Source organism: Cryptotermes secundus, unplaced genomic scaffold, assembly GCF_002891405.2.
Source record: "Cryptotermes secundus unplaced genomic scaffold, Csec_1.0 scaffold816, whole genome shotgun sequence".
In the NCBI taxonomy this organism is placed as follows: Eukaryota; Metazoa; Arthropoda; class Insecta; order Blattodea; family Kalotermitidae; genus Cryptotermes; species Cryptotermes secundus.
The window spans coordinates 3,624,420-3,696,508 of NW_019724601.1; the positions used below are offsets into that span (position 1 = coordinate 3,624,420).

At 42.9% G+C, this 72,089-nt stretch overlaps 4 protein-coding genes and 1 pseudogene across 4 annotated transcripts in view; 1 reads left to right on the top strand and 4 right to left on the bottom strand.

The window, feature by feature from the left end:
- Positions 1 to 7,242: 7,242 nt before the first annotated feature.
- LOC111862475 (kelch-like protein 10) lies at positions 7,243 to 9,553 on the bottom strand. The gene has a single exon (XM_033750683.1). It carries the CDS (start codon positions 9,551 to 9,553, stop codon positions 7,793 to 7,795), a length of 1,761 nt encoding a protein of 586 aa, XP_033606574.1. The 3' UTR covers positions 7,243 to 7,792.
- A 15,209-nt stretch (positions 9,554 to 24,762) lies between these two features.
- LOC111862489 (odorant receptor coreceptor-like) lies at positions 24,763 to 33,186 on the bottom strand. The gene is made up of 6 exons (XM_023847955.2): positions 33,107 to 33,186; positions 31,965 to 32,117; positions 30,074 to 30,170; positions 27,343 to 27,447; positions 25,987 to 26,142; positions 24,763 to 24,913 (listed from the first exon to the last, which is right to left on the bottom strand). The coding sequence occupies exons 1-6, from the start codon at positions 33,157 to 33,159 to the stop codon at positions 24,857 to 24,859; spliced, it is 621 nt and encodes a 206-aa protein (XP_023703723.2). The 5' UTR covers positions 33,160 to 33,186; the 3' UTR covers positions 24,763 to 24,856.
- A 7,945-nt stretch (positions 33,187 to 41,131) lies between these two features.
- Positions 41,132 to 45,314, top strand: LOC111862487 (cytochrome P450 4C1). Its single transcript, XM_023847953.2, has 2 exons — positions 41,132 to 43,001; positions 44,209 to 45,314. Exons 1-2 carry the CDS (start codon positions 41,712 to 41,714, stop codon positions 44,653 to 44,655), a joined length of 1,737 nt encoding a protein of 578 aa, XP_023703721.1. The 5' UTR covers positions 41,132 to 41,711; the 3' UTR covers positions 44,656 to 45,314.
- A 2,020-nt stretch (positions 45,315 to 47,334) lies between these two features.
- LOC111862488 lies at positions 47,335 to 56,353 on the bottom strand (annotated as a pseudogene).
- A 3,146-nt stretch (positions 56,354 to 59,499) lies between these two features.
- The window catches only part of LOC111862476, a 97,694-nt gene continuing 85,104 nt past the window's right edge, over positions 59,500 to 72,089 (bottom strand). Inside the window, exons 2-3 of the mRNA XM_033750684.1 lie at positions 63,060 to 64,289; positions 59,500 to 60,666 (exon numbers count right to left, since the gene is read on the bottom strand). Of these exons, the coding sequence (XP_033606575.1) occupies positions 60,304 to 60,666; positions 63,060 to 64,289 (1,593 nt within the window). The 3' untranslated portion in view covers positions 59,500 to 60,303. The remainder of the gene's footprint in view (positions 60,667 to 63,059; positions 64,290 to 72,089) is intronic.

The following is a 72,089-nucleotide window of genomic DNA, read 5'->3' on the forward strand; positions in this document are numbered from 1 at the left end:
CTCATGACCAGATATTTATTAATGTTTGACAGTTACGGTCTTGTTTCTGTGGGCGCCCTCTCTGACGACAGGACGGGTCTGTCTTCTGTATATGCTCCTGGTCCTTGCCAGCGCAGTATTTCTCGGGTCCGAGTCCCTTGGTACTCGAGATTACTCTGGTAATCCTCTCGTTATGTAGCTTCCGCACTGACAACACAGAAAACAGATACGTGATAGCTACCACTGTTGCGTAACGTCGTGTTTACAGGCGTTGCTGGGGAACGCTGCCGAGAGTTCTTTATTGCTCTGTAGTAACCGCGGTGTTCCCTGTTACGTAATTGCGGGGCTCATGACCAGATATTTATTACTGTTTGACAGTTTCGGTCTTGTTTTTGTGGGGCGCCCTCTCTAACGAGAGGACGGGTCTGTCTTTTGTGTGCGCTGCTGGTCCTTGCCAGCGCAGTCTTTCTTGGGCCCGAGTCCCTTGGGACTCGGGACCTTAATTTACTGTCTCAGATTTGAGACTTCCCTTTTCGACTCCTATGACTCGCAGAATCAAGGTGGACGCAACGAACAATCCGTTGCTTAGGAAATGCTATCCTTACTCAATATAAAACACCTTTGTTATATTTTAGCGTCCTGTTGCACTGATTTAAGTCCATGATTTATTTAATCCGTCTTGCAGTGCATACACTCATTTATCTCCTCTCCCTCGCAGGGAGAGGGAGAGAAGGAGATAAATGAGTGTATGCACTGCAAGACGGATTAAATAAATCATGGACATAAAACACCTTGTAGAAGTGCTTGGTTTCATCCGCTTTGACGGATATTCCCACGCAACGGTCTGTTGGCATTCAATTCGTCGCTGTGGGAACTCAACGATTTCCATGTGTTCGATGACGCTGAAGTATGCGTTCCCATTGCAACCGTTGCGCAGCGATGGAAGCCATACAGCACGTGACATTGCTCCCTTCTAAAGGTTGTTATTCCCGAACAGCCTAACGGTATTTCCCCTTATTTCATTTCCTTGGCGTTCATCTACCGAGCGCTACATGCGCCCCACTTCTTCAAGGGTGCCCGGCCCTTCAAAGCGGTAATTAGGTATGTAGATTTCTGTCGGTCCCGATTTCACGTGTTCTATGGTTGTTACCGCGGGAATGTATTAATCCCGCTGTTTCAAACAATTCGTTGCTACGGATATCCCTACGGAACGGGCTGTTGTTATTCAATTCGTCGCTGTGGGAACTCAGCAATTTTCATGTATTCGTTGTCGCTGAAGTATGGTTTCTTATTGAAGCCGTTGCGCAGCGATGGACGTCATATAGCACATTTGCTTGCAAGTGACTGCATAAGTATGCGTTTAATAATTCTTTTTAAAAATGTCCTAGGCAGTGCCCATTTGGCCTTCTGTAGCATTGTTACAAACATCTTTTTCTATCATAGTCTCCCCACTTTTTTTTTTTGCATATATACGTACACCTTAACTCTGAGAGAATACCATTAATATTTTGTACATTTACTTCTATTATCTTTTTTTTTTTAAATAAATTTAATAATGTTATTTATGGAGTAAAAGACGCCTTGCACAAATCTTTCTTCTTCTAGCCTTAAGAGCTCTGTAACTGACTCTGGGTATGCCCATCACTGTTGCCTGCTGGTCCTCGTACTCTTTACAGTCCCAGAAGATATGTTCCTCCGTCTGCAGCCCGTCACTGCTGCCCCTGGTCCTCGTACTCTTTACAGTCCCAGAAGATATGTTCCTCCGTTTGCAGCCCGTCACTGCTGCCCGCTGGTCCTCGTACAGTTTACAGTCCCAGAAGACATGTTCCTCCGTTTGCAGCCCATCACCACATTCGCATTCTGCCGTGGACACAACGTTAAATCTGTTTAGGCTTGCTTTAGGACTGGTGTGGCCTGCTCTCATACGGTTTATTGACACGAAGAAACGACGTTTCATTTTTATCTCGCGGAACCACGGAGACGAGCCATCCCTGTAGTGCCTTTCAAAGTACGGTAGCTTCCTCCTCTGTCTCTTTTGATGTTTTAACAGAAACTGAAGCTCATTTTTGCCTTTATTTCTCCACTGGATTCAGAGATCTGTCACTAGTAACAATAGTTGTCTATCTCAGCCTTTGATTGATTGCGTTGCCTCCGAGTCAGCTATTTCATTAACTTAAACTCCACAGTGCCCCGGGATCCAGTAAAATAGAGATTTTTCCCTCACTGCAGTCTTTGTACTTTATCCGAGTAATGTGCGACGTGTTGTTCGTTGTAGATGTGTTACTAATTCCTTCTAGCACGTTTTCAGAGTCCGAGAAAATCACGAAATTTTGCTCAGAGTTATATTTTTATTTGAAGGAAAAAGATACAAGTGGCATTAGGCTGAAAACCCCATCTCGTGCTTTTTTTATTTTGAAAAATATGATGTATATAAAATAATGTCTCAGGAAATGCCCATCCAGCCCTCTGTAGCAAAGTCGTATAAACATCTTATTCTATTACAGTGGTCACTCCGCGATTTTTGAAGAGCTCTCTCTTTACTATAAGAATATACTATTATTGTACATATACTTCTTTTTATATAAATGTAGGGTTTTTATGCAGCAACACCACTTCATGCCCTTTCGTTCCTTTCTTTCCTCGCCATGTCAGACTCTTTCAGGTACATACTTTCTGCCTCGTGAACACAGGTCATTTAGTGTTTCACCAATTGGTTGTGTGTGTTGCCATCTCTGAAGAAGAAACTTACTCCTAGGAGCTTCTTCAGAGTTCAGATTTCTTTATCAGTTGACGGAGGAATTGTAAATATGGAAACTAAATTAAAGACACCGCTAAGTATCTGTATTCATTCCGAATAAGAGCGTATTTTTCTCTGAGGGAGTTGATGTTTATTTTTATCAGTACTTGAACTTTTGAAGGGTGAAGGGAAGGTATATGTAAAAGTTAAGCTATCAGAGCTATCACTGTAACAGGCCGTGGAGGCCCAAAATTTTGTGAGACGTCGAATCTCCCATATTTTCTAGACAGTCGGCTCACAGATGGCGGTGAGGTTGTCAGTCCTAGGCATCGATCGCTCTTTACCCCCAGGAAGATTCCTAGCACTCATTTCTGTTAGAGGCTTAGTCGACCCCAGGGCCATAGTGCGGCTGGAAGGATTAAGTCAACCGAAAACTCATAGGGAATCGAACCCACGGACTTCCGGCTTGTAGGATAGCGCGTCTGAACAGTGTTATTAGCTTACATCACGTGTCAGTACATCAGAGCGTTGCGAAGCCCTCGCATCTCGTACATTCTTAAGCCAGACGAGTAATACGGTATGTATGGATACCTACCCTATTGAAATAGATGCAATTTAACATAATGCAAGGACGGATATCGGAAAACTTCATGGATAATTCAGTGCTGTGTGCTTAGTAGATGTAACTGGCCTAGTTCCCATTAAATCCGTTAAGCAGCGTGAAGTACGAGTACGCAGAGTTCATAATCTGCAATGAAATCAAACATAAGTTTATTTATTTTAGCATAAGAAACAGTTTCGTTAAAATCACATGGAAGTATAAGATTCTCTACGGTAGGTCTCAGATGACTTTTTTTTTATTGCTAGTGGGGTTGGGACTAAGTCCCTTGTACTGCGGCCACTTCTGGCGTCTTGTACCAGTCCCAGATGATAGGTGAGGGTGATTGTGGAGCAGTTGGTGGAATGAAGATTGGCAGGGGAAACAGAAGTACTCGGAGAAAACCTGCCCAGCGCCACTTTGTCCACCACAAATCCCACTTGACCATACCCGTAATCGAACCCAGGCCGCCTCTGTGGGAAGTCAGCGACTAACCGCTTGAGCTATGGCGCGGCCATCTCATGACTACGTGTAAAGGAGTTGATTTTAAGGTCTGAATTAGACCCGACCAATGAACCTACAAAAGTATTATCCTACAACAAATCTTCTTACCTAAATAATAAGAAACTAAACTAACTAAATGATCAAAATATGGCTAACTATCTGCCTAACCAATAGACAAGTAACCAACAAAGAAATGTATTGTCACGTGTCCGGGGTTCCGTGACAAATAAACTGGCTTACGGACTTTGATGAAGCTGCTTTGTTGGACAACTCGTCCGGGATTACAATCCCACTGACTAAAATCACTCTGGCATAACTGCTTCCAAGCGATGCTGCCTGACTATCTCATCGTCTGTGATCACTGACACCTTTCTCTGGTCCTCCGCCCTGTCTCGTCTCGTCTCGTCTCAATTCCGATCTCCTCGGACCTGATCTTGGTTCAGCGGGTCTCTCTTCTCACTCCGATCACTAATCTGATCTTTGCCCTAGTTTGATTTCATCTGATCTTCTGACTGTCGCAGTCTGCACACTTAAAGTAGATCTTCCCGTACTGCCGAGAGAATACCTTGTCCAAGGTTCTGTCTGTCTGCGACGCAGCGTTGCCTAGCGTATCCGTTTGCTACGGGAACGCAACAATTCTGTCTCTGTTGCGTAGGCAGTTTCATAGGTAGCGGTCTGCCTACGTATTCATTGCCACTGAAGAATGAGTTCTCATTGTAGCCGTTCGGTAGCAATGGACGTCATATAATCCAGCTTTTAGGCGCCACGCCTCAATACTGTGACATGACGCCTGAAAACCGGAGTAACTCGTTGCTAGGCAACGGTTCGGTAAACATTCCCGCCGAAGCGAAGTCGTGTAACAATAGTAGAATCCATTTTTCAACAACAGATCAGTGAACACACAATAATAGAGGTATTGTTGGAAACGGTGTTTTCTATGGAGTGCCGCCCCGAAGTTATATAGCAAGGATCTCAGACAATAGATATATTTGTGAGAGTCTACGAGTTAAGTAGTTAGCAGAACAAATGAGAATAAATGAAAAGAAAGGAATTAGGCTGACCGAAGAAGGCTTCATAGTGTTCTGCAGTTACAGTGAGACTGTTATGAATCCGTTGCCAGGATACGACTAGTGAAGACTGAGAACACTGGCATGTGTAACAGTGTGAATTTTAAGGTGTGGAAATAACGATAGCGCTTGTAGTTACGAAGTAAGTGTAGAAGGCGTCAATAAATCCGATCATGTAATTCAAAACCACTCTATAAATGGCGCACACCCCGGACACGTGATAATGCTAATTAACCCACAAATTGAATAGATGATTAATCACTTAAATAATCTAATTTTTATACCTAGTTAAGTATCTGGTCAAAGGTCTAACCAGCTGAGCGAAGAAACAAGCTAACTCATAATAACTTATGAATATGTTGTTCTTGTCTGTGTTCACTTTAACAACGGGCCTGCTGTATAGGTTTCAACGTTTTTCACGGCGGTGATTTTCCAGATTCTTGCCTACTGAAGATGGGAACATATTGTCGCGTATCGGGCTTATATCGCGACAAATAAGTTCACGGCGTATTTTATATAGCGACTTTTATTTCACACTCGCTCTTACAATCACCCAAATTACAATCTGACGATTACTGCTATCTACAGTATCACAAATAGTACACTCCAAATGCCAGAATACAACTGGCTCGCTGACTCTACGTCTCGACTCAGCGGCTGTCACAGTACAACTCGGTGGTGACGCACTAGTACAACTGCTCTGTGAATAGCCTTCGCTGCGCCTCATGTAGCCTCGATCGGACAATACGGGAAAACGGCCACGTAATAGGCACTCTTGTTGCCTGGCGCTGTGTTGCTATGTAACGCTAGCGGAGGTAACCGCTGTTACTATCGTAACGTCGCCGCTGTTGACTCGCGTTGCCTAGCGACCGCGATATCCCTCGGTGACGTCACCGCGGAGGGGAGTGGCGGGGCGGGAACTCGCCTATTACCGTAAGAACGCGAGCGTTACGTTACCGCCACGTACCGCTGGGGAGGTAGGGGTCAACATGTCACAATATGTTGCCCCGAAACACCGGTATCAGCCAAAAAGGCTACAAGGTGTCACAACCCAGACGACCACAATCTGAACAAATCTCTTCGTTATGAAATACTTTAATCTTTCTTAAGACAAAATATTCTCTTGCCCCAAAACACAGTTAAATTAGAAGTGTAGAAGTTACGTACCCTCCCGAATAGCTCCAAAGAGAGGGTACCGAACGGTCCCACGGATAACCTCGCCGGGCGCTGGGCCCTCATGATGATGAGGACAATCGAATGCTGGACAACAATTGATTCGTCAAACCACTCACAGCCGTATGCCGCCTCTCCAACCATCTTGCTCTGTGAACATTCCATCAGTTATGCCCAATCTAGAGCGTGGGAACAGGGAGTCGATGCGAATTTCTTCTTTTTTCGCAAAAAGAACATTTCTTACAATTATGCACGTTTTATTATTACAGTGATCATTAACGGAAGTTCTAAGGAACTGAATACAGCAGCAGTTTCTGATAAAGCTATTTATCACTATAGCTATGTAAAACCAATATAATTCTCTTAGTGCTGCGTTAATGAGAATCTTGCGCCTGCATTAGAGCCGGAATAGCGCAGACTGGACCACCAAGGGTCGGAGTTCGAATTCCGACAGGAGCAAGAATTTTCTCTTCTCCACGTCATCCAGACCGGGTCTGGAGCCTTCCCAGCCTCCTATACAATGGGTACCGTGGGCTGTTTCCCCGGGCATAAAACAGCAAGGGCGTGAAGCTGACAATTCACCTCCAACTAGTGCCAAGGTGAAGAAAATATGGAAATATACATGCATTCCCTCATGCGCCTTCATGGCGTAGTGCTTAATTAGTTAAGCGCAGTGACAACTTTACCTTCACCTTAGCATAGAAGGTTTGTCCGGGAAGTAATGCAATTAANTTCCACCCAGCCAACCTTCGTGTCCCACCCGTGGGACTCGTGCTATCTATTGAAAAACACTGCAGTAAGCAGCCACAGCGATCCTTTTCAAGCTTCGGGGTTTGAAGAGGACGTGGCGCTTAGAAGTACTCGTAATTGCCAACATGAAGTAGATAGGGACATAACATTAAAATGTACCTTAGAGATAGGATTGTGATTGGGTGGACTGAATTGAACTGACCTTATAGTAAACGACGCGTCCAAAAGTTCTTCTGTTGTTGCATATGTATTCATTGCCGCGGTAAAATTTTTACCGAGCCGTTGCCTAGCAACACACAGGCTGATGGGAGGAATTTATGAAGTACACATTTCAGCTGGACGTACAAGTTTCATAAAGACTGGTTCGGGTATTAAAAAATTTAATGGGGGAAGGGGGTTAGAGGGCAAGAGGGAGGAGCTCGCATAAGCTTTCTTCAGGAAAGTAAGCTAAGGGAGCGCGTGATGTGGGATATAGTCTCAGTAATGAGGACAGTTAAAGCAGTCAGAGATGAGATGGGCTTACCGAAGGAAGGGGGGGAAAGACATTAAATATTGTCGTTATGGAAACTTGAGTCTGCATCTTCTGCCGGAAAATGTTTCTGCGTCTTTCTACATTTTTAAGATGGGGGAAACAAACTTTCTCCTAATCATCTGGTCACTGTCGAAGAGACAGGTTCCTAATGTCGCCGAAATGCTTAATTTTGTAAATTGGAAAGAAATATCCTTCAACTTAAAACAGTCTTTCTTAAATTAAGTTAAGAAAGTGTACACGATATTAGGCAACTTTCCCTTGTGTTTATATTTGCCCACTGCCCTTTCTTCTCTTCTGCGAACTTCGCTTGGAATGTCATTGCATATTCGCGTCATCATTGAGGGTTAGCGTTCACGTTGTTGGCTTGAACTGTTTTGTTCCTGCTGTTGTTCCATTTGTCGCTTTCTTTTACTTTTCAATGGCAACGGCTTGTGACGCTTCTCCTTCATTCATCAATTCGTGTAATCACATACGTTCGGCAAACTCATCATAGAGCAAACCGACAGACCTGATCTAGACAGGTTCATATTACGAGCTTCAAACCATTCATTTGACATTTCATCAAAATATTCGACGCTACTGATGGTGGTGTAACCGTCGAATCCGCCCACAACAAATATCTTGTCGTCAATCACTTCAGTATCGAAGTTACTGCGCTTTGTATGCATATCAGGGATCTTCGTCCATTTTCTTGTCGTTGGATTATACCTTTCGCCACTGCGCATGCGAGATATGCCATTGAATCCTCCCATGGTATACACATGTCCGTGATAAGCGATGCAGGAGATGCCACTACGTATAAAACGCATTCGCGGAATGAGCGTCCATTCGTTCAACTCTGGGTCGTAGACCTCTGCTGAATTCATGAATTCCTGACCGTTGAATCCACCAATGACATAGATCTTACCGTTGAGCGCAGTTGCACCGGCATCAGAGCGCTTCATGTTCATGGGAGCGATCATGGTCCACTGGTTCTTCTTGTGGTCGTACCGCTCAACCGTTTTCTGGCGGCTGTAGCCATCAAAGCCACCAATAGCGTATACCAATCCATCCAACACGGCCGTGCTCACGAAGCATCTTCTTACGTGCATCGGCGATACCTCGCTCCACGTTTTGGACACAGCGTTGTAGCAGCGGCAGCTCTTCAATTCATCCCCTCCGTCCATACCGCCGATCACGTAAATGTTGAAATCAATCACAGCAGTGCCATGATGCGTTCGCGAGTCCGTCATATCGGCCTCATTTATTTGAACCCATCGATCTGCCCGTGGGTCGTACGTTTCGATGGAATTCGTAATATTTAACCTGGTTATTCCTCCAATAGCAAACAGAATCTCGTGCGGAATACGTGGATGGGCAAACTCATGAGTCGGAATTTCGATGTCTTTGTAGTCTGCTAGCTCCAATTCAATCAGGAATCGAAGAATATCTATTAAAATGTGTTGAGCTTCTTCATGTCCATCAAAATAAGGGTGATCCATAATATTTTCAAGGAAGAATTGTGAGTCCAAGAGTCCTAGTCTGACTCCCTTCACGAGCTTCATGATGTGGTGTTTTCTGTTCTCCGTGTCGTGGTTGATCCAACGAAGAACGCTCTCCCACACAACCACCTCAGTTTTCACATTCAGTTCGTCTGAACTTATGAGACCTTGTAGTTCCTCTAGCGGCAGTTCCAGTAGTTCATCACTTTTCTGCGATATTTGCGCAAAGTTGCGCATCACGAAGCAGCGTGCGGCCTCTTCAAGGCTGGGGAAGCAGTGGTCCCTTGCGAATCGCATGATGCCGATACAGTTCTCAGGGACGAGCATGCTCCTGATGAAGCCGCAGCAGAGTTCAATAAGATCTTCCATCATCAAGTAGCCAGCAGACACCAACAGCTGAATCACGTTCTCCTCGTTGATGTCCACTTTCCTCATATAACAGTGATCCAATATGAAAGTCATGGTCTTTGAGGTCACTCCGGGCAAGAGGACGTCTGTCTTTTCCTTAGAATTTAATGTTGTGGTGAAAAGTGTCTTGAAATATGCGCTGCATGTGGAGAGAATCACTCTGTGAACTGGAAAACCACCACCGTCTTCCAACCGTAGGACCGCGTCACAAAGTAAATTTTTATTACGTAAGTAACTGAAAGTTTTGAAGCCATTGGGACTACTGCGCCTCAACCTCCTTTCGAGAAATGTTTGTGCAGTTTCGCTACCCGAGTTCGCTTCCATTTCCAATATCAATCCACATTTCACTTCATTTCAATTCCAGTAAATTAGTATACTACGTAAATTTGTTGCAGACTGAATAGAGAACACCGCACTCAACAGTTGTTGTACAGTATTGTGCGTATTTGTTTCCCCTGAAACGTCTTTCAAAAAGCCGTTGCGTAGCTTCGCATCGCTTCTCTGATTCAAAGATTCAGACTTTGAAGGTTCATCACATAGTATTATTGACCGCTAGTGGCTCGACGTTGAGTTAAAATTTGTCACTTCGTCACGTGAAACTACACGTACTAAGAAATACAGAATTATAGCGAGGTAGTGCAATATTTTTAATATTTTACCTGTGTGCTGAGTTCGTCGGCAATCCAGCAGACCAATCCGGTCTCCAGTATCACGTAAGTCAAAGAAGTTAACGCAATTATGCGTACACCACTGTCTTCAGCAGACTGGAACAAATTACTTGCCATACAATATAAAATTTATACATATGCAATACACAAATCTTATATTTTAGCCTAATATCATCAGCAGAGTGAATATATTAAATGAGGCCATTGTGTCTTCAGTCTCAGGAAATTGCACGTATTAATATGGTAGGGACTAAGGAAGTAGGTATGTGGGGCACCCTCTAGTGTGATAACGTAAGACATACGAATACATGGACATGATACTGTAACGTTGTTGGAATAGGCTCTTCCATGGCAACGCAATAACAATGAGCCGTTGCGTAGATAACGCCGAAACAACGAACGCGTTTCCCCGGAGATGGACAACAGAAGGCCCGTTACGTAACAGCGGACAGTAGCAACGGAACCGTAAGAAATGATGTCTGGTATCCAGTTCGCATAACACGTACATAAGCCGAGAGCTACAGACAGAAATACCGTTGGAACCTGAACGCCTATATAACGCCACACGAGCTAGAACGGACTCACAGCAGATGATGGAACTCCTGCTGAAAGAGATGAAGGTCATCCAAGAAAAAGCGGACGCCGATAGAAAAGCCGCCCAAGAAGAATTGCTGGCCAGGATGGACGCCGATAGAAAAGCCGACAAGGAAGAAATGAAGACCGGCCACAAAGAACTACTGGCCAAACTAGAGGACGACAGACAGGCCGAAATGAAAGCATGGCGAGAAGAGATGGTCACCATGACAGACAAATGGGGGAACTACAAACTGTGACAAGCTTGCTTAACTGAAAATTGGACTAAAGATAACTGTATAACTGCTGAGTGATATAAAAATAAATTCCGGGTAGATATAATGTAATACTTTCCTTTGATATGACACGGATCGTATAGGTAACGACGCGTTCAACAATTCTTCTATTGTTGCGTGTGTTTTCGTTGCAGCGGGAATGTGTTTACCTAAATGTCACGTACCAACTGAGTCCGTTGCAGCGGGAACGTGTTTACCTAAATGTTACGTAGCAGCCGAGTACTTCGGTTTCCCGGCCAGTTTTCATTCCACCAAATTCTCCATCATCATAATCACCCGGGGCAGGCTGCAATAGGCCAATCAGTGGCTGGCTTGCCGAGTGGACCCAGTTTGAGTCCACCTCCCCTAAGCGAATTAAAAAAAAAAGTTCCATTTTAATATTTTCCATTGGTTCCAAGATAAATGAGGGCACTGGAGCTACTGTATTCTGCTATGGCACGAGGCGGAAACTTAGTTTCAGCCTTGGGCGGTACACGACAGTATTCCAGGCAGAAGTATATGCCATTAAGGCATGTATTATGGAGAATTTAGATAGGACCTACAGAAATAGGAACATCTACATGCCATCTGACAGTCTGGCTGCACTTAAAGCGCTTGACAAATACCAAATCAACTCAAAAGTTTTCTGGAATTGCCACCAAACCCTCATGGAACTGGCCAAACATAACAGGGTACAACTGATATGGGTGACGGGGCATGAGGGTATTGCTGGAAACGAAACAGCAGATCAATTGGCTAAGACTGCAGCTGAACATCCATTCGTAGGACCTGAACCAGCCTGTGGCATCTCTATAGGAGTTGCCAGACAGGCAATCAGGGACTGGACAAACATGAAACACAAGAAATACTGGGGATCCTTGACTGGTCTGAGGCAAGCAAAGGGACTCATACGAGGACTCTCTACTAAAAGAGCGAAGGAACTGTTGAAGTTAAACAGGAACCAGCTACGATGGGCGGTGGGACTATTTACAGGACACGGTCACCTCACAGGACACCTCTTCAAATTGGGACCAAGTAATAGTCCAACTTGTGAGAGGTGTCAAGAAGAAAACTAAACAGCCACACATATTCTGTGCGAATGTGAGGCCTTAGCTTGTTTAAGATGGCACCACTTGGGTCAATACTTTATGGAACTAAGTGACTATTTCGACGTCCCCACGTACAAAATCCTACCCTTCATTCGAAGTGCAGGATTGTTGAGGGGATAATCAGAAGGGGAGGCACATTAGATCGCTGTGGTCGAGGTACAAGGGCCAAGAAGGCCCACCCCTTATACATTCCTTCATTCATAATATTGTCCACCCACCCAAGTCTTGGTCTTCCTAGTGATCTCTTTCTTTCTGGGTTTCCCACCAATATCGTATATCCATTCCTCTTCGCCCCAATTTGTGCCACATTACCTGCCCATCTCATCATCTTTGACTTGTTGAAGTGGGCTAATAAAGTGTAAGGATTACCGTCACAAACTAATGTGTTTGTTCGGCCCAGAGAGGCCATCACAAGGTGATACGTGAGAATTGTCAAAATGACGACGGAATTCTATAGAACCGTGGTACAAGTATAAATTTGAAAGTCTAGTATTTAAACAAGTTCGGTTCCAACTTTTTTTTATTGCTAGTGGGGTGGGACTAAGCCCCTTGTACTGCGGCCACTTCTGGCTTATTGCACCAGCCCCAAATGATAGGTGAGGGTGATTGTGGAGCAATTGGTGGAATGAAGATTGGCAGGGGAAACCGATGTACTCGGAGAAAACCTGCCCCAGCGCCACTTTGTCCACCACAAATCCCACTTGACCATACCCGGGATTGAACCCGGGTTTGCCGCGGTGGGTAGCCAACGACTAACCGCTTGAGCTATGGCGCGGCCTCGGTTCCAACTTACTACCACATACGTACTAAATTTTAAACTAAAAGTAGACATGCATATTTTAAATGTAAAAATTCAAATCACATGATATGCCTGGAAGTCATAACCTGTGCAGCTGTTTCGTCACTCACCGCTGCTAGGATTCCTATGAAAGCAAAGAGTATAGCTGCTGATAGAATTTGCGTGAACATGATTGCAGAGAGAAGAGAGTCCAGTAATGTCGCCGTCCTACAACATAAAAATAATGCCTTTACGTATTTTATTTTCACATTTGTCTGTCATTAGAGTCTTGATGAACACCATTACAGATATAATCGAGTCTAGTAATTTTACCGCCCTCAATAAATATCTAATTGTCACATTCGTTAGTCTGTAATCTGAAATAATAGGAACAGAATTAATTAGTGAATTGGAGCGTAAGTGTAGTTCCTGTCTTTGTAGAGATAATGTTATCTGATTTAGACACATTTTCTAGAGACCCTTAAGTCTCACACTTATGAATCTTAGCAAACATTTAATCAAGAGTTTTCTGTATTATACAGTACTGTACTTGTAAACATGCTTCTAATTTTCCCCCTCAAAACCTTGTTAAAATAATATGCGTATTGGGGAATATTATTAAAAATATATTCACCAAAATATCATTGCAAGAACAATCAGCAAATACAGAGCGCTCTCAACTACATATTTACTAGATTTTATAGGTATAAAAATTATGGTTGCTCCGAAAAATGAATTTCACTTAAATAAAATTAACACTCCAAAAAGAAAAATTGCAATCACCCATTAAAACAAGAACTTATGACTGAATGCGAGAAAATCATTAGGGCAAACTTTATAAATAAAACAGATGCCTATCATCTATATATTGTGGCGTGCCCCCAGAAAACCGGAATGGTTGAGGAGATCAGAGTTGATGTCTTGGCAGCGACCAACGTTCCCACGACAGCGGCTAGGAATGGTTGAGGAGATCAGAGTTGATTTCCTAGGCAACGACCAACGTTCCCACGACAGCGGCTAGGAAGCAGAACGCTAGCAACTTAACAGTGGAGTTTCCACCGTTACACACGAATTGTTGGAGCAGCGTTTCGACAGCAGCGAGCGAATGAACGAACACTTCGAGATGGGATTCCCTATCGAGTCCGCGTGGAAGTTAAAAAGAGTCCAACTGCGACGCAAGCCCCAGAAACCCGTGTGGAGGCGGTGTCGAATACCTCCACCGTGACCCTGCGAGTCGTAGGAGGCGACGAAAAAGGAAGTCTCAAATCTGAGACAAAATATGATCGCGGGTCCCAAGGGAATCTGGTCTTCGACACCAAGACTTACTCATTGGCCGTCAGTCGCAATGCGACTTTGACATAAAGAGGCAAATCGAATTGCGTTTGGAGGCAGGGTCGAATACCTCCGCCGTAGCCCTGCGAGTTGTAGGAGGCGACGAAAAGAAGTCTCGAATATGAGACAGTAATATATGGTCTCAGCTGTGTTGGCGAGGGCCGGCAGCAATTTTAAACGACAGACCCGTCCTCTCGTCGGTGAGAGCTCTCCACATTTAGAACCCCGCAATTGTTTGACTAATAAAAATCTGGTCGAAAACCCCAGATGGGTACTTTATTCCAAGACACACTGGCCGACTGACCGTCGGTCGTAAGATTCAGACTAAAGTGGCAATCCCATCTTCTTGTCAGAGAGGATATTACATAAAGACCATTACCGGAAGGGCTCAGTTGAAGAAAAAACATCTCTGGTCGTGAGCCTCAGGGGCTTGGCGAAAAGACGAATTAATTGACGGTAAACCGCCAGTCGTGAAGCAACTCTGAATCTGACTTCGGTGCGAGTCAGTCGCCAGCCAGCTTGGATAGGAAACATTGAACATGGCAGCAGTAATCCACGTTGTTGAAAGCCTCTACCAAGCAAAAGGTACGTGAAGTCATAGCGAACTGAGCAGACTCAGCGTGTTGGGGTGAATCATAAAATGTATAGGTTAGTGAGGGAGCCGTAGCCTAGTAACGGCTAGTGCAGACTGAGAAGACTTAGTGTGTTGTGGTGTGTCATAAAGTTTGTAGATTAGCGATGGAGCCGTAGCCTAGTAATGGCTAGTGCAAACAGACTGAGAATACTTATCGTGTTGTGGTGAATCATAAAGTGTGTAGATTAGCGATAGATCCGTAGCCTAGCAACGACTAGTGAAAACAGAGAGAAGACTTAGCAAGTGTTATAGTCGAGTGCGTGAATTAGCAACAGCATTATAATTACTTGTAGTTACGGATCTGTAAGAGTGTATTGGTGTATTTCATGTGGTTCTCACAATAAGCAGCAATTACGTATTTCTCGATGGAATAATGTGCTTCCTGTGAGGTACGAACTGAAATCTTTATATATTACATGTTCGATAAGTACACTTGACAAAGGTCGAGAATATTCTTAATAGTCAAATCCATCCTCTCGCTAGAGGGGATGTTACATAAGGACTATTACCGTAAGAGTTCAGTTGCAGAAAGAAAATTCTCTGGTCGCGAGCTACAAGGAGTTTGGCGTGAAGATGAAATGATTTGCGGAAAACCATCAGTCGTAAAGTAACTTCGACTTCGACTTTGACTTTTTCGAGAATCCATGTCGAATACCTGCACAGTTGCCCTGCGAGTCGTAGCTGGAGACGAAAAGGGAACCCAGTGCCTGGGGGTATAACTGGGCCACCCTCTTCCTGGAGGATATAAAAACGGGACCTGCCCTTTCAGGTTGTTGGAATCTCGAATCTGAGACAGTGAAATGTGGTCGTAAGTCCCGCGGGACTCGGACCTGAGAATGACTTCGCTGGCGAGGACCACCGTATAATGAATTAGATCATAACGTAGGGAAGTCACACAGTGAGACAAGGTATTCTTGTAACACTCGTAGGAATTTAAGAGAGAATGAGGTGAATATTGTGCATTTTCAAGTTTGTCCCTTCATCATGAGTTCTGGATACTCATTTAATTATTTCAAGATATACATGTCACCCCCCTCGTTGGTGTCTCCGCCTTATCGTGGTGAGGGGGTTTGAGTATGCTAAGGACCCTGAGAGCTATACCAGCGGCAGCGTAGCTACTGGCAGGGCCTCTCTTGCTGGACAGGTCAAAGGTTGGGCATCAGACGAAGAGAGACACCAAAAACCAAAAACTGATGCCGGAAGCAGCGTCATCAGCAGCGACTTGAAGCACAGAACAAATGATGCGCGAGATGGTTCAAGTTCGTATAGCAACAGGCGTGACCAGAGTGGTTTGAACGGCTGCTGTACTGCGATGTGGAAAGCAAATGGAAAAACTACCACATTATCACTTTTCCTGGATAGTCTCTTTCCAAAAACAGAAGATCGCATTAAGTGGAGGAACTGTTTTGGAAGAGATTGTGTCTGACAGATTACTGATGAATCATGAATACATGTCACAGAAGATTCGAGAAAAACTGGTCGACGCTCACTGGACAGGCCCGGATTTCAGAGGGAGAGACAGGGGCTTCTACAGAACGGAAATAGACTCCACAGTTGTTTTATGGGATATTAGCTTATTTAAAATGACAGAAAGTTAGTTTGTATTTTTAGTTATTACAATAAATAATGAAACAGAAAATAATTCCTATAACATAAATTTTTGTTACTGAAAAGGGTCGTGAGTTGGGATAGCGCAGTCGGTATAGCAACTAGCTACTGGCTGGAAGACCGAAGGGGTCGGAGTTCGAGTCCCGATGGGGTCAAGAATGTTTTACTTCTCCGCGTCGTCCAGACCGGCTCTGGGGTCCACCCAACCGTCTATTCAGTGAATACCGGCGGCTATTTCCCCGGAGTTAAAACGGATGGGGCGTGAAGCCGACCACTTCCAACTAGTGAGGTAAAAGAGAACGTGGCTCTATACATCTACTCCCCCATACATCTTCATGGCGTAGTGCTTAGTTAAGGACAGGGACAACTTTATCTTATTGATAAGGGTGTTGTGCCCTGATAGGGGGCAGTGACTGTACTCAGCCCCTATCGGACGTCCGTGGATATTATGCTGTGGAAAACATGCTTCACTAGGAGGGTCACAAAAACTCGAGTTCTCCAAACAACAACAGAAATGGAATATATAATCAAATTAAAACACTTATACACCTCTAAATTAAAAAAACACATTAACCCACCAAAATAATTTTAACCAGAAGTTCTAATAAGCCATCAGTGACCCGACCACGGGCAAGTACTCACTCGCGCTAAACATGATGCACATGAGAAACACTGGCGCCATCCCAAGGTTTTCCACAGGCACACTTTGCTTTACTCGTCCGTTTCTGGCAACTGCTAGAAACCGAGTGCCTGAAACGGCCTGTTTTCCCAATTCCAAGATTCAACTTTTTCCCAAGTTGCGAAAGCTGCGCGTGCGAAATCCCTGAGGTCGGCATCTTGCCGGACATGCCTTGTCGCGCTAAGCGAAACCTGACCGGGTCACTCCACTGATGCTTAAACAGTCTTTTCTAAAGACAATTCGATCGACTGCCAAGGAATGCGAAGAGTCAGCCGCGGTTCTGTCTCCTTGCCTTCCGGCCAGCCGTCTAACATTTCAACCTAAGCACACAATCTTAGAAAAATTATACTTAATAACTAATGAAATGGGCTCAACAAGGGTCTCTGTTGTCCCCGGACGCTCCCAAAAACTGTAAATGCGGCCCTGTACAGTAGAGGCTGCCCGTGCATTGACTCACTGTAAGAGCTTCTGGTGGTGCGCCACGCAGTAACCCAGATACCGCCTCTTCTCCTTCAGGAACTTCTCTCTCGTGAGCAGTACTGCTCTCTTCACAACCATTTCCTGGGATTCTCTACAGATCTCAGATGAACGTCCCACGATGGGCAACTGCAGTCTGCAGAGAAGAGATGTTTCGTATTAGACTGCAGATCCATTAACAATGACACATTTTATTTCCAGGATTGTTTATGCTGTTAAAATTAATATAATTCGAACCTGAGTTGGTATTGTGATCTGGTTTATGGCACCTTGCAGTCTGACTGGAAATAGCGGAAGCAACCATAGAAAAAGTATTGTAAGAAATGTTTTCTGTGTGGTCTGCGCCATGTCCAGTTCTGGGCAACGGGCCAGTGGACACAGCCTCTCGGCACCAATTTCACGCCGCGTCATCTGACGTAACTTAATGTAATGTCGTTATGTTATCTCCGATATTGAGAAATACTTAATTCATCGCACGCTGTTATAATGGATGTTAACATAAATATGCTACCTTCTTAAGCTTCTGTTCTCTTCATGCTGTAGGTGTCTTGCATCCTCGGAACCAACGTCATTTCCTGCAACAGTAATATATTTGCAAATGTAAGAATTGAAGATTCGCTGACGAAGGAAAACAAATGAACAATCGAATCACATATTGACATCCTCATATATAAAATGCAAGGATTAATCATCTATCCTTATTCTGCTGTGTATGTTCGCTAGACCTACATATAAATATATTGGCAAATAGATACGAATAGGATCAGAAGATAGCAACAATAAAATGTATGCGTGAGTGTGCCTGTGTTTGCATAAAAATTTCTCTAGATATCAGTAACGCTTGGTGTTTCATTGACGGAATCTGTGCTAGTCTACAATAAGAAAAGATTGCTTTGGTAGACAATGGTCTACGGTAAAGATATCGCTGTAACAGGCCATGGAGGCCCCTAGGGTTATGAGACGTCGAGGCTTCCACATTTTCTAGACATTCGGCTAACAGATGGCAGTAAGGTCAGCCTTACGCTCCGGCCGCCCTTTAACCCCAGGAAGATTCCTGGTACTCATTTCTGTTAGAGGCTGAGTCGACCCCAGGGCCATGGTGCGGCAGAAATGATTAGGTAAATTGAAGAAATCCACCTCATCGGGACTCGAAACCCGCGACCTTCCGGCTTGTAGCACAGTACCTTAACCAACTACGCTACTTCGTGCCCTTTATGACACCTATGTAGGCGATAACATACTTCGTGTTTTCTTAATGATATTATTTTTTTTCCAAAACTAATGCGAGCGTACGATGTTTTATTAGTGAAAGAAAAGTTTTTTTATTGCTAGTGGGGTGGGAATAAGTCCCTTGCATTGCGGCCACTTCTGGCCTATTGTACCAGCTCCAGATAGGTGAGGGTGATTGTGGAACAATTGGTGGAATGAAGATTGTCAGGGGAAACCGAAGTACTCGGAGATAACATGCCCCAGCGCCACTTTGTCCACCACAAATCCCACTTGACCAGACCCGGGAACGAACCCGGGCCGCCGCGGTGGGAAGCCAGCGACTAACCACTTGAGCTATGGCGCGGCTCTCAGTGTTTGAGCAGGCGAAGTCATTTTATGCCTCAGACCGCGCGGCCACTATGATCGGCCCGAAAGAAAAGTTACTCTCTTTTGAATGACGTCATTAGGCCTGTTTGAGGTTTTGCTTGGAGTGAAATATACGCCCTTAGGCCCATGCCTTGCATGCAAAAATAGAGGATAAAAGAAACTGAGCGTGTTCAAATTTTGGCTGTCGTTTTTGTAATCAGCGTACTCAATTTACTTAAATGTAAAAGTAAGTAAAAAAAAGTGAAGCTATCCATGTAACAGGCCGTGGAGGCCCATAGGGTTGTGAGATGTTGAGGCTCCCACATTGTCTAGAGAATAGGCCTACAGATGGCGGTAAGGTTGTCAGCCCTACACGCCGACCGCCCTCTACCCCCAAGATCATTCCAAGAATATTCCTGGTACTCATTTCTCTCAGAGGCTGAGTCGACCCCAGGTTAAATGTGGCCTATTTAATATATGTTATCGAAATAAGAGGAGCTTGGCGGCCAGGGTTCGATTTTTGTTACAAGATTTTTCTCTTCTCCACAGCGTCCAGACAAGGTCGGGTACTCACCCAACCTCCTATCCAAAGTGTGCAGAGGACTCATTTCCTGAGGGGGTTAAGCGGCCGGGACGTGAACCTGACAACTTGCCTCAATCCAATACCAAGGTCAAGAATGATGGATCTATACCTCCACTTCCCCATACGTCTTCATGGCGTAGTGCTTAGTTAATTAAGCACAGCGCTAACTTTAACTTTTATGGAAATAAGAAGTTCTGGGAAGAACTCATCACATAATTTCCTTCGTTACGATACTGACCGCATAGGAAACCATGCGTCCAACAATTTTTTGTTGCGTTTGTATTCATTGCTGCGGGAACTTGTTTACTGGGCCGTTGCCTAGCAGCGGAAGGCGGTAGATACACAGACAGTTCTGTCATGGCTCCACTACTCCGACGTTTGGGCGTTAGGGAGGATACACAAGTACGCAGACAGCAAGGTGATCTCATAACCCTCTGTTTGTTATTTTAAACAAGGAAAATTGGCTAAACAATGTAAATTCGTTGTGCTGTGTTATTGAGATTGATAATGATAGAGGGAGAATTCTTACCTGTTTCACAGCGGTTCTTGTCTCTTAAAGTTGCAGTACGGGTCATCCCGTTCCTTATCGTTTCTGCCAGAACCGCGAAGTGCGCAGTCATGTGAATTATGAGGCCAACAATTGTTGTATTTATTGTCGTGATGAAGAAGAAGTGTATGGAGGTGGTAACTTTTTCATAAACTGTAGTCAGTTCGAAGTAAGGACTTTCAATTGCTCTGAACGGAAACCACATCTTTATCGAAGAATCCCTCCTTACATTTTTAATTTCTTCATGATCTGTAATAAGATCTAGGTTTGGCCGTGGAGGCGTGTTGATGACTATAGGCCCCAGTGTTAAGAGAAATGAAATCAAGATGTACTTTGCAATTGTTTTCGACAAATTCATATAACTTTGAACTAACGATCTTTCTGCATTTGTAGGTGTTATTCCTTGGATACAGAAATTGTTCTCAAGTTTAGAAAGAAGGCAAAGGATTTTTTTACGACATATTACAAACGTTCCGATTTTGACAATGTTTTTCATGTAGGTTATTATGTAGAGGAGACAGTATGCTGTTCTCTCTAGGTTGCCCAATGAAAGAAAGAGTTCTACTGATGTGCCTAGGGAGTACTGGGCAACCAGGAACACTATAAAAAGCTGTTTAGCCATGCCCATCACCTTCTCCCATCGTGTTCTATTTATGGAATCATCCAGTAAAATTCCAAAATATCTAAATATCTTCAAGTTTAATTCCAAGATATTTTGATTCCTCAGTTTCTCTAGTTCTTTCTTGAAAATCATTCTGTTGTTGCCTTCTTTTACCACGTCCTGTTTTCTTCTTCTTTCCTTTACTGAGTTCGCATCTGTAAAACTGATTTAATGTATCTGTACAAATCTGTATTCCAAACGGTTTCCCCCTTCGAATGTTATATTTATATGTAATTTATTACGACGAATATTGTTGATTATATTTCGACTCCAAACAAAAGAAAAACCCCATTGCAAGTCTGCAAGCGAACTATACCGACCGAGTGACCTCCGCTTGTCGGTGAAGTTAGTTCCAACTTTAGAGGATAGAGGGTGTCACGTGGTCAGCCCAGCACATTCCCCACGGCCGTTAAGCTCGGTTTTCTAGACCGGCGCCGCTATTTCCTTGAAATAGCTCCTCAGTTATCCTTACGAGGCTGAGTAATAGACTAAATACACAGACTATGTGATTCTCTGCTTGTCGACACTACACTTCTGCGACTTCAGATGCTTCTAGCAAGATTCTTGCCTGCAGTTGAAGTGATTCATATACATATTCCTGCAATTCTTTGCTTTCTAGTTCTCATTCATTAGTTCTTTGGTCAAAATTGGATCTGAAAACTTTTAATTTTATAGGAGGGAATCAATAATTCTCGTCCTTAGAGTTCTTATACTTTCCGTAAGTCCTTTGCGTGTATAGAACGTCTGTTAATCTTACGCGAAATTGTTAATTCATTTGCAGAACAGACGTGCTCATGTTATTCCAATAAATCAAACTTGAAAGAAAATACAGTTATAAAGTTTCGGAAGTTGAAATCATTTTGAAGACAGTATCGGATAGACTGTTGAGAAATATGAAGAAGCCTGTAATAATTCCACGGTTCCTTTATAGATTCGCGTCAAACAGCTTTCGAAACTCACACAGACTAACATTATTATTCATATCTTCACTACAGCGTTGTGAGGAAGAGCGAAATTGACGCAGAATGTTCTAGAAACGTAGTTAGGTCTTTTTCTTGTTACTAATGTCTCATATTTCATGAGACAATGCCGATTTACATAAGATCACAAATACTTATATTACTTAACGACCATGTAAACAACCTTTAATATCCGCTCATCCGCCTCTGTGGTCTGGTGGTCAGAGTTTCTGGCTACAGATCCAGAGGTCCCGGGTTCGATTATTGGCGCTACCAGATTTTCTGAGAAGTAGTGAATTTGGAACGGGGTCCACTCAGCCTCGCGACGATAATTGAGGAGGTACTTGAATGGAAAAATAATTACTCCGGTCTAGAAAGCCGAGATTAATGGCCGTGGGGATCCGTTGTGGTGACCACACAACACCCTCTATCCGCTAAAGTTGGCACTAATTTCGCCGACAAGCGGCGGTCGCTCGGCCGGTATAGTTCGCTTGCGGAAAAAGGGGCACGGAGTTTTGTTTTTGTAATATCTGCTCCGTGTTCTGCCCATATCTGTCGAAATCCCACAATGATTTTAATGGAATTGGGTGAAATTTTGTTTTAGGAGATCGATGCTGGAATTTGCTTGGAACATGAATTTGAAATCAAATTTTTGAGGTCCTCACGCGTTAGAGAGAATTACTGGGGCTTGTTTCGTTTTACCGCGCTGCTGTAATTTCTTTCGTAGGTTATTTAACGGCGCTTTTACTGTCGAGACCATAGCGTCGGATGGTAGATGATAGACGAATATGCAAGGATCTGAAAGGAAGTGGTCCATTTGCCATGGGTGACTCAGGAAAACTATGATGAAACTTAATACAGGCGGTTTCTCGGCCGAGATTTGAACCGAGTTCCATCGAATACAACTCTAGAGCGTTACCTATAGGCCAGCCTGTTCGGCGCTACATATATTGCACTTTGTTGTCTTAACAGCATGTGTTTACATAATGTCACGTGTTATTGACTAGGCACAGAGTTTGGGTTAATAATTGGGTTTGTTGGACCGCGTCCTCTATTGTTTCGTCAGTATATGTTGCCACGGAAACATATTTATCGTGCAGGTGCCTAATAATGACCGCCTCTACTCGTTCCACTGTTCCGGCTTTCAGTCGTCATGTCACAAAATTGTGACGGAGTAATCCATTGCTACGCACCGGGTCGCTAAATACGTTCACGCGGGCAACAATAGAAGAATTGCCGTTTATATACAACGGCAACTGAAACACATCTCTATAATACTACAACAGTTGCTAGGTTATGTTGTTCTCAGTATGTTTTCTGTGCGTGGTCCGTGCCGATGTTTCATAGGGGACACCGAAGGTCGTTGGCAGTCAGTCTTAGAACGAGAAACAGAATGAAGAGAGGCCTTTGCGCTCAAAATTGTGTGTAATAATTGATTGTAAATGTAAAGAAATGCCAACAAATCCAATCATCAAATCCAGAACCCATTATTATTCGTCACGCAAACCTTGAATACGTAACAGTATTTTGATCAGTTATTCATATTTCAAGAAGATCGTGGGACGAGGAAACTACGAACATCAGAGAGGAAGAACCGGGGACGTCAGTGGAAAGCAAACGAACTGATGAGGCTCGCGTCCTCTGCTTCTTAGTTCACTTTACGCCTACATCTCGACTAGATGGATTGTATAGATTCGATAGTTACATGTATTGAAATACAGCTACTCGTAATATCAGTAGTTACAGATGAAAGAGTTAGGAAACTTTGGATAGTAAGATTTTTTCGTTAGTCTGACATAAACTATTTTATTAAATATGATATTTGAGGATCTCAGGGCGGTGACTGAAGATTAATGTCTTCTGGGATGTTACCCAGCGTAGCCTCTTATAAATGTAACTACGTTTCATAGTATGTTCCTCTGAAACGTCAGTATATTTCTGCCAGAATACACGGCGAAACATTCCAGGAGATTATATCCATTATCTTATACAGCTGGATACAAATAAACATTTTATGTCATTTTACAATTTTTTTTTTTCGTTTCATTTGTGGCCGAGAGAGGTTGGGGACTGCTGAAGCTGAAAGATGGGCTGAAATGCGAAGAATAAATGCAGATACGAGTAAAGTAGGCCTGCTCATAAAACAAAATTTATTACTTCAAGCGTGTCAGTGTCTTATTCCAGTGAAAGAATGACAAGTACTGTGTATAGGGTTCTGAAGTGTTAGGCAGTTTAAGTTCTTTCGAAACATATCATAATTTACTTGTTGCTTATTGACCGTTGGTCACATAGCCTGACGTCATTTAAAGTTAAACACGCATTATTTTCCCAAGGATTTATAATATTATGCGCCGGGATAGCGCAGTTGGTATAGCGACTGGCTACGGGCTCGGAGTCGAGTCCCGGTAACATCAAGAATTTTCTCTTCTCCATGTCGTCCAGACCGGCTCTGAGGCCCATCCAGCCTCCTATCTAATGGGTACCAGGGACTCTTTCCCAGGGGGGCGGGGGTTATGCGGCCGGGGCGTGAAGATAAGCACTCCAACTAGTGCCGAGGTCAAGGAAATATGTATCTATACGTGTACTCCCCCAGGTCAAGGAAATATGTACATATACGTCTACTCTCTCACACGCCTTCATGGGGCAGTGCTTAATTAGTTAAGCACAGAGACAACTTTACCGTTAAGATATTTAAGTACTGCGATGATTTGCGATACCAAAATATATACCGTACATCTAGATTTTAACTATGCGAGAAGTTAAAACCGGTTACTCCTGACTTCCTGTGTTGCTTTTAAAACTTTCTCATGACCTTGCTTGAGAATCGCAGGTGAGAATATTTGCCTACTTTTTTTTCCTTGGCACTACAGCCCCAGTGGGCCTAGGTCTACCTCCATGAACTTCTCCGTTCACTTCGGCTTTTCTAGATCTTACACATTCGGTATGACTCCTTGGGTGGGTGATCAGCTCGTCGCAAGGCCTCTGCCTGTACACAAACACAGAGAAACGCACACACTAAACATCCATGCCCTGAGTGGGATTCGAACCCACGATCCCGGTTTCCAAGCGAGCGAAGACAGTACGTGCCTTAGACCGCTGGGCTACCGTGACCGGCATATTTGCCTACTACTAGGAGATATTGTACTGAAGAATCCGCTGCAGAATGTTGTCACTTCTGTTGAAACTGCGTCAGGACAGTGAAGTATGAGTAAGCAGAATTCAGGATCTGAAAGAGAATCCAAATCTTAGCTTACCGTAATTCTGGTTCACATTTTGTGTCGAAACATACACTCTAGTAACTTTCTATTGATGGCAGAACGGTCTACGGCACTAACTGATGATACGCCCTCAAAGAAATGAATGCACTTTACTTCATTTATTGCCGGTCACTGTAGCCGCGCGGTCAAAGGCATGTACTGTCTTCGCTTGCTCGGAACCCAGGACCGTGGTTTCGAATCCCACTCAGGGCATGGATATTTGGCGTGAGTTTGTTTCTCTGTGTTTGTGTTTAGGTAGAGGTCTTGCAACGAGCTGATCACCCGCCCAAGGAATCCTACCGTCTGTAAAATGATCATGAAAATGAGAAATCAGCCCTGTGCTCCACAGTGGGAGCGAGAGGGAAAACCCCTCATTTATTCACCCATCAATGTCTCTGCATCTTTTTGTTTGGCCCTGGCCTTTATTCAGTTTCGTAATCTTTTACGCAGACGGTAGGACTCCTTGGACGGAGGATCATCCCGTCGCAAGGCCGCTACCTAAACACAGGACTACACAAACACAGAATAAACGAACACGCAGACATTGCCTTGAGTAGGTTTCGAATCCACGGTCCCGGGTTCCGAGCAAGCGAAGACAGTTCATGCCTTTGACCGTGCGGCCACTCTGAATGCCTTATGCACAATATGTCAACTGAATTTTTAAAGTATTATTCGTAAGAATTCCAAGCTTCAAATTTTTAAAGTAAAGTAAGTAGAGCTATCCCTGTAACAGGCCGTGAAGGCCTATAGGGTTGTGAGACGTTGAGGGTTCCCACATTATCTAGACAATCGGCTCACAGATGGCGGTAAGGTTGTCAGCCTTACGCGCCGGCCGCCCTTTCCTCCCCAAGAAAATTATTTAATTAATTCTTGGCACTCATTTTTGTTAGAGGCTGAGTCGACTCCAGGGCCATAGTGCGGCTGGAAGGATTTGGTCGGTTGAAAAAAAATCCATTGACCTCATCGGGACTTGAACCCGCGATCGTCCAGCGTGTAGCATAGCCCCTCAACCAACTACGCTAGGACAAACAGTTGTACGTACCGTGGCAAACAGATTCATGGAAAGGGTTCCGAACGGCCCTATTGACAGCGCAACTGGGCGCTGGGACCTCATGATGATAAATTTCAAAGAATGTTGAACGTCAATAGGTTTGTCGTACCATACAGAATTGTACACCCCTTCACCAACCATCTCACTCTGGAATCAGACAAAATAAAATTGATTTGACGAAAGATGTGTAAAAATCCCTTTAGTCATACTCGTAACGGTTTTGCAATTGATAGATCTTCAAACTCAGCCCCTTAGGAGCGCTCATGACCACATTTGTGATCACAAGTCTGACCATCGCATGGACGTTGTTGGACATCCACTCTGACGAGAGATCGAATGTCTTTCTTTAATGTCTCTGCGATTATTAAGTACTCATATTTTCACTATGTTTGCAGCTATAAAATAAGAAGGTTAAAAGGTAAATTTGTCCCTGCGATTAATTAATTAATTAAGGACTAGGCCATGAAGGCGTATGGGTGAGTTGGTACATTGAGCCACATTTTCTTGACCTTGGCACTAGCTGGATGTGCATGTATAAAATAATATACACCTTAACTAATATTTACAGTCCTACATGTATACAAAACAATATATACGAGACCTCTGTCGGTCAGTGCTTTGCAATACAGATAATGCCTTGTCTTGCTTACATACTTACTTACTTACTTACTTACTTACTCAATGGCTTTAAGGTGCTCTGAGAACCTTCGCCTCCTTTACAACTGTCAGTTTTTCCTTTAGACAGCCATATATAATTAAATTTCTTACCCTATATATATATATATATATATAAGGAGCCGGGATAGTGCAGTCGGTATAGTGACTGGCTGAGGGCTGGACGACCGAGGGGTGAGAGTTCGAGTCCCGGTATTGTCAATAATTTTCTCTTCCCTACGAGGTTCAAACCGGGTCTGGAATCCACCAAACCTATCCAATGGTTACCGGGGTCTCTTTCCCCGGGTTAAAGCGGCCGGGGCTTGAAGCTGACCACTCATCTCTAGCTACTGCCCAGGTCAAGAAAATATAGATCTATACGTCCACTCCCCCATACGCTTTTATAGTGAAGTGCTTAATTAGTTAAGAACAGAGACAACTTTACCTTTTTTTACTCTATACATAATTCCGGTGTGAGTTTGCTAGCACCAGGCCGTACCAACATCTAGAAGACTAGCTGTACCCTTCTTTCTGGCCCTCAGCCTTCTACCTGTCTAAGGATCGGTGATCCTACCAGGAACTTACGCTACCGCTAGCATTCGCCTTCAAATGATCAGTGAAGGCTGTAGCTTATCTTAGGTTATAAGTGCACTTTATTCACTTGATTTTCGTTTGGAGTTCCTATTTCTTTACCTGCATGGAGAGCCTGGACGCGAACCAGCATGTCAGCCCTGTTTCCAACATGCTATATGACAATCCCGCGATGTACCTCAGGAGCACAAGATTGTCGGATGTGCGCTGTTGGGGCGAGAAATTGAAAAAAACATGTAATGCTCGTATATGTATAATTCACGGATACATGAACAGTAATTTGCTTGTAAATGAGTGAGAATTAGGGCACGCGGTAGCGTAGTTGGTTGAGGCACTACGCTACAAGCCGGAAGGCCGAGGTTTCGAGTTCCGATGAAGTGTTTTTTTTTTTTTCAATTTACCTAATCCTTCCAGCCGCACTATGGCCCTGGGGTCGACTCAGCCTCTAACAGAAATGAGTACCAGGAATTTTCCTAGGGATAAAGGGCGGCAGGAGCGTAAGGCTGACAAACTTACCGCCATCTGTGAGCCGATTGTCTACAGATAATGTGGGAGCCTCGACGTATCACAACCCTATGGGCCTCCACGGCCTGTTACAGGGATAGCTTTACCTTTTTTATGAGTAAGTATTTATGTTTCGGTTTTCTGTGTTATGACGTACCTGCAGTACTGGGGCCAGTTGAACGATTGAGTAATAATAAATTAGAAAGTTGTGGAAGGAAGGAACCATAGTAATTTAAGGTGCTCTCCGACATTTCCTGGACGGACTGAGGAAAGCAACTGCATTACCCTCAATCAGACGAAATTTGACAGTTCTGCTCTTGAAGAAAACTAAATTTACACTCCGGAAAATACCAATTCATTTCTGGCACAGTTTGTTAACTTTAAAGATCCACTGCTGCATTAAGACTTTACCCCTTCCTGCATTAATTTCCGTCAGCACAGCTTCTGTGTAGATACGGTATACGTTTGTATTGCAAAACACGTTTTGGCATTTCGGCCATCTTGAAGTAAGCACATTCACTGTTGGCAATACTGCTCACACCCTTACATTAGGCAGTATAAGAATTTTGTGACATGATAGCTGAAAGTCTAAATAGTGGAAGAAATAAGGACGGCCATTGCTAGGCAACGTCACGTAAACACGTGTCCGCGGCAACAGTAGAATAATTCTTGGAGGCGATGTTTCCTAAGTGGTTCGCGCCGAGGCTATGTGGTGAGAACCATCGCGAAATTTAGTCAGTCATAAATCTGAAGTCGGAGATTGGAGTCGGTGATTGTCAGTCTCAAGTCTTGAGTTAAATTGTTAGATGCCGCTGCTGAGCAACGACTATTGACAGAATAACAATATTTCCTGCGTCTTGTATTTGTAAGGATTTATAGAGTGTAATTCAGCCAGACTTTTGCAGTTATTTATAATTAAGAGGCCTTCGATAAATCCGATTATCAATCCAGACACATTATCTAGTCATTATTACAGCTCAACATTGAAAATAATCTTGTAGTATTTATATTTTTATTTGGTATGCTACAAGCCGGAAAGTCGCGGGTTCATGTCCCGATGAGGTCATTGGATTTTTTTTTCAATTGACCTAATCCTTCCAGCCGCACTGTGGCCCTGGGATCGACTCAGCCTATAACAGAAATGAGTACCAGGAATTAATTAAATACTTTTCCTGGGCAGTAAAGCGCGACCGGTGCCTAAGTCTGACAACCTTACCGCCATCTATGAGCCGATTATCTAGATAATGTGGAACCCTCAACGACTCACAACCCTGTGGGCCTTAACGGCCTGTTACAGGGATAGCTTTACTTTTTTTTATATATAATTTCTTCTGGTTTCGACATCCAGGGAGGGGTTAGGATACCTGTCATTTCTCTGTATCGGCGCTCATGTTGGTCTTGCATTATATTTGTGACGTGTATACCCCTTGCTAGGCAACGACTCAATAAACAGATGCCCGCGGTAAACACGCCTCAACAATAGGTTGTTTTCTATGTGGTCCGCGCCGCGAACATTGCTATGCAATGTGCGGTAAATACGCCTAAAACAATAAGGACAACATAAAACGATGTTTTCCGTGGCGACCGTGCAAAGTGGAGCAGGAGAGAGTGAAAAGTCGAGTTTCTAGATGCCAGCCTGCCGGTATAAGAGCTTGGGAGCATAGGAACTCAANCGAGTTCCGAGACGCCAGCTTGCCGGGATATGAACTTGGGAGCAAAGGAATTAAATTGAGTGGAGTCTTCGGAATTTGCAGCTGCAAAATAATGGGAAGAGAGGAATTAGACTGTGAAAAGAAGACTTCATATGTGATTTGAAGTGCCAGCGAGACAGTTTCGAACCCTTTGCCAGGATACGGCTAGTGAAGACTGATAATCCTAGTGCGTGTGGCATAGGGTTGTGAGATGTTGAGGTTCTCACATTTTCTAGACAGTCGGCTCATAGATGGCGGTAATGTTGTCAGTCTTACGCGCCGGCCACGCTTTACTGCCCAGGAAAATTATTAATTAATTCCTGGTACTCATTTCTGTTAGAAGCTGAGTCGACCCCAGGGCCATAGTGCGGCCGGAAGGATTAGGTCAATTGAAAAATATCCAATTACTTCGTCGGGATTCGATCCCGCGCGACCTTCCGGTTTGTAGCATAGTGCCTCAACCAACTACGCCACTGCGATACATTTATCAGTAAATTAAACTAATATTAACGTGTGAATTCTCCATTTTCTACGGAATTTTCACGATAATATTAGTTGTGTTTACTTATAAAAGCGTTTTGCTGACGGCCGCACAAAACCGAAACCTCCGTTTCGTGACATGTGTCTGTAAGACTTACCGTTATGTTGAATCCATCGAAGCCAAATACGATTACAGCTGTCAGTATCCTCATGAACATAATGGGGCTCAGTAGAGAGTTCAGCATCTCAGAGAATCTGGAACCAAAATTGGGGTCGAGTAGATTCACAGTGTATATACAGTAGAACTTGGTTATAACGTCATCAAAGGGACCTAAAAATAGTGTCGTTATAAACGAATGTCGTTGTAACCGAAATGGGCACTTCCACAGTAGCCTTATGTTAGTCACATAAAAATCTACCAAAAACCGAGTTAAAATGTTGCATTTTTTAGTGAAATACGTAGTTAAGTACAGACTAACGTAACATTAACGTGGAATTGCCCAAATGTGTAATATCAAAGACATATTACAGCGCTTTTCACTGACAATACACACCGCACTAATACTGTATATTAAAGGTAGGCCTACTCACCAAATTACAGTAGATTACATCAATTGTTGTGCCTTACTGTACCTAGATACGAGTACAGTAATCAGTTATCTTCATCTGTTTCCTGTTACTTGCCCAATACACACTTTCTAAATTACGTTCAATGTCCATATCAGAGAAATTCAGGAATGAAAATGACGTTACATACGAGGTTGATGCATTTGTGCATGTCGTACTAAGCAAGGCATAAAAACAGTTGCTTTATGAGGAATTAGTTCGTACCATTGAATATTTGACGCAATAGACAAGGTGTCGCAGAAACCGATGTTGCTATAACCAAGTTTTACTGTATATGTATGTAAAAAGGAATTCACTAAGCACCACACCATGAAGACGTATGGGGGAGTGTAGGTATAGCTCCAGCATTCTTGATCTCGACACCAATTGGAGGTGAGTGGTCGTCTTCACGACCCGGCCGCTTTAGCCCGGGTAGTATGGCCACTGCCACCTAAAAGGACACCTTTTCAAACTGGGACTGACAGATGACCCAACCTATGAGAGATGCCTACAAGAAGACGAATCAGCCACACACATCCTATATGATTGTGAGGCCATAGCTTACTTCAGATTTCTTCACCTGGGTCAGCTCTTCATGGAACCAAGTGATTTGTATGACGCCCGCATAAATAAGGTCCTACATTTTATTCGAAGTGTAGGATTAATAAGACAGGAGGGTGGAGAAAACTGCATAATGAGGAGCTTCATAACTTGTACTCTTCTCCAAGTATAATTAGAATGATCAAGTCAAGGAGGATGAGGTGGGCAGGTCATGTAGCACGAATGGAGAAGACGAATTCGTATAGGATATTGGTTGGAAAGCCAGAAGGAAAGAGACCACAGGGAAGACCAAGGCGTAGGTGGGTGGACAATATTAGAATGGATCTTAGAGAGATAGGATGGGATGGTATGGATTGGATAGATCTGGCTCAGGATATGGACCAGTGGAGGGCTCTTGTGAACACGGTAATGAACCTTCGGGTTCCATAAAATGCTGGGAAATTCTTGAGTAGCTGCAGAATTGGCGGCTCCTCCAGAAGGGCTGAGGTCCATGAGTAAGTAAGTAAGTAGGATTAATAAAGGGTTAATCCAAAGGAGAAGCACAGTAGATCATTGAAGGTCGCAATGCATGGGAAGGAATTTGTGGCCTACCCCTTACACTCATACACACACATACCCCCGGTAGCAACTGTACACGAGGCTGGGTGGGCCCCAGAGCCGGTCTGGACGCTGTATAATAGAGAAAGATTTGTTGCCCTTTCCAAAAATCGAGTTCCGGCCTTCCAGCTCGTGGCCCGTCACTGTACCGACTGAGCTATACCGGATCTATTGTGAAATGTGCCCCATGGTGCTGCATGTGCTGTATGGGTAGAGGCCCAAGTCACAAATTCCCCGTGTACATGATGCAAGCGTATAAATGGGTAAAGCAAAGAGAGAACTCACTTCAGAAGTTTCTTGTGGTGTTCTATGTACTGTCGTAAGTCATCTTCCATGGATTTACCATAGCACTTTGGAGCTGATTCAGATTTGTCTGTCACCTTCTTCGGAACTTTGTTCTTGATACCGGGCGAAGTTTCCAAATCACGGACTTCGATTCTAGAACACAGAACACAAAGTAACTCTCCGAGAATTATTCATAAATCCGTTTGTAAAAATAATATATAATAATTATAGTTTCTCATAATCAGGTACGCAAATGGATAATTAATAAAAAAATACATTTAAAAATCTCTGTGTTCAGAATTTTGACCGCTCTGCGTTCTAATGGTCAGAGTTCCTGCCTACAGATCCAGAGGTCTCGGGTTCGATTCCCGGCGCTACAAGATTTTCTGAGAAGCTGTGGGTCTGGAACGGGGTCTACTCAAGTCTCGTGAGGATAACTGAGGAGAAATTTGAAGGAAATAGCGGCTCCGGTCTAGAAAACCGAGATTAACGTCTGTGTGGATCCGTTGTGCTGACCACGTGACACCCTCTATTCGCTAAAGTTGGTACTACTCCGACAAGCAGCGGTCGCTCGGTCGGTTTAGTTCGCTTGAGGACTAAAACTACGGAGTTTGTATGTTTTTTTTTTCGTGTTCAGTTGTAAAAAGGTAAAGCTCTCTCTGTAAGAGGCAGTGGAGGCTAGTAGGTTTGTGAGACGTTCAGGGTCCCACATTTTTCTAGACAATCGGGCCAAAGATGGCGGTGAGGTTGTCAGCCTTATTCGCCGGCCGCCCTTTGCCCATAGGAAGATTCCTGATACTCATTTCTATTAGAGACTGAGTCGACTCCAGGGCCATAGTGCGTCTGGAAGGATTAGATCAATTGAAATTCGCAATGACCTCATCGGGAATCGAACTCTCTACCTCCAAGCTTGTACCAATTAAAATTATTTATGTTCTAAAGTTCCATACTTATCCTGTTATGCTAATAAGTATGATGTTTAGGCAGACTGAGTGTACAGTTTATCTTTCAGCCGACTGTCAGTGACATCCCTGATATGGCTGCACCGCTATTTGGAAGGATTTTGGCTCTGCTGGGCGCAGACTACAGATAAATTGGACACCATTTAACATAAGGCCTTTCCAAATTTTTAAGTTTTTTACCTGTCACTGTCAGGATCATTTGAGAAGTAGAACTGAGTTATCGTGGGCAGCATTGCACCTGAAAAATTAATAGTAATTTTCGAGAATGAAGTCACTGCATGTTGTACTTTGTTTTCTATTGAAATCGTGAATTACAATCTATGTTTGATTTATTTGCAAAGCGACTTAAGTAATAGAGAACATAACTTAATGACTGAGTGGTTAGTAGACTGCATTTGCCGTGTACCCAAGAGGCCAGAATTTCTACTCTCTATTGTTTAGCCTTAACATGGCCATCGTCGTATTCCTTAATTTCTTCAAGTCATTGCTGCTGTGGGTACGTAAAATAGTTCTGGACAATTTCCTCCCACAAATATATGAATTCATCGTATGTAATCGTCCTCTTCTATGTTATGTAATTCCCAAAAAATATTTGATCAACGCGTTGCCAGGCAACAGCTTTGTAAACATGAATGCAGACAACAATAGAGTGTTTTCTATGCGGTCCACGCCGAGCAAAAGCACGGAGTTGTAGGAAGTCTGTTACCAGGCAAAGCAACGGCAAACATGTCTCCACAACAATGGGAGACGGTGTTTTCCGTTTAAATTAAATTGAAAGAAATACTGGTCGTGAGACTCAAGAGGCTTGTCGGCAAGAAGAACTGATTGGCGGTAAGCCGCCAGTCGTAAAGTAACTGATTCAGACCCTGACTCTGCCAGGCTTTAAATGATTAACTGTTTCACAGAATATGTTGTGATACCTGTTCTTATGTGTTGATCCGTCGTCTTCATAAGATTCTGAATGGATTCAGCCAATAAATTGAAATGCCCCGCAAAGAATATTATAAGAATTAATGTTAGTAAGTTGATTGAAGTGAATACTACGAAAAATGTAGAAATACTTAACAATTCGTAAATTATGTCCATTTTCAAGTAAGGACTCTCTAATTTTTGAAAAGGCGTCCAGACTTTATAAACAGTTTTCCTTCTACCTGTAACTTTTCCATCAAATTCAGTTACGTCGTTTTCTACTGCAGTAATAAAAATCGGTATTAACTCAATGTAAACGGAGCTCAATGTTAGTGCAAAAGTCATCCACATGAAGCGTGTCAGTCTTCTGGCCGTTTGCACACAACTCTCAACAACTGCTATTTCAGTATTTGCCACTGGTTTCCCGTAAATAAAGAAATTATCTTCTGCAGATTTGATTATCTCAAGAAATTTGTTACCAGAGATAATTAGAAAATAAAATTGCATTGCCCCCTTCGCGTAACTAAAAGAAAGGTTCAGAATTTCAAATTTAAAATTTAATTCCTCATCTGACAGGAGTAATTCAGTTACTGAACCAAACACAAAGTGAGTATGAATGAAAACAAGAGAGAACAGAACCCCCTTCCGGAGTAGACGGCAAAGTCGACTTCTGGGGAGAGAATCATCAAGCAAGAGACCGAAGGTTTGGAGTACTCGAACAGTCAGACGAAGAATATTCTGTATCCCTAATATTTCAGGTGAATATTGGGTATCCATGTTGGGTAAATGACAAAATTTCAGATACAGTTAAAGAAAATTTATGATTTCTGTTCCTTCCTGTCAACTATTTTTCACTTTAATGTTGCATATATAAATTTTCTTCCACTTTCACAAATTTCATGTAAATTTTTGTATTTCGCTTGTATTCAGTTAACGGAATTTCACTCTTTTTAAAATGTAATTAATTTTTTTTATCTCTGTCGCATGTCGTTTCAGAAAGCACCGGTTAAGAAATCAGACTTCGAAATTTATTGGAATTAGATTCTTTATTTAATTAAATTTAAATAGAATTTAGGATTTGTATTGAAATATTATCAGTTATTACGTGAAAACATTCAGAATTTAATGACGTTAATATCCCTTACTGCTTGACATTTTTTCAAAATTTAAGATTTATATTCAAGTATCTTTAATTAACTTTCTCACAAAATTTTTAAGCAAATACACTTATCTATTTTAGTTTTGGACACCCATGAAGGTTGATATTTCACTCATTTAGAATTATATTAAAATATGAAGCTCCTATTCCAAAATGTTTAGTTTGTGTCTTTTCCTGCTTATAATATCTGAACGCACTCGACTAGAATTTAATTTTCGATCACACCTCTTCCTCGATACCTCTAAATACACAATTCAGCTTGGAAGTGACAAATTTTGAACATTTGCGCCTTACTGACTTACCAAACGAACACTAGGTGTCTAGCTTTATAGCTCCCCATATATATTGCATCAGCATTCTCCGTTGTTACAAAAATTTGTACTTTATATTTTATGTACAAGTTTTCCAATTCTTGTACTGTTTTTCTCCCCTTCTCGTTCTTTTTCAAAACTGAATGGAGAAGTGGGCACTAACTACGCTCAGCTGTCCGCTTTTCAATGTTCAGTTTTGAAACTCTTCGTCTCAGCGACTTTTTAAGTTTATGATCATTAATTTGTGACACTGCTTCTTTTCCTTTTTATTTATATTATATATAGTTCTCTAACGTCACTGTCGGTGGCACGTGATAGCCTAATTGGTTGAGGCACTATGCTACAAACTGGAAGGTCGCGGTTTCGATTCTTGATGACGTAATTGGAATTTTTAATTAACCTAATTCTTCCAGACGCACTATGGCCCTGAGATCGACTCAGCCTTTAATAGAAATTAGTACCATGAATCTTCCTGGGCGGGTAAAGGGTGCCCGGCGCGTAAGGCTGACAACCTCACCGTCATTTGTAAGCAGACTATCTAGACAATGTGGGAGCCTCGACGTCTCACAACGCTATGTACCTTCACGGCCTGTTACAGGGATAAGTTGTGGGAAGTAGCTGCTGTGTCCTAATTCCAACGATTATAAAAGGTTAACCAACTCCGTTCAGTGTGACTGATAAATGTTTTTTTTTCTTCCTTCTTAATCTTTCATCCTTGACATGTTTCGGTTTGAGAGACCATCTTCAGGACATATCAATACGGGCGGAAACTACTATTACAATATGTAAGATTTGAGGCTTTCACGGCGGTGACTATGAAGAAAGCAGTCTTCTGGGATTTGGCACNACAATGCCATGACCATGAGATCTGACCCTTTAACAACCACAGCGAAGTGTACAAATACAATAAAGTATTTATAAATTATTATAATTAGTTTATTTACAAGTGTGGTTTAAAAACTTTGTTAAAATCTAGAACCAATTTGGTTCGTGCCCTTTATACTGCCTCTGAGACTCAACTTCCTTTAAATTTATATAGGCATATACGACATAAGGCAGACCTGCAGGCCGTTATCAGTATCCATCTGCAAGGAGGCTCTCACATTTTATAGATAAATGGCTCACAGATGGCGGTGAGGTTTTCAGCCTTACACACAGCCCGGCCGCCCATTATCCCCAGGAAGATTCCTGGTACTCATTTCTGTGAGAGGCTGAGTCGACTCCAGGGCCATAGTGCTGCTGGAAGGATTAGATCAATTGAAAAATTCAGTGAACTCTTGGGGAATAGAACCCGCGACCTTCCGGCTTGTAGAATTTTATTTTATTAGCTTAGTGGGGGGGTGGAGTCCAACTGGGTCTACTCGGCACGGCGCCACTGATTGGCCCATTGTAACCTGCCCCGGGTGATTATGATAATGGAGAATTTGATGGAATGAAGATTGGCAGGGGAAACCGAAGTATTCGGAGAGAACCCGCCTCAGCGCCACTTTGTCCGCTATAATTCCCACTTGACCAGACCCGGGATCGAAGCCGGGCCGCCGCGGTGGGAAGCCAGCGACTCAGTTCAAGAATTATAAGCATATTGGCTAAAATAAACAGCTACTTCGAAACGTTTGGAGTGCCTATTCTATATGCTTTTTGTATGTAGGCCATATAGGATATAGATTTATAGTTTCTTTTGTTCTCTGAGGTGTAAAATATTGAACACCAGTATTCTTACATCGGAAATGTGACTTTTAAAATTTCATGCGACTAAGGAAAAAATGGTCACATAGAGCAGTTCTCTTGGTTTGCTCGAAATAATTAATGAGTAACTGGAAAGCACTGAAGTGCTAAAACAGAATTTAAAATCAGATATTTCTTGAAAAATGTATATAACCTTAGCAAAGAAAGATTTCTTTTTCTCTATTATCAATCACAGCTACAGTAAAATGACTCATTTCTTTTTATATTTCCAGAATTTTTTTATAGTCATGAAGAAATTTCGAGTTCTGTAATGAGGTATTTCTTAATAACTGTAAACCTTTGAAGTAATTATGCATACTACGAATTTATGTAATCGGTTGGTTAATCTTACTGATTTCTAGACGAGAGACGGCCTATTTCAGTTTCGACCGGACAGTTAAGTGCTTTCACACGTTCATCGTGGTTTTGTTTCGTCATTCAAGAAAAATTCTGGGATAGTAACTTGAATTAGGCCGCGCCATAGCTCAAACGGTTAGTCGGTGCCTTCCTATCGCGGCGGCCCGGGTTCGATCCCGGGTGTGATCAAGTGGGATTTGTGGAGGACAAAGTGGCGCTGGTGCAGGTTTTCTCCGAGTACTTCGGTTTCCCCTGCCAACCTCGAGAAAGAGCGAATTGCTGTTCAGATTACGTCTTATGGAGTGCACCGCCATGTAGTCTGGTAGATGCGTGCATCGTTTCGCGGAACGAACTGCCTCCAAGTTCACATTCTGAACGAACAGTGTTAACGAGCGTTAACATTCGGATGAGAACCTCAAACCTCGACGACGTTCGTATTCATTCAACGCCAAGTTACAGAAACGGCCGCCAGGTGGCACGGGTCTCATGTTGATGCCGAAGCCAGAGAACACCAAAGCGAGTTTGTTAGTAAACAGCGATGCGCGTGGCGAACTATCGTACTAACTTCAAGAAACACCATGAAGTAGCGCTGGGTTTCCTCCGAGTACTTCGGTTTCCCCTGCCAATCTTCATTCCGCCAAATTCTCCATAATCATAATCACCCGGTTCCGGTACAGTAGGCCAATCAGTGGCCGCCGTGCCGAGTGGAACCAGTTGGACTCCACCCCACACTAAGCGAATTAAAAAAAAAAGCCTATCTAGCGTCGGAAGATTGGATGAGACATAAATAGTGAACGGGTGGAAAGGATTTTGAAGGAAGCGGTCGTGTTATAATTGAGGTATTTTTCCGGCATTTGCCAGGAGGGACTGAAGAGTCCACAAATGCACTCGGGATAGCTAGTGTCTCGAGCGACATTCGAACCAAGTACCTTCCGAATACAAATGTAGGGCGTTACTCCCATGCGAAACGGTTCCGTTTCTTGTATCTCGGTTTCCATTTTATCTTCTTGCTCGTCCTTAATTAAACAGCAAACCATAAAAGACTAATTTGAGTGGAGGTATAGCTCCACGCATTCTTAACCTCAGCGCTAAATAGAGGTGAACGGTTAGTTTCTCGCCCCGGCCATTTCACCATAGGGAAAAAGTCCTCGGTAACCATTGGATAGAAGGATTTGGGGGGGGGATGCTGAGCCGGTCTGTACAGTGTGGAGAGAAATGTTTTGCCCCATGCCGGAATTCGAACACTTGTTTGTCGGTATTTAAATTTGCAGTCAAGTCACTATATCTTACTCGTGGAGCTGAGCCCTTCTTGAGGAGCCGCCAATTCTGCAGCTACTCTAGAATTTCCCAGCATTTTATGGAACCCGAAGGTTCATCACCGTGTTCACAAGAGCCCTCCGTTGGTCCCTATCCTGAGCGAGGTCTATCCAATCCTTACCATCCCATCCTATTTCTCTAAGATCCATTCTAATGTTGCCCATCCACCTACGCCTTGGTCTTCCCTGTGGTCTCCTTCCTTCTGGCTTTCACACCAATATCCTATACGCATTCCTCGTCTCCCCCATTCGTGCTATATGACCTGCCCACCTCATCTTCCTCGACTTGATCACTCTAAGTAAGTAAGTAAGTAAGTAAGTCAGTCACTATATCTACCGAGCTATCCCGGCTTCGTTTTGAACGAATTATGTCTGTGAGGATTAAAATATCTTCAAGGGTCAGTTGTAGAGACCTCTTAGCAAAGTTTCCGAGTGAGAGTTACGTCAGTGTTACTGCAACATTCAAGTTTTTGTTGCCGTTGTTACCTAGCAACCGGGCGTCATGAATACGAAATTAATTGTCTTTGCTGCTTTCGTAATTGGAGGTAATAACCAACCGCAATGTCATATACTTGCATATCCGTGTGTCTAACCTCTGCGTCACAAGGAGCCGTGGTGATTAAGAAAGCAAGTAGAAGGTAAAGTTGCCTTGTGCTTAACTAAACACTACGCCATAAAGGCCTATGGGGGGTGAATGTATAGATCCATATTTTCTTGAGCTGGGCACTAGCCGGAGATGAATGGTCAGCATCACGCCCCTGCGTATTACCCCGGGGACTCATTAGGAGTTTGAGTGGACCCCAGAGCCGGTTTGGACTACACGAAGAGGAGAAAATTCTTGACCCCACCGGTACTCGAACTCCGATCCCTCGGACTTCCAGTCGTTATACCGACTGAGCTACCCCGGTTCCTGTGATTGGAAAAGCACGTACTCGATAGTATGGCGTTCAGAGTTCCCATATGGCGTGAGGTAATTCAGGTACTTTGGAATGCGTGCTTGATTTCCGGTGAGATATTAAATTTTCTTGGTTTATTTTTGTTGTTAATTGTTGACACCTTGTAATGGTCTCGCCGGTCAATCGAAGGATCCGTGCCATGTCTTAGAGAAAGAAATTCAAAATAGTCAAAATAGAGGAAGAGGAGGAAGAAAATAGGAAAGGAAGAGTGAATCCTGAAACTGGAGGCCATAATGTAAGTCGAAATGTAGCTACAAGAAAGAAAATAAGAAAGCAAGTGAAGATATTCCATGGGGCCCTAAAAGTGTGACGTAGTTATTTGTTTACGATATGATGGTGTAAATGCCCCAAGTTTTCGTAGCATGGACTGGAATGCTGTAAAGGCCCAATCACGTATTTGCAGTCGATGTTATACAGTTTTCTGCTGGAACTTCTTCTTCTCCTCCTCCTCCTCCTGTTCTTGTTGTTCCCACGTGGAGCACAGGGCATCCATGAAACGCTTCGTTTCCTTAAACCTAGACAGTCGGTAGGACTCCTTGGACTCTGATGAGCCAGTCGCAAGGCCGCTACCTAACACAAACACAGAATAAAGGCAGACATCCATGCCTTAAATGGGATTCGAACCCACGATCCCAGTGCTCGAGCGAACGAAGACATTTCGTGCCTTAGACCGCGCGGCCACTGTGATCGGCCAGCTGCTGGAACGGTGTCATTAAATAAACCAAGATCCAAATCCTGTGACTTGGTTTATAAGCCTATACCCCAGTCTTTGAAGAACATACGTATATGACCCTGCATCTAAGCACTCTCATCACTTTGTTTTGTTTATCTGGTGTATGATGCTTTATATGATAGAATGTAGACATCGGACGAGTTAGCTTAGCGGCAACCCACTAGAATCGTATTCGGGAAGCTCTCAGTTCTGATCTAGTCCGGGACACTAATGTTCGGCGTTTTACATGGTTTTTCTTAGCCCTTCAGAGAAAATGCAGGGATGGTACCTACATTAGGCTATTACCGCTCCTTTTCATAGCCTTAGAAGCCATCATTCAGCCGTCATACGACTCTCTGTAGTTTAGTTGCGGATAAGGCAGATAACAGACATCCCGTATAAATATAGCGCATTAGTGCGACAGACCGTGAAGCAATTTTCTTATCCTTTGAACTTGTTTCGAAACATGGGATGGAAAAAGACAAGAAAGTTAATACTCCAAGAGCTTTCTTCCTCTCTTATTCTCTCTCTTTGTACAAGTGAAGAGAATCTTGCGTAATTTAAATAAAGTTTCGAAACGTGTAATGTAAGGGCCTATATATGTGAAGATTTGAAAGTCTTCCAGGGATATTTAAATTACGGACTTGTTTGTAACAGAAAAACAAGTACTTGAATGTGACGTTATGTAAGCTGAGTTCCCAAGGCTTGACAACGTCATTGAATCTCTATAAATGACGTTGTATTTATGGACAATGAGTGTGCCTGTCCACAGCAGCAAGACAAAGGGACTCACACATCGGCGCCGTTCCTCGTACGCATCGTGTGCAAAGGATGTCGTGCTGGGACACGATTTCGTATTAATTCGTCACTCAATTTATGTTCGAAATTGCATTTACGTCACCAGCTGTCTGTGTGTGGTCAGGAATTTGGTGCTAAACTACAATTTTGTTTATATTCTTCTGCTAATATTTGTTTAACAATAAAATATTTTATAATTGTGTACGTTCTTGAATGGGTCGTTATGTTTCTCAGTTAAATATTTTGAAGAAAAATTATTGTTGTTTATCACTTTCCGTGCTTCAAAAGGAATATCTCGCTTGTAAACATACACGTTCTATTATGAAAATCTTCGATGTGTGACGGTGTTGAAAGAAAGAAACTTTTTGGAACATCTGTCAAGAGTTAAAGCAAATTATCTGCAATTTCATTCATACGAAAATGTAAGTGTATTTACCTGTTATTGTGTGTAGTGTGAAGAATGTATTTGAAGTGAGTGGTGTAAAGTTGACTTGCAGCAAGAATTGAAAGTTAATTAGCCTGTGAGTTCATTTTGGTATGAAATGGATAACATCCACTTCGTAAGTAAAGATATTTTCAAGGAACTGCCACATGTGGTCGAATCGTGGTGGAAGGTTGCTATAAACGTCGTGGATAAGGTAAACAGTAGCTTCATCAACAACTTGACTTTTTCTTCACGAGAATGGTTTGACTTCTCTTCACTACACATACAGGTTCTACGTAATGGGATAAATATATTTCCAACCTGGTGGACTGTGCTGATCACAGTTCTGTTCACTGTATCTCTTCCTCTTTATCTGGTCCATTGTTGGACACAGAAGCGCAACAGAAACCTTACGTCCAATATTCCAGGACCATTGTCTCTTCCGATTTGGGGCAGCATACCAACGTTTGCAAGTTCAAATCTTGTTCAGTTATTTCAAAAACTTGTTGAAGCTGTAAACAAATATGGACCAGTTGTTCGCTTCTGGATGGGGAATAAATTATATATAGTCATATCGGACGCAGAAAGCATCGAGAAACTTCTAAGCAGCAAAGCGCCGATCAAGACAATTTCATCCGATTCAAAGATTGCCAATGGCAGCGGTGCAATAGCGCCCGATGTTGAGAAATGGAAAATTCATAGGACAATAATTTCATCGACTTTTAATAACAATGTTCTAGATCAGTTCATGTGGAATTTTTTTCAGAACAGCTTGATGTTGACGCAGAAACTCAAGTTGCTCGCTAATGGTTCTAGTATTAATATTTATCCTTATGTATGTGAGTGCGCTCTTGATATTATATGTGAGACTACAATGGGAACAAATGTGAATACCCAAATGGAAGGAGATCACGTTTTTGTTGAAAATTTGTTGCATGCTTTGGATGAACTAGGAGGAACACTGAAGAACCCTTGGATAATAAACGACTGTATACAAAATCGAAAGAAACAGTATGAAAAAGATAAGGAAGTTTCTTTGAAATATCTTCATGAATTTGTTGATAAGGTGATAACAGAAAAATTAACATCGCAACGAAATGGACTTCAGCAAAACCGTGGGAAGCAACAGGTGGAATATGTGCAGTGGATTCGAGGAAGGGAGATGTGTTTGTTGGATCTGCTGATACGAGACAATCAGCTGACAGCGGAAGAAATCAGAGACGAACTGTGCAGCCTAATGGTTGCTAGCTCGAAGGTGGCAGTCACTTGCTGCTATGTGCTATATTTATTGGGGGTGTACCAGGAAGTCCAGGACAAAGTTTTGGAAGAACAGGAGAAAATATTTGGAGATGACATCCACAGAGCCACTACCAGCAAGGATCTATGCAACATGAATTATCTTGAACAGGTAGGCGGAGCTCAGACTCAGAATCCTCTAATGTCGATACCGCTAATTGCAGAAAATTTATAAAGGTCAGTCCAGCTCTCTCTGCGAATACTTTATATCCAATATCGTTAATAGATTTTGACGAAATTTGGAAGAAATTGTCACAGCAATTCATCATCATCATCAGTAATCTGTCAGACGACAGGTCCACAGTCTCTTCCAAAACAATTCCTCCACTTAATGCGATCTAGAGCTTTCTCCTTCAAATGACAGTATCCTCTTCTGTCCCCAAGGTCATCCAGCATCTTCTTACGTCTTCTTCCTCGTCTTCTTGTCACTTCTATCCGCCCCTCTATCTTTCCTTCAACAACTTCTTTTAGAAGGCAGTTTCTGCGTAAAACATGATCAATCCAATTAGCCTTCCCTTTTCTTATTTCGTGTAAGATATTCCTCTGCTCACTGACTCTAATTAACACTTCTTCATTTCTCACATAATCGGTCCAACTGATCTTCTCCATCATTCTCCAACACCACATTTTCACAGCAGTTAATGAGAAAAATTGATTTTGTCACAGGCTCTCACGGAAGGTATCTGATTAGTATGTTGGTTTTTGTACTGCAGTCACGTAGCTGCTTTGATTCAATCCAGCGTTTCGGTTAAAACCACATGTTTTTATATCCAGGGCTTTTGGCACGGAAATGGCGACCTTAATATTCGCTGAAGTAAGTGGTACTCCTCAAAACGAAAAGAAAACAGTTTCGACCTGTACATAATGAATTTAAATTTGGTTCTCATTGTCTCCCTATAACATTCACTGACATTTTTTTAATTTTAAGCCTAATTAGAAAGTGATAACAATAAGTAGTACAATAAGACACAACACACAAAACTGCACAAACAATAGAGGNAAAAGTGATAACATAAACATATTTATGTTATCACTATGGGGTTTTATGGGTGGCAGTGGTAGTACAATAAGACACAACACACAAAACTGCACAAACAATAGAGGACGCACTACACACAATGAATACAATGCAAGTACAAACACGGCTACAATTATATAAATTAATATTAGGCTCTGTGTAGTGATTAGTATCCTCATAATAACCGTTTTGCCATCACATAAGCACAGAAATCATGTCATGACATAGCCCCTTGTTGCCCTCTACCCTGCATGTACTTGCCTTACGTAACACGAAGTCCATGTATGAACGTTGTTCCCAGGTTATGAAGGAGTCACTGCGTCTCTATCCTTCAGTGCCGTTTCTCTTCCGAAAAATTGAAGAAGACACACAACTGGAAAATGGCTACATCCTGCCGAAAGACAGTCGCGTTGTGATATTCAGCTACATGACCCACAGGAACTCTGAGTACTTCCCTGATCCGGAACTCTTTAATCCAGAACGGTTCTCAAGCGACACACGGCCGTGCGCCTATATGCCTTTCGGTGGGGGGCGCAGGATTTGTGTGGCTTATAAGTACAGCATGATGGAAGCGAAGATGATACTGTCCTCCGTTCTGAGGGCGTACACCGTCAGGACACCAGGAGGAGTGCAATCCTTGGACAGGAATCTGCAGGCTGGGGTACTGCTGAAACCAGCTAACGGATTCAACGTCCAGATGTTACCGAGGCCAGAGAAAGTGATCCCTAGCATTTTTCGTGATGTCTGAGAGTGTATGCGGGCGGTATGACAAAAACGTTTTATTGGCGAAACTAAAAAATAAAAGAAAACAAAGGTACAAGAAAGCGATCAGCATAAATATTGGTGGATGGCAGCTTCTCCCAATTTACCTGCCAACTTCATACGCTGTAAGATGTTCCCCTCCCCCAATTTTTGTTACCATCTCTCTTCAGGATTCAGTAGAGCAATGGCTCTGGCTGTATAGCGACGGGCTGGAAAATCGTAGTTCGATTCCCGGTACTGGCAATTAATATTTCCCTAATCCACAGCTCTGGCTCTGGGGCCCATTCACCCTCCTGTACAGTGGGTACGGGGGTTATTTCCTGGGGCATAAAGCGGAAGGAGCGTGAAGTTGACTACACCTCCGAATGCCGTGATCTAGAATTGGGTGCCTGTACCTACGCCTTCCGATAAGTATCCATGACTTTGTGCTGAATCAGTTAAACATAAAGACAACTTCACCCTTTCCTTTCTTTTGTCTGTCAATTTATTCGTTTCTTGTCATGTCTCCATATTTTCTTCCCCTTTTGACTTTTTTTTTACCTTCCTTCATTCTCTCCTCGTTTCTTTCAAATTTGTAAATTTATATAGATGAACAGGAACCAGGATAGCGCAGTCGGTATAGTGACTGACGACTGGCTGAATGACCGAGGGGTCGGAGTTCGAGTCCCGGAAGGGTCAGGAATTTTCTCAACGTCGTCCAGACCGACTCTGGGGTCCACCCAACCTCTTATCCAATTGGTATCGGAGGCTCTTTCCCGGGAGGTAAAGCGGCAGGTGCGTGAAGCTCACCACTCACCTGCAGCTAGTGCCGAGGTCAAGAGAATGTGTATCTATACATCCACTCCCCCATACGCCTTCATGGCGTAGTGCTTAATTAGTTAAACAAAGGGGCAACTTTACCCTACCTTGTATAGTTGAACAGATCGGCATGCTTTGAGGGCTACGAGATGTCTGTCCGTTAAGGTGCAGCTTGCTACTTTAACGGCCGCGAAACGAAACTGAAAGAAAATGTAAATAATATTATTGCTGGAAAACAGATTGAAGTTTTGGTATATCTGTAGGAAATTTTTGCAATAAATTTGATACATTTATTCTGAAAAATTTTAATATTTTATACAGATATTCTATGTGCGAAACATCAGTTACTTCGACCTAGGCGTTAAAATAACTTTTCCACTCAATAAGGTAACAGGGCGTGGAGGCCCATAGCGTTGTGAGAGGTCGAAGCTCCCGCATTATCTAGACAATCGGCTCACAGATGGCGGTAAGTTTGTCAGCCATATATATCGGCCTGCCTTTACTCCCAGGGAGATTCCTGGTACTCACTTCTATTAAAGGCTGAGTCGACCCCAGGGCCATTGTGCGGCTGGTAGGATTAGGTCAATTGAAAAAGCCACCTCATCGGGAATTGTACCCGCGACCTTCCGGCTTGTAGCATAGTGCTTCAACGAACTACGCTACGTTACCCCGTGCCCCACCTTATACATACATATATAGCGTAGAATGAGAAACGCAGTACATGAGTACAAGGTGACTACTTCAAGGAAATGTGGGGACATACTGACATTTTCAGAGTCGAATAAGCCAAGCAGAAAACCAAAATGAAGCGTGTAACAAGCAAAAGTTTACATGCCTAATTACAGGGTTTCGCTAGTTATGACCATCAAACAAAAAATGAAATATTTATTCAGCGCAGCCAACATATTGCTGTTTTACTTTCAGTGGAACTTATCTTAACAAAAGTTTCGTATTCTGTTTTTCGAAAATCTAGTAGCATGTACCACCGCCTCTGGTCTAGTGATCAGAGGTCCGGGTTCGATTCCCGGCGCTACCAGATTTCCTGAGAAGTAGTGGGTCTGGAACGGGGTCCACTCGACCTCGTGAGAATAACTGAGGAGCTAGCTGAATGGAAAAGTAGCGGCTCCGGTCTAGATAACCGAGATTAACGGTCGCGGGAATCCGTTGCGCTGACCACGCGACACCATCTACTCGCAAAAGTTGGCACTAACTTTGCCGACAAGCGGCGGTCGCTCGGTCGGTCAGTATTTAAATGACATGGCAAAAAATATCACTGGTAATCCTAGTAGTTTATTAAAACAATTGTATTTACAGTGTTGCATAACATGTTTGAATTACAATAAATTGTCATGATATGAACAAAACATGGGCAGTAGTTATTTTCATCATGATAAAAGCAACATAGGAAAAAAGAAATGTACCTTCCCAGGGGCCGTCAATGCCCTCAAAGTCACATATATATCAGCAGGAAAACTATCTCCTTCACAGTGTCAGATAGTCAGTATGGATAACAGAATTGCCTAAACTAATATCCATCGGACTTCCCGTTGAATTTCAGCACGGCATTTCTCAGTCGTTATGTAAGCAAACGGTAGATGAGAAACCCACATCTTTATGATATATTGGGTTTTTGGACTTTATCCATCGTCCTGGTTTTTAAGAGAACTAATAAAAACACGACGTTTCGGAAACTGGATCTGTTTCCGTCCTCAGGTGAAGGAAAACACCTATTCTGTTGGGTCCGTTAGAAAGAGCTAGCCTCAATCACTGGACCAGGACGATGGATAAAGTCCAAAAACCCAATATATCAGTGTGTTATACACCATCGTCAGAATCCTATAGTAACTACCACATCTTTCTCTTTGCATTAATGTCCATTATCATTGCCCTAGTTGTCTGAGCTAGAGCAGTGTGTGGTGTTACCTAATAACAGAAAGACTGGTTCAAAATCCTTCGCCTTAGGCACACACCACACTCTCGATCCAAGGCACGTACTTCGACACCCGCGTGTAGACTGCAGGGGTGACCGACCGGCTTTGCACAGTCTATGCCGAATGACACTATACCCACCACATCGAAGTCACATACGGCCGACTGAGCCCTCACTTGTAGCGGTCCACCCGAGTCCCCCTGTAACAGAGAAAGGAAGTTACAATGATGTCTGTAGTGTACACTAGCGGATTTTTATATGTAATCAAACTGTAGAACGGAGTAGCAGAGACTGAGAGTGTTTGAGGAGAATATTTGGACCGCAGAGAGATGAAGTGACATGAGGTTGGAGAAACTGCATAATGAGGAGCTTCATAACTTGTACTCTTCACCAAGTATAATTAGAATGATCAAGTCAAGGAGGATGAGGTTGGCTGGGCATTTAATAAGAATGGGGGAGAAAAGGAATGCATATAGGATATTGGTAGGAAAGAGACCACTAGGAAGATCTAGGCGTAGGTGGGAATATAATACTGAAATGTATTTTAGATAGGATAGGATGGTATAGACTGGATTTATCTGGCTCACGATAGGAACAAGTGGAGGACTGTTGTGAACACGGTAATGAACTTTCGGGTTCCGTAAATTGTTGGGAATTTTTTTTAGCATCTGAGCGACTGGCAGCTTCCATATAAAAAGTGTTGACTCTTATTCTTCCCTGCGAGCCGCATTAACGCTTCTCCACAAGTGGATATGGAGTTTGACTATTGGCGCCATCTCTGAAGCACCGAGAATAACTACGTCCTCTGTGACTGCAAGAATGTACTATATATCAAATAAAAATGAGTAGGTTGATGTCACACAAGGAAATGTTTTTATTTATCAGTTCATGCCATGTTTCGGCACATGTAGTCCATCTTCAGGTGACTCTTGAGGAAATACACAAATGATGACGGACTACATATAAACTATGATGCTGGTATAAAATATTTTTGTTGTATTTGGGTCGCATCCAACATAATATTAAATATACCTAGATATTAAGAAACGCAAAGAGATGGTCCCTGTGAGACGTGGTTTTTGATGTTTTGAAGTTGGCCTGGTAAATAAATATAATTTGTTTTTGTAACGCAAAACCCCTCCATTTTTATTTACAAGCATTGCAAACAGGACGAAAGACCACAAGATTATTATATATCAAACTGGTTTTTAAATGTAAAATTTCACATATATTTTCAGTTAAACATTACTTAAGCTTGACGAGAACTATAGATGAAGTAGAAAATATTTCGAGGAAAGTGGTCTTTAAATAATTTAAGATAACATTCTGGAACTTTCCTGGAGAGGCTAAGAAAACATTGAAAATTCTGTCAGGATAACCGAACTTGGGGCCGGGAACCGAAGTCGAATCTTTCCGTATTCAAAGCCAATGAATGTGTTGTTGAGATGGTGCTGCTTGACCTCCTGTTTCGGTAAGGGTATGGGATTTCTTGACCTCTGATGTGTAGTAGCTATGGTCATGAGTCCCGTGGCACTCGCAACCAAGAATCATTGTGCTGACGAGGTTCAGTAGCAATTTAGCAGTCAGTTAGTGCAGCGACAAAGATGTACAGGGTCCACAGTGTCCTGGACGGCGTGACACTGAAGATATACTCGAGCTGAAACTACGGTGCAACGAACGTAGCATCTACACAGAGCGACCGATCCCTCCCCCCATCGAAGTGGAGGCCCCACTAAACACGTACATATCTAGGAGATAACAAAAATCTTGATCATGGATCTCGACGAGGCCTGAAGCCAGGAATGACTGCACTGGCGAGGGCCAGCCGACCGACAATACCCTGCATGTGGTCTCACCTGACATGAATCTTTGCCTCCTTCAAGCACTCCGACGCACAACATGGAGTCATTCAGCAGTCCGACGCTAAGCTCCTTGTTGATTGCCCAAGGATCCACTTGTTCGGTTATCACGTCCATACACTTTCCCAAGGGCTGAAACTCCAGGTCCACTTTCATCAGTTTCTGACCCGTCAAGTTTCTCCCTGTAAGTTTCAATAGGAACAGTTTGATCAGGTGACAGTTTCATCATATGCCGTTTTACATCTAATCTGTCTTCTCCCGTTGATCACTATTTCAATTAAGAGTTAAGTTCCCGGCAGAAAGAAGGGAGTTTTCTCTTCTCAGGAGCTTCTAAACGGGATCTGGGCTCACTCAGCCTCCTATGCATTGGGTACCAAGGGCTCTCTTCTCGGGGATAAAGCAGACGGGACCTGAAACTGGCCATTAATCTCCATCTAGTTTCGAGATAGAGAATGCATGGATGTATGCCTCCAGTCTCTCACATGTCATCATGAAATTTTAGTAAATTAAGCAGAGGGACAACTATATTTCAACCCTTCCAGTTTTTGACTTTTTCTCCAATCCGTCTTTTGTTAAAAAATGTAATGAGCAGTGTTGAAGTCGAAATGTGGTTCGAGTTAATAGTGGAATAAGTCAATCTGTTTATATAGAAATTCTAAGACATTTTCTTTTGCCTTTAGGAACAATCCCTATTGGAAAAGAGGGACACGCGGTAGCGTGGCAGGTTGAGGCACAATGCTAAAAGCTGGAAGATCGCGGGTTCGACTTCTGATGAAGTCATTGGATTTTTCAATTGCCCTAATCCTTCCAGGCGCACTATGGCCCTGGGGTCGACTCAGCCTCTAACAGAAATGAGTATCAGGAATTTTCCTGGGGCTAATGGGCGACCGGCGCTTAAGGCAGACAACTTCACCGGCATCTATGAGCCGACTGTCTAGAGAAATGTGGGAGCCTCAACGTCTCTCAACACTATGGGCCTCCACTGCCTCTTACAAGAATAGCTTTATCTTTTTTACACAATTGGAAAAGATATTTCCCTTATATAGGAACCAGTTTTCTTACGTAATTGCAAAAGATCTGTTCGATTTCTCAGAATCTTGCAGTTTATAGTGAACGGGTATGGAGAGAGACATTATCAAGTGCAATAAATGCAATGCCTAGTTCACACTGAAGTTACAGTTGTTCTAAGGCAGTTGCAAAACTCATGTGGCCTCTTATAACAGCATTGACGTCACTAAAACAAATGAAGTGTGCTACTGAGCGTGATTTAGTGTGTGTTTATATTTGCGTCAGTGGCCCTGGTTATTTGCGTCTTCACAAAGCACAACAATGAAAATCCACATAGTTTATGTCAGTGGTCAGGCTGTTCTATAGTTGAGATAACTAAGAATTCTCGCGGATGGTGGGGAGAAGGGTTGTTATGAGGGGAGAGTCTGTTCACCCACTCTACAACCCTAGCTCACCTTCTGGCGCCCCTTACCTAACGCTTTAGAACGCGTAAAACAAGCCATGTCTGTTGAAGGGTAAGGATATATATAGTAAGGGGTGAACAGGAAGGGAAAGTAGACGGAGTGGGGTAGGATACAAGAGAATTCTTTGCCGGGCTCCAGTATAGTGTAGGAAACAAAGCTAGAAGCATCGCTTAGCCCCTTAAAAGCTAAAATGACCATTTAAGTTGTTACGTCTGCAGAGAAGTAAGTAATATACACACAAAAACTTCCCAAGAATTTAAGTTGCACGGAAATATTCCCCATAAATATTTCTGGATCATGTAATTCAAATAAAAGTCCCGTGGATATGACATGCTGTCAGATACAACAGGTTCCAAAACAATAGAAAATTTCGACGTTGAGCGCTTATAGGATTTTTTTATTGCTAGTGGGGTGGGACTAAGCCCCTTGTACTGCGGCCACTTCTGGTCTATTGTACCACCCCCAGATGATAGGTGAGGGTGATTGTGGAGCAATTGGTGGAATGAAGATTGCCAGGGGAAACCGAAGTACTCGGAGAAACCCTGCCCCAGCGCCACTTCGTCCGCCACAAACGCACTTGACCAGACCGGGATCGAACCCGGGCCGCCGCGGTGGGAAGCCAGCGACTAACCGCTAGAGCTATGGCGCAGCCCACTTATAAGGTTAAAAGAGTCTTCTTCGTTTGAAATTTCGTGCAGCTAGCTACAATTTCCACAAGCGGTACTATAGAAAGTGATATTGAACAGAAGTGTTATACTGTTACCAACAGTGTCACATCCCGAACGTAATCAGAGTAGAAATGACTGTGACACCGAGTTTTATTGTCTCCCTGCTTCGCAAGGTTTATGTTCACTGCAGTGAGATCTTGGATCGCCTCTGTGGTCTTGTGGTCACAGTTCCTGGCTACAGATCCATATGTCCGGGTTCAATTCCCGGCACTACCATATTTCCTGAGAAGTAGTGTTCTGGAACGGCGTCCACTCAGCCTCGTGTTGATAATTGAGGAGCTGTTTCAAGGAAATAGCGGCTCCGGTCTGGAAAACCGAAATTAACGGTTGTGGGGATCCGTTGCGCTAATCACGCGACACCCTCTAACCTCTAAAGTTGGCACTAACTTCGCAGACAAGCTGCGGTCGCTCGATCGGCATAGTTTGCTTGCGGACTAAAACCACGGAACATTATATTTAGTTTTACAGTGAGATCTAGAACGAAGTAGAACGGGGAGTATTTCCAATCATTGACCTGGTTCAGTGCGACCCCAGCCTGATGCTATCGGCATCTCGCTCGGAACAGTGTACCGGGTGTGAAGACAGGCAGGTCTCACGAAACTGTCAAAGTACACGTCGTCGTCTAGCTCCAGCAAGGCTATATCGTGGTACTTCTGGTGCGTCCTGTAGTAAGGATGCGGTATCCGTCGCACCACGTTGAATGCCTGCACTGTTACGTCATCAGCAGAGCTCTTCAGGTCCACATCTCCCAGACGCACATATCGGGCCTTACCACTGTGGAAGATAACAATATTCCGTCCAAAATTTTATATGCATTTTTTGCTTCCGACATCGATACCACGGTACCTCCCTGATCACGGACTCCTTAACTTATATAGAGCATGTATTTCGGGTAATAGCTCTCGGACGGTTTCTGTTGTACCTTTATCTCTGGCAAAAACTGCCCATTAAGTCGTTCTTATACTTACTATCGATATATCGAAGAATCCTCCAAACAGTGTGCAGCAGTCAGCACGAACCTCTTGTGGATGAGTGTACCCCCGCAGAGCCAGAGAATTCTGCCCCTTTTCACGAATCCAATTGCGGCCTGAACAGTATACATTGCATTTTATCAATGTATATAATTAATTCGTAATTGTGAGCTCATATTTGCAGGTCAGTTTGTTGTATAAATATTACGTTGTCTATTGTCCAAATTCTGGGATATATTTTATATACACGACGTTTCTGTAACTGGACTCGTTCCAGTCTTCAGATACAAGGGGGAAAGGACCCTATTTGGATCTATGGGCACGGTCAGGGGGGAGGAAAGTCAGATATCCGAAACTCCCCCTCGGAATTTTGGAAAGAATTGAAATCGATTTAAAAAAAGAAAGGTAAAGGTAAAGTTCTCCCTTTGCTTAACTAGTTAGGCACTACTGCATGAAGGCGTATGGGGGAGTGGATTTATAGATCCACGTATTTTTGACCTCTGCACTAGTTGGTGAATAAAGAAAAAAAAATACACCAGTTACATTACATATCAATAAAGTAAAGTAAAGCTATCCCTTTAACAGGCCGCGAACGCTCATAGGTTTGTGAGACGAGGGTTCCACATTATCTAGACAATCGGCTCAAAGATGGCGGTAAGGTTCTCAGCCTTACGCGCCGGCCGCGCTTTACTCCCCAGGAAAATTATTTAATTAATTCCTGGTACTCATTTCTGTTAGAGGCTGAGTCGATCGCATGGCCATAGTGCGCCTGGAAGGATTAGGTCAATTGATAAAAACCCTATGGCCTCATCGGGACTTGAACCCGCGACCTTCCGGCTTGTAGCATAGTGCCTCAACCTACTACGCTACCGCGTGCCCCCATTAAATATCAATAAAAAATTAAAATGTGTTTATTATTCATCTTGCCTGGTTAGTTCAGCTTAGTCCGTAAAAATAACCTTAAGGTGCTTAAACTGAAGCTTATAGACAAATTTTCCTGCCTGGTGTCGGTAGCGACCCTGCGAAGAAATTAATCCAGCCGACTGTATTGAAAATTCTAATTTCAGAATTAATTAATTCTGAATGGGTACAGGCCAGAGAACCTAATCCATAAAGAAATAAGAAGAAGAGAATGTACACTGTTGTTTACCGACTCACCATATGCGGGAATTCCCTGGCAATCACTCTGCTTCCTCCATATATGCTGGCATATCTTTTAGGCCTCACTCTATCGCTCTTTGGCACTGAATCAGCCGTGATGGATCGTTCACACACTGAAAATAAAGAGAAGTAGAAGTATTAAGTTTAAAACTCCGTGGCCTGTAGTCCGCAAGCGAACTATACCGACCGAGCGATCGCCGCTTGTCAGCGAAGTTAGTTCCAACTTTAGCGGATAGAGGGTGCCGCGTGGACAGCGCAACGAATACCCACGGCCCTGAATTTAGGTTTTCTAGGCCGGAACCACTACTATTCCAATCAAGTAGCTCATCAATTATCCTCATGAGGTTGAGTGGACCCCATTCCACACCCACTACTTCTCAGAAAATCTGGTAGCCCCCGGAATCGAAACCAGGACGTCTGGATCTGTAGCCAGGAACTTTGATCCAACTGTTCACAAATTGTGAGCTTCACGGCATAATTATCCTATTTGTTTAATTATACATAAATCCACAAGACTTGCGGAAGAAATTTACTGACACAAGCCAATTTCGTTTTTCTTTACAATTTTTATTCTAAATTTTTTTCGCTCTGGTAAATATGTAGTGAGTTCCGCTGTGGATGTATCCGGAAAAACAGGCAGGTGTTCTTAGAAACAACCGTTATATTTGAGATTAATCAAGACTGTAATATACATATAACGGAATTACTCAAAGCGTTTCTAGGCAACGGCTCGGTAAATACGGTCAACGTGCAACAATGTAAGATGTGTCTCAGTGGACGAAAGTTATTGCCCTTTGCTTGGCAACAGCGTACCAATGAAGACGTGACTTATTCTCTGTGTGGTCTTCCTTATGCAACAATAGAACTGGGTTTTCTGTGCGCGGTCCGTGCGGAGGCTACATGACGAGGTTTACAGAATAACACCAGCAGTTCAGTTCAGCAGTCGTAAGCTGGAGGATTCGAGGATTCTTCAGGAAGGCGTCGTTCAAGGCAGTTCAGCAGTTAATGTGTTAACCTTGAGAGTGTTATAATTATGTCGTTGATATAGCAGTCTTGAAAGTGTAATGACGAATTGTAGTTACGACGTGTGAAATTGTAGAATAAATCGAGTTATCAGATCCGGAAACCATTATTTACTGTTGCGTTACCAGGATACATGTGACAATATCATTAAATATCCTTATATAAAATTTCAGTAACATTTTCTGTGGCTGTTACTGGAGGAGAGGAGACAGGCCAAGCCGGATGTTTCAGTGACGCTTCTGCCTTGTATTAGCGAGATTTCAGGTTCGAATCTCAGTAGTGGCAGAGACTCCTCACAGAAGAGTTTTGTTTTCTTCAGTCTCTCCAGGCAAGGGCCCGGACAGTACCTTATTTCAAGTCCGACCAATTCTTTTCAAATCCTTCTCAATTTATTATTCCTTTGACACTGAGCTCCTGCTATCCTCTCTCTGGGAAATTTCTGCTGGTCCTTGCCAACACGACCATTTTTGGTTTCATTCCCCAATGGGACACATGATCCATACTTCCTCTCTCATTGATATCCTCGTTAAATGAACAATAAAAAACAATAAACAGACTGACAGGCAGGTGGGCGGGGTGAAGCTAATTTCGTAGCGAAATCATCCATAAAAGCAAAGGAGTAAACTCACCTTTCTTCATTGACTGAACCTCTCTGGTTTTCGGACAGCAAATGATGGGGTCCTTTTTCTCGTAACGGCACATGACAGGCAGCACAGTCTTGTGTACCGAATGTCATCGCGTACAGCCGTGCACTGCGACATCCTCTTGCACACTCCAGCGGAACCGTCGCTGGAAGTGCACAGCCCTCCTGCTCAAGACAACACAGAGTTCACGCAGAGTTTTAGGTACGGGACATTCCTGCAGTTAGCTCAGGAGACTGGCTACTAAATTTGTATCTTTTATTTATTATCCGTGGATTCCCGTCAGGGATAAGATATTTTACCTTCTAAGTGTCCAGACCTGCTCTTGATTCCATCTCATCCTCCTTGATTTGATCCTTCTAATTATAGTTAGAGAGGAATACAAGTTATGAAGCTCCTCATTATGATTAATACTGCTAAATACATTTCAGTTCAATTCGATTCTTTATTATTTATGTTCCGAGTCAAGAGCCGCAAGGCCAATTACAGATAGAGCACAGTGTAGATACAATTAATTTCATTGTGGATAATCACAACATAAATACAAAGACAAATTACAGGCAAACACTGGAAGAAAACACACTAATGCAAATAAGTAAACAAACAGAAAAAGAATAATAATTTCATTAACATAAATCTAAGTTATTTTTGAGAACTAAGAAAAGAAATAATAATAATAATAATAATATGAATAGCAATGTATTACCTTCCGACAGTTCTGCTGAACCAGATGCCCCCCGAAGTAAACCGACGACAAAGAGACAGGTGAATATTCGCATGTTGCCTGACGTCTCCTCAATACACTGAAAGGGCAGGACAAATAAGCAGTAAAGGTTAAGTCGCATTTTGGGCGGACGTGTTTGTGGTAGACCGAACTATTGATAACATCTACTGCCATGTACGAATACCTTAATTTCCTTCCTTTCTGTGTAGCCTCTCGAGAAGACGTCCTGTCCTGTATTTTAAACAAGAGTAGATATATTGCTGTGTTCTGGGATATGCTGCCGTGTAGTCTCGTACATCATTACTGACGTTTTGAAGGAATTTACTGCCCCCATCTTCAGGGCAGATGACAGAGATGGAGGCAGTATATCCCCTCCAAACTTGCTCTCTCTCTCTTCAATGTAAAAAAAAACTTATACCCAGAAGATGCAGACAGTATGTTTCTCTGAAATGTCGGTAAACTTTCAGTATACACGATGTTATAGGAGCCAGGATAGCTCAGTCGGTATAGAGACTGGCTACGGGCTAGATGACCGAGGGGTCGGAGTTCGAGTCCCTGTAAGGTAAAAAATTTCCTCTTCTCCACGTCATCCAGATCGGCACTGGGGCCCATCCATCCTCCTATCCAATTGATCTTTCCCCGTGGGTAAAGCGACCGGAACGTGACGCTGAGCACTCACCGCCAACTAGTGCCGAGGTCAAAAAAAGTGGATCTATGGATCCACTCCCCCGTACGCCTTCAAGGAGTAGCACTTAATTGGTTAACTACAGGGACAATTTTACTTTTACACGATGTTATATCCGAGGAGATTAAGAATCATCAGTCAAAATAGACAGTCTCGGGCTCGAGATTATATTCTGGTCGCGTATAAGACCAAGCTAATTAAGACATGCTTTCATATCGCATGAGTTATTTTCCCCTTTCTCTACGGTCCGTTACGGTCTCAATTTTAACGTAACAGTGCGAACAATGTTCACTTCCCTGTGACGTCAGTCTCCGAGCGTCACAAATATGTTGGATTTGAGGTTCTCTCAGCGGTGGTTATGAAGAATCCTCTCTTCCGCCACGTAACGCTATGTAGTCCGGTGAAAGTCAACTGACGTTTCGGTTGAACATATCAAACAGATGACTTAACAAGAGGAAATATTGAGGGTTCTTTCGATTTTACATCACCTGGAATAGATCTGTTATGACATCAATGTATCTGCATACAATGTACTTTTACTGTCCCGAGACAGTACCTCGACCAAGTCACATCCACTTCCTTCCAGATCCTTTCAAATTCATATTCCATCAGTCATCCTACAACCCGAGGCTATGCAACCTCGATAATAAAAGGATTACATAAGCCGCAACATACACGTAAATAAATAAACTCCGCACCTGGCGTGTTACGTAACACGTTTTGTGTAATTAATGCAGACCGTCAACTTGACTGCGCCGATCAAAGTCGCCGCGCGGTCTAAGACATGAACTCTTCTCGCCCGCTCAAACACTGGGGTCGTGGATTCGAATCCCGCTCAAAGCGTGAACGTGTGTCTGCCTTTATTCCTTGTTTGTGTAGGTAGCAGCCTTGCAACTGGCTGATTCCCCGTCGAAGGAGTCCTACCGAGCGTGTATAGGATTGCGAAATCGAAAAAGCGGCAAGGGCCCAACAAAGGGCTGTAGAGTCATTCATGAACGAATTAATCATCTAAATCTCATCACATTATATAGTACTGTCACAAGTTCATGGCGCCGTGACTAATAATAACGGGTTTTGGATTGGATGATTGGATTTACTGACGCCTTCTTCTACAATCTCTCTTAATCTCTATCAGTTACAATAATTCACAGTCAATCTCCAACCGAATACTCCTTCCTTGACTGCCGAGGACTCGCTCCATTCTCGCTCTCTTTCTACGTCTGAATTGATTATGTTCTGTGCCATTTATATAGTCTCTAGGCGGGAACCATAGAAAACATCTGTTGCCCAGTAATGGATATATGCGAACTATATATAAAGCATGTAAGATTTGAGGCTTCCACGGCGGTGACTATGAAGAAAGCAGTCTTCTGGGATTTGGCACCGTGTATATGTGGTGTTAACCGACGTTTCGGAGGAACGTATCGCCTCCATCTTCAGGGTAGAAGAAAAAATATATAAGAATCTGCAAGCAAAGAGACCGTGAGAACCGGTAAAAGCTTTATTTATATATAAAGCACCGCTTCCTATGTTCTTATATTTGCAGGGTGTTGCATAGCAACGGAAGTTATGAGATTGTTGCCTGCGTATTCGTTGCCGCGGGAATGTGTTTACCGTGTCGTTTCCCAGCAATGGGTGTACATGTCACAGTATTAATGATGTTGGAATTACGTTAGAAGTAATTAAATAGCTACTGACGAAAGGATTGCTTTTTTCCAAGGCCTCATTAGTAATTTCGAAATAAAAAACCTGGTCCATCCATATGCTTCTTCAGTAGACAAGTACATGTGCACTCAGAGCTGAAAGGACGGTTAGAGAAACTGGGTAAATAAATGTCTCCATCTTATTCAAATACTTTATGTAATAAACATTCAGTATAATTATAATTGATATTCATATGTCGTACAGTACGCGTGAAAAGTAAACACTTTTTCGGTTGCCACATAAGGCCCGAGTAAATACATTTAGTTTGCGTTTATTGGTGATTCTGAAGTCAAGCTTTAAGTTAAACTCTGCGTATTTTGTTTTACTTCAACTGACATATTACCGCTTTTAGGGCGCGCCATAGCTCAAGCGGTTAGTCGCTGCCTTCCCACCGCGGAGGCCCGGGTTCGATCCCGGGTCTGGTCAAGTGTGATTTGTGGTGGACAAAGTGGCGCTGGGGCAGGATTTCTTCTAGTACTTCAGTTTCCCCTGCCAATCTTCATTCCACCAATTGCTCAATAATCACCCTCACCTGTCATCTGGGGCTGGTACAATAGGCCAGAAGTGGCCGCAGTACCAAGTGGACTCAGTCCCACCTGCCCAAGTAATAAAAAATAATAGTACCGCTTTTAGTCGTTCGTTTCAACCCTCTTGAAGGTATCGTTGGGGGTGAGTGGTAATCCTTCATGTAGTAATCATATTTCAGTAGTTCAAACTGTACGTAAGCTCCATTACTTACCCAGTCGTTCCGTCCCGTAAGGTCTTGCGTAACCAGAATTTTGCGTAAGTCGAAATCGTCACTCCAGTATACGTACGTACATACGTATTTGTGTCTGTCCATGTTTGTGATTTGTAGACACAGCAAAAAGTGAAAATATGAACGGACGGAAAGGATTCATTGTAAGCATAAATAAAGGTAAAGTTGTCCCTGTTCTTTACGAATTAAGCATTACGCCATGAATGCGTATGGGTGATTCTTGACATCGACACTAGTTGGAGGTGAGTGGTCAGCTTCACTCCCTTGCCGCATTACCCCTGGGGAAAAAGTTCCCGGTACCAATTCGATAGGAGGTTGGGTGGACCCCAGAGCCGGTCTGGACGACGTGGAAAAGAGAAACTGCTTGAACCTGCCGGGACTCGAACTCCGAACCCTCGGTTGCCCAACATGTAGCCAGTCGGTATACCGAGTACGCTACCCCGGCTCATCGTTAGAAACATAGAAAACTAATATTTGGAACAACAACAATTTATTTACATTTTGTTTTATTCTGTTCGCTACCTACTGGAAAATTTTTGTAAGGACGAATCTGCGCAAGTCGACGCCTGCGTAGTTCGGAGAGCGCCAGTAATTCCAAATCATTATTTCCGTGGACTGCGAATGTATTTCCTTCGCTACAGCAAATAAAACAATAAAAACACTGAAAAAAATAAATATCAACATTAACATCCCCCCCAATTTAAATATACTATAACAGTGAAAAATATGACCAAAAATTTATATTACCAAACACAAATATCGTATCGTAAATTATCGTAAAACTGAAATCACAGTCTAAAAAATTACCTTTTCTCCCGTTTCGAAAATAAATGTTTCTACTTCAGAAACTCGACTAATGGTTAAGCTCGGGTCCTGGAAAACTACATCGGTAATCCTGCGTACCACATCTGTACACAGTTCTTACTTTCACTTCTTGAATATTAACTGCATACGTCAGATAATTCTGAGGGCGAAAACACTAGGCTTTGCCCCTACGTATAATTACCCCGCCAGACTGACTGTGAAGCATTTATACATGAGATAGTAAGAATAATTTTCACCGTTCACATTCGTCAGTAATAGCAACGTACAATCTTAATACAGTGATCTGAGACAAATCAGAGACATGTAAACAGCTCAGGTACTTTCTGGGAATCAATAAATTGTATCTTGATGTCGCTTTATCCTTGATATCCTACTCCAAAACTGTCCTCTAGTGTCCCTCCTTCCTCTTTGCTTCCCTTTGCCTTCTCTAGTGATGATGGTACCGTTATTTCAATGGGATGGAGTACAGCCTTCTCCACAGGATAGAATACGTGCTTCACAGCAGGAACCTTGACCGGGTACGGCCCTTCTGCGGGCACGGGATATGGCCTCTCTGCAGCCACAGGAATCGGCTTGTCCACGGAGACTTTCACGGGGTAGAACGCGTTCTTCTCAGCTGTGTAGTTTAGTTTCTTCTCTCCAGTGTAGGGGATTCCCTTCCCTATTTTGGCTGGATAGGACTTTTCTGCTGGCACAGGATATGGGCTCTTCACATGCACCTAAAATGCAGACAGTACATCGTATTTTCATTACAATTGCATTCGAGAAGCTCAGTTATCTTCCTCCTCCATAATCGTGCTTCTACAAACACGGTAAACTTTCATTTACTTCTATTTCTTGCTTAGGGATTTAGGTCGTTTATCCAAGGAAGCCATCAAGATCCGATGCCCTTTGTGACATTTCGTAGCAAGCAGTAGCATAGTTGGTTGAGACATGCTACAAGCCGGAAGGACTCGAGTTCGAGTCCCGATGAGGTGGATATTTTTCAATTGACCTAATCCTTCCAGCCGCATTATGGCCCTGGGGTTGGCTCAGCCTTTAACAGAAATGAGTACCAGGAATCCTGATGTCGGGTAAAGGGCGGCCGGCGCGTGAGGCTGACAACCTCACTGCTATCTGTGAGCCGATTGCTTAAAAATATGTGGGAGCCTTCACGGCCTGTTACAGGGATAGCTTTAGGGGCTACAGCACTTGAGTTTCTGTCCACGAGAGAACTCTATACATAATAAACGTCACCGTTGGATTATCTAACTAAACAAACTTTGCTTAACAGAGTCCTTCTTGCTTGGCTAATAATAGCTCAGATTTTTTTTATTACTAGTGGGGTGGAACTAAGTCCCTTGTACTGCGGCGATCTTCTGGCCTATTGTACCAGCCCCAGATGATAGGTGAGGATGATTGTTGAGCAATTTGTGGAATGAAGATTGGCAGGGGAAACCGATGTACTCGGAGAAAACCTGCCCCAGCACTACTTTGTCAACCACAAATCCCACCTGACCAGACCTGGGATCGAACCCGGGCCACGGCGGTGGGAAGCCAGCGACTAACCGCTTGAGCTATGGCGTGGCCTTAATAGCTCAGATAGTCAAGAAATTCCCAATATTTTATGGACCGCTCGGGTTTATTACTTGCCATGTTCAGAAGAGCCAGCCACTGATTCTTTCCTGAGTCAGTCTACTGCTACTCATCATATTCCTCTAATGTCCATTTTAATATTACACTTTCGTCTATGCCTAGGTCTTCCAAGTGAAGTTTTTTCCTTATGTTCTAGTAATATTTTCTATCATTTTCCTGCTCTACAATGCGTGCTACATGACCCACAAGTTTCGTTCTTTTTTTATTTGTCCTTATAATACTCAACGAAACTTAAAATTTATTAAGGTTCTGGTTATGAAATTTTATCAGTTGTTTGCTTCTTTTGTTGCGGTATTTCTTTGATGATTTTCATTTCTTTTTGTCTCATTGAGGTGGTTATGAATAATTTATTTGTAGTTATCTTGTAATACATTTGCCACTAAATAAAACGTGATTATGATTTACATAACCTTGTGTTGCTTGCCCTGTACAGGAAATAGGACGTTCTATCTAAATACCTTTTAGGTATCTTTGCACGAGTCATATATTTTTAATAGGAAATTTCGAAGTGACACACTTGGCGAAGGAAATTGCTTCCAGCTGTCAAAGCTACGTTAAATATGCTCATACACCAGAAACATATTACGTAAATTATGACGTAGTTGCCCAGTGTAAGTGTTCAAGTCAATAGTGAGTGCTATATAATTTCTGTGACACAATCACGTTTGAATTCGCAGCACTGCGATTCAGAAAATGTTCACTTCTCGAAATTGAATGAACACTGAGAGTCAGAACTTGGTCCTGTGCAAACTGGTGCGATTGCACGTCTTGTACACACGATTTTATTGAGGCCTTAATATTTGCTAAGAAGAAAAATTTACATGAATTAAAGTGACCAACATTTAATGGAAATTTTCTGAATTAAGTATTATAAGCGGAATATACAATTAACATATTAATTTAAATTTATAAAGTACCAACACCAAGTAAAATTTCAAGTTCTTTGTGTTGTTATTTACATATAATTCAACTTAAGTGCCTTCTATGATACTGACCTCGTGGCAAATAAATTAAACTTTGAAGGGATTCCTAGTTCTCACGGCAATGATTATGAGGAGATGCATCTTCTAGTATGTGACGCAGTTTAGCCCGTAGAAAATCAACGTGTTTCTCCAAGTCATCGTTTGAATTTCAACGTACTACACGGCATTACATCGCAGAAGATAGAATTCCTCAAACCAAATTTTGTTCATTGGATGTTTGGCCGTCAACACCCTCGAATTTTCATTTTAACCGACCCTCTAACTGTCCAATAATACTAATTTGTCTATAATCAGTTAAATTTATAAGAATGCATTTCATTGGTGCCCAGACCTCAGTGTATTTCATTAAATTATTAAATTCCCAAAGCTCTGAACTGGAAAGGTTGAGGTGACAACGTTTGGTCACACTAAATGTTCCCTCAGCACTCCTCAGACACCCTCAGTTCAGGTTCTTCCCACATTGTGGGACGTGATTTGAATGATATGCTTCTTACCTGGACGGGATAAGGGAACTTCTTCTGGACAGCTTCCTTTTGCACAGTGACAGGATATGGCTCCTCCACTGGCGCAGAGACAGGCCTGTTAGCAGACGCCTTGACAGGTACATTCACCTTCACAGGGTATGGTTGAGAGACAGGCACTTGTACGCGTACCGGGTAACGTGCAGCCACTTTCTTCTCTACAAGAACAGTATACGGCTTCGGGTCATGAACCGTGTACGACTGTGGGACAGGAACTCTCACGTGAACGGCAAATGGAACTTCCGGAACAAAGTAAGGTCTCTGTACAGGGACATTCAGGGGGTAAGGTACAGGCTTATGGACTGCGTAATGGAGACCGGCTGGATGGGATACAAATTGTTTGGCTGGAAAAGAAACGGTTTTCTCAGTGGGTTGTGGTACATGTTTCTCGCCTGGAATGTAAACTGGGAAATGGTGTTGGAGTGAAACTTCGTCAGTCAGCGTAAGTGTCTGGACATCATGGTTCTTATGCAGTGAAGTGTCTTCGAAGATGTTGGGACTGTGTTGTAAATTGTGGCCTCCATGGTAGTTAAACAGATAGTTAAAATTATTCTCACGTATAAGTTGATGTCCTTCATCCTGTCCTGTCTCTGTAACTCTGTATCCTTCCAACGGCTGCTCCAGATGGCCATGTTGACGGAATTCTGACCCATGATTTTGAGCTGTTTGTTGATCTGAATGTTGTTCCACAGAATTCAACTTGTGCTTCTGTTCCAGTGTAGCTTCACCTGGATTTGTATGTTTCTTCTCTTTGGGTTCTCTGTCATTTCCATTTTCATCCATTTCTTTTACGTCATATTGCAGTTCTGATTCTTCGGCTTCACCCTGTGTCTGCTTTATGTCGACGTTCAATTGTTTTTCTTTCCCGGTGTTTTGTCCTGTTGTGTTTTCTTCATCCTGGAGCTGTTGCCCTTGATTCCTATTTACCTCCTTTGCAAATTGTTCATTATCTTGATGCCCTTCGAATTCTGATATGGTCTCCAAGTGCTTAAGCATATTTTCTTCATTGGCTGCAAGCTCGTTTCTTTCCTGTTGTTTCTCTTTCAAATCATCATCTTTTCCTAACGAAAGTTCGTCCTTGCTATCGATCTCGTGTTCTAATGTTGAATCCTCCCTTTTCGTTTGGTTGTTTACGTCTTTCTCGGTGCATTTGCTCTCTTCAGCCGAAGTTATTAATGCAAATGCCAGTATAATTATTTCGATCTGCAACACAAACCGTAATTAATCAGACAATTGTCACATATTTGTGTAAAGTAAGGGTATCCCTGTAACAGTCCGTGGAGGCCCATAGGGTTGTGAGATGTTGAGGTTCCCACATTTTCTAGACAGTCGGCTCATAGATGGAGGCAAGGTTGTTAGCCTTACACGCCAGCCTCACTTTACTCCCAGGAAGATTCCCGGTACTCATTTCTGTTAGAGGCTGAGTCGACCCCAGGGCCATAGTGAGGCTGGAATGGTTAGGTCAATTGAAAAGAAAAATCCAATGACCTCATCGGGACTTGAACCCGAGACCTTCTGGCTTTTAGCATAGTGCCTCAACCGACTATGCTACCAGGTGCCCCCACATATATGTGTTCAATTTATAAATACGAGCATGTCTACTACTTGTGCCCTAGAAGCGAGAAATTCCTGTTACATTCCTACATTCCATCAGCTATGAAGATGAGTGAAACGTATTTCCTTAATCTTGGCGTATTTCACAAACCTTTATGAAATGCATAGACTGCTTATTAGTAAATGATAATTTATGGACGCTGAGTTGAAAGAGCTTGGAAGCAGATGACCGTGCTCAGTTATTAAGGTTCTGTCCCTGATTTTTCTTTCAAGGGATGCAGAAAACCACAGAGAAGTTCCTCAGTCGGGTTCAGATACGAGGGAAGGTTTATATCCGTAAGCTAGGCATTGTCTTAGTAACATATCTTCTTGTGTTTCTATATTATCCAAAGACTCCGTGGCTTTAGCCCGCAACCAAACTATAGCAACCGAGCGACCGCCGTTTGTCGGCCAACTTTGTGGATAGAGTGTGTCGCGTGGTTAGAGCAACGAATCCCCAAGGCTGTTAATTTTCGGTTCTCTAGACCGGAGCCGCTTTTTCCTTGAAATAGCTCCTCAGTTATTCTCGCTAGGCTGAATGGACCCCGTTCCAGACCCGCTACTTCTCAGAAAATCCGGTAGCGCCGGTAGTCGAACCCGAGACCTCTAGATCTATAGCCAGGAACTCTAACCACTAGACCACAGAGGCGGTCAAAGTCTCGCATATCGAATTACAAAAATTATCTAGTAGTTTAGGCACTGATACTAGGGAACAGATAAAATGACAGGTATGAATCCCACCTAAGGAGGTTTTTCTCCCCCTTTGAAAGGACGCCTGCAAATGAGGTTCAACTTAGGTCCTCCGAATGGGATCAGAATCTAAGATTGTGGGGAGTCCACGGCAGTGAACTCTCCTTAAAGACCTTAAAGACTGAGGCGGCCTCATACGAGTATGTCGACTTAAATACCGCCTATCGCCTTTGCACGAACTTAAGAAATAACACTTACTCTTAGTGCCATGGCGGTCTCTTGCGCGGAAATATGGAACTGACTTCCTATTGTGACAATATGACACTTTATATAGAATTTGTCCCTCGCTTTTTAACTTTCCCTCCTTTCTTATGAATACCTGACACGCGACACAACGATACATTCATTTCGATATGGACAGCGAACATAATATCGATGTCATTCTTTGTATCTTATCTTTATATCGATAGCTCTCGCAAAACTGTGACAATATTCCGTACTTTATATAAAACTAAACTTTTATTAAATGGATCCAAATATGTGGTCCCTTCCTACTTTCAACGCTCTTTCCTTCCGCCTTTCACTCTTTCTGTTCTTTCTGTTTATTCTTTCGTTCCCTACCTAGTTTGTTTCGTTTACTATTTAGCCATTCTTCGAATCAAATTTTTAAACCCATTCGTTGAGAAAAAATCTCAGCAAATATTACGCTATTCTCAGTAACAATAATACAGATGCGTCTCATGATTAATAATAATACAGAGTGGCCTAAAATTGATTCTGATGTAAACCTGTCAGTCAGTGTGTAGAGCGGTATCACAGTGCTGTGGACTGTGCATTCCACATGGAGGAACTCATCCGAAAAAAAAATTCGTAAATTCAATTAAGTAATAAAGTAATTTCTGACGTATTTCAGTGTACAATTTTCTAACCGGCTAGCTGACTCTTGATCCAACCTGTACATCGAATAAAATTAATCAGTATTGACTAAATCAAAGAAGACGTATCGTAAACTTCGCAGACTAAAAACATTTCACAGTGTACATATTAACGGTTGTATTTCATGTATTCATTTTATGCTAACGTTAAGAAACTATAGAACGAACGTGAGAAAAATTCTATTTATTTTGAAGTTACGTAGTACGTATAAATTCCATATTGATACCAGATTTTCATCTCAATAATGAGCATTTGTAACACACATTTTTAAAATAATTTTTCATTCTGCTTGTACTTTTTTTTCCTCTTTTCCTAGTGGGGTGGGACTAAGTCCCTTGTACTGAGGTCACTTCTGTCTTATTGTACCAGCTCCAAATGATAGGTGAGGGTGATTGTGGAGCAATTGGTGGAATGAAGATTGGCAGGGGAAACCGAAGTACTCTGAGAAAACCTGTCCCAGTGCCACTTTGTCCACCACAAATCCCACTTGACCAGACCCAAGATGAACCCGGGCCGCCGCGGTGGGAAGGCAGCGACTAACCGCTTGAGCTATGGCGCGGCCCCCTACTTGGACCTTAAATATCAGTATAATTTTTGCGTCCAAGTACGCGTACATCTGAAGAATCTATCGAGCTTTATTATATTAAATTTATTTAATAAGGAATAATCGATGACACGAGACATCCGTGTTGTATGAAAGGAAAGTAGGCGTTTAGTTCTTCCCAGAACTTCTTGTATTATTTAATTTAAGCGTAATATACTTCGCATACCGACCGAGCGACCGCCTCTTGTGGGCGAAGTTAGTGCCCGCTTTTGCGGATAGAGTGTGCTGCGTGATCAGCGCAACGAATCCCCACTGCCGTTAATCTCGGTTTCCTATGCCGGAGCTGCTATTTCCTTGAAATAGCTCCTCAATTATCCTCGCAAGGTTGCGTGGACCTCGTTCCAGACCCACTACTTCTCAGAAAATCTAGTAGCGCCGGGAATTGAACCTGGACCTGTGTATCTGTAGCTAGGAACTAGACCACAGATGCGGTCGGTATAGTTCACTTGCGTATTAAAAACCTCAGAGTTTTTTTTTGTTTATACGACGCATATATGAGATCCCTAGTTTGAATCTGGGCCTGGAAACGAACTATCGTCAGTTTTTGCGATTTTCCACAGTCTCACCAGATAAATTCCAGGATATTACTTCAAGATAAGCCACCATCTCATCCTTCCATATCCTTTCCTGTTCACTAATCATCCAATTATATGAAGCTGTGTACTCTTGAGCTTATCACAACGTTTTTAAATGAACTGTAAACAGACTAAGTCTGGGGGGGGGGAGATAAGGAAAGGTGAGATGTTGAAAGTCAGACGCTAGTTATAACCTTCTTGCTGGATGATAACCTCTAGCGCTACCTCGTCAAGGTTGTATTTACCAGCACGTCTCCGATAGATAGCAGCACACAGCACATGTTCTGCAAAGCCAGTGCAGAACTGTGATTCAAATAGTTGAGAAATTATCCGCTGTGAAACTTCCGAAGACGTGAGTGTGCTGACATCTAGTGTATAAACTAATCGTTCTCAAGGCCGAGCAATGTAAATCCGGGAAAGGATGTTATTGTGGTCGATCGGTGATGTCCTAGTTGCTTACTCATGGAGCTGAGCCCTTCTGGAGGAGCCGCCAATTCTGCAGCAACTCAAGAATTTCGTAGAATTTTATGGAACCCGAATGTTCATTGCCGTGTTCACAAGAGCCCTCCACTGGACCCTATCCTGAGCCAGATAAATCCAATCCATACCATCCCATCCTATCTCTCTAAGATACATTTTAATATTGTCCACCAACCTACGCGTTGGTCTTCCCAGTGGTTCTTTCCTTCTGGATTTCTCACCAATATCCAATATGTATTCGTCTTCTCCCCAATTCGTGCTACATGCCATAGCCATCTCATTCTCCTTGTCTTGATCATTCTAATTACACTTAGAGAAGAGTACAAGTTATGAAGCTCCTCATTATGCAGTTTTCTCCAACCTCCCGTCACTTCATCCCTCTTCGGTCCAAATATACTCAACACTCTGTTCTCAAACACCCTCAGTCTATGTTCCTCCCTTAATGCCAGAAACCAAGTTTCACACCCATAAAGAACCACAGGCAAAATTATGTCTACTTTCGTAAACTCATTATAATAGCAACTTTTCGTCTCCTTTCTTGGCAAACAAAGTGGAAATTTTCGGAAAGTTTTAGATTAAATTACTACAGCTTCATCCTCATCTTTCCAGCTTATTTGCAGATCTTTCCTATATCATTTGATGGAGATTGGATGGCTCAGTCGGTATAACGAGGGACTGGACGGCTGGACTTCGATTCCTGTTAGAGGGAGAGTGCAGACCGGTTCCGGGGGCCACCCTGCCTTCTAAACAAAGGGTACCGGGGGCCATTTCCCGGGATATAAAGTGGCAGGGGCGAGAAGCTGACAACTCACCTCAAGATTTGTGCTGCTCCACTCACCAATATGTCTTAATGGCGTGTTTCTTAATTAAGCACAGGGATAGCTTCTTTTTCACTGGCGCTACAACCCCCTTGGGCCCTGGTGTCTGATTTTTAGTTTCATGATAATTTTACAGATGGTAGGACTCCTCGGACGAGTGATCAGCTCGTTGCAACACATAGGACAACACAAACACAAACAGACATCCATGCCTTGTGTGGCATTCGAACCCACGATCCCCGATTCTGAATGAGCGAAGACAGTGCATGCCTTAGACCGCTCGGCTACTGTGACCGGCTGGAATAGCTTTACCTTTTACCTTTATCGTCTAATGCTATATGATGTAAGGTGTCGAGAGCGTCATTGAACAATACGTAAAATATATGTGAGGATGGAGGTGGATGCAGCTGGTTTGGGATCGTGTCCAGTGACGAGCTTAAGTATTATCGACATTAAACTTAAAGTTATGCTACCAGAAAGTGTGAGAATATACAGTTAACAGTTAAAATTAGCTGACGGAAAACTCATCATTCAGTGGAACAAACGCGATGATTTTCAGCCTAACGAATAACTTTCACAGGCTCATGAATGCGGCGTCGATGGCCTCCCGTCGCTGTGGGCCGGGTCCGATCCCAGGTAAAATTATGTGAGATTTGTAGTGGACAAAGTGGCACTGGGGTGTTCTGCCTCAGCTGCCAATTTTAATTCCACCAACTGTCCCTCCTTATTAAATCACCGTATCTTCCGACGTTATGTAGCTCCGATCTTTGCAGGATATTTAAATATGAAACATAAAAATAAACTTTCCGTATGCTAAACGTAAGATAAAATAAAATTATCCTTGTACTTATTTAATTAAGCACTAAGTCATGAAGGTGCATGGGGGAGTGGAATTTATCTAATCCTTCCGGCCGCACTAGGCCATGGGGTTTACTCAGCCTCTAACAGAAATGAGTACCAGGAATTAATTAAACAATTTCCCTGGGGAGTAAAGCGCGGCCGGCGCGTAAGGCTGACAACCATACCGCTGTCTTTGAGCCGATTGTCTAGATAATGTGGGTCCCTTAACGTCTCACAACCCTATGGACCTTCACGGCCTGTTACAGGGATAGCTTTACTGTTTTTTTTTACTAGTCGGAGGTGAGCACTCAGCTTCAACCCCCGGGGATAGAGCCCCCGGTACCCATTGGATAGGAGGTTGGGTGAACCCTTGAATCGGTTTGGACGACATGGAGAAAATTCTTGACCCTACCGGGACTCGAACTCCGACCCCTCCGTCGTCCAGCCCGTAGCCCGTCGCTATACCGACTGCGTTATCCCTGTTCCTTCATATGCGATCCTTGGAATTTAATTAGTTTTTTAACTTCGTGGGATTGGGTGGGGTGGGGTGAGACTTGAGTCCACTTTGGAACGTCGGCAACTAGTTGGCCTTCTTTACCAGCCCCACATTGTAGATGTGTATGGTGAATTTTGTGGAATGAGAATTTGCAGAGGAAACTAAAGTACTGTGAGAAAACCTGCCCCAGTATCATTTTGTCCACCACAAATCCCACATTACCTGACTTTCCGCGGTGAGAAGCCGGCGACTAACCGCTTGGCACGAGAAACCTCAGAATTTAAATTTACTCCGAAATAATCCAACCCTTAGAAACCGCATACAAATTTAACTGAAAGTATTGTCACGTGTTTCCTAGGCAACGCGACAAGAAATTTTGTGTGGGTCTCGGATTTGGACGAATATTTATTGGACATTCATTCTTTACACTCACAAATACAATTATTCGCACTAATAACATCTGCAGTGTGACGTTTCCTCTTCAGTGTTACACACACCCACACCGCTAATTTCGGTGAAGTGTCTTCTGCTGTGCTCGGAGCTCAACGGGAATACATTTGTACTCCCTCGAACAATTCGTTACAAGTAACGGTTAAAACTCCACTGTTGGACTTATATCTTCGGGGCAACAGTCGCCCTAGGCATTTCTAGCCGTTGACCAGTGATGGACATGTTATAGTCCGACTTCCAGGCAGCGCGTCACAGTATGAACTTCCTTTTCGTCATTATAAGATAAAAATATCCATCGCTTCAGTGACTTGTACAATATGATTCTAGTGAAATCTCAAGGAAAATGACGTCAAGTACATTGCGCATCGCCACGTAGAGAAGCAGGAGACACGCAAACAGCACATTTTGTTCAAATAATGTGAGTATATTAATGTATATATGGAATAATGAACCTTGTATCTTCTTGTTTCTGGTTTACCTTACGCCATCGTCATAAAGGCAACAGCGTCAAATGGCAGATGTAAATTCTGAGGTTTTATCTTCTCTAATTATTAATAATGTGGTCGCCTAGGTTGTGACATCGCCTTAGTTTTGTGGATCATTTCCCAAATATCGCATCTGCACGGTGTCACAATCTAGAAAACCACAATTCTAAATGTTGAATGGCTAATGAGTTATAAATTGGAAAGTATTGTGACATGTAGACCCATTCCTACTCAACGCCCTAAATCCATGCAAGCGACAATAGAAAAGGGATTGGAAGAAGTTTTTTCTGTGTGGTCCGCGCCATGTCCGGTGCTAGGTAACGGGCTAATGAAGACGCATTCTGACAAGTGACACTTGTTTTCATAGCTTCCATCCATATAGTTTGAGCTAATGAGATTGTCGTTAAAGAAACTTTAAACAAATGAATAAATATGTTGGATTTGAGGTTCGTACTTTGCAGATGATATTGATATAATTGGCAGAACACAAAAATATATGAAAGAAGCTTTTCTTAATTTGGAAAGAGCAGCAAAAAACATGAATCTACAAATTAACCAAAATAAAATAAAGTACATGCCGGTAACCAAGAAAGACCTGCATATATTGAAATTGGCTCATATAAATTTGAGGTTGTATGTAGTTTTACTTACCTTGGATCAGGAGTTAACTGTAAAAATTACATCAGTGATGAAATAAAAGAGCGTGTACTTGCGGCAAATAAATGTCTCCATGGCCTTAGGAAACACCTGAAATCCCCACTAATACCCAGGAAAACCAAAACTATGACGTATAAAGTACTTATAAGATCAGTGCTATCTTATGCCTGTGAGACCTGGCCACTGTCAAGGTCGGATGAAAGACTGTTAAGTATATTTGAAAGTAGGACACTGAGATATAGCTTTGGACCAGTGGAAGAAAATGGAATATGGAGGAAGAGGTATAACCATGAGCTACACAAACTATTTAATGAACCAGACATTATTGGATTTATGAAGGTGAAAAGGCTTGAATGGGCTGGACACATAATACGTGCCA

What these genes read in the sequence shown, in the direction of transcription:
- LOC111862475 (XM_033750683.1), bottom strand. Translation starts at nt 9,553, where the DNA reads ATGGAAGCGAACTCGGGTAGCGAAACTGCACAAACATTTCTCGAAAGG.
- LOC111862487 (XM_023847953.2), top strand. Translation starts at nt 41,712, where the DNA reads ATGGATAACATCCACTTCGTAAGTAAAGATATTTTCAAGGAACTGCCA. An exon ending in ACATGAATTATCTTGAACAG is followed by an intron (nt 43,002 to 44,208) that starts GTAGGCGGAGCT and finishes CGTTGTTCCCAG; the next exon opens with GTTATGAAGGAGTCACTGCG.
- LOC111862489 (XM_023847955.2), bottom strand. Translation starts at nt 33,159, where the DNA reads ATGCTGCCCACGATAACTCAGTTCTACTTCTCAAATGATCCTGACAGT. An exon ending in CACCACAAGAAACTTCTGAA is followed by an intron (nt 30,171 to 31,964) that starts GTGAGTTCTCTC and finishes TTTTGGTTCCAG; the next exon opens with ATTCTCTGAGATGCTGAACT. An exon ending in CCATGAATCTGTTTGCCACG is followed by an intron (nt 24,914 to 25,986) that starts GTACGTACAACT and finishes ATTCTCTTTCAG; the next exon opens with ATCCTGAATTCTGCTTACTC.